The 72,089-nt window shown below is 38.9% G+C and overlaps 1 long non-coding RNA gene across 1 annotated transcript; it reads right to left on the bottom strand.

Moving 5' to 3' along the window:
* Window positions 1-8,162: 8,162 nt before the first annotated feature.
* Window positions 8,163-29,780, bottom strand: LOC111771866 (uncharacterized). Its single transcript, XR_002805760.2, has 4 exons — window positions 29,621-29,780; window positions 27,995-28,129; window positions 24,363-24,418; window positions 8,163-8,329 (listed from the first exon to the last, which is right to left on the bottom strand). It is a non-coding gene; the product is annotated as an uncharacterized lncRNA (long non-coding RNA).
* Between the last annotated feature and the right edge of the window lie 42,309 nt (window positions 29,781-72,089).

The raw sequence follows: 72,089 nt of genomic DNA on the forward strand, positions 1-72,089 counted from the left end.
GTTAGAAAGAAAAAACACCATAACCTTACTTACTAGGAGGATGAGCAAAAGATGTAAATGAAAAATTCACACAGACAAAAGCAATACGAATGATCCTTTTCCAGAGCCTTGCTAATAGGAAAAAGGGCAAAGTAAAATAATAGTAGGATGTCAAGGTTTACTGTTTACATTGTCAGTGGTTTTAAACTTTTAAAATTTTATGCAAAGAAGAGAGTCTGGAAAGAGCGTCTCTTTCATGCAAGTGAGAATGGAAAGAACTAGAAACTTCATGCTTGGGAGTGTGAAGTATAAACCAAAAACTCTAAGATTATCCATTTCCTTTAACATTGAAATTTCCTTTTTGGAAATTTATCCTAAGTAAATTAATTATAAGCGTACACAAGGAGGGAGCTGGAAGGATGTTTGTGGTAATACATTTTTACATAGCTGTTGGCCACCCAGGGCCCTTGGAGTACTGACACCAACCACAAATCAAGGCAGAGGCAGACTATGCCACATAAGATTGTTCAGTTGCTGGCACAGAAGTCTCACTCAACGCGGAAGGTCAGGTGATTCAAGCTTGCCTGCTTCTTGCTACCCATTGACACCATGGCCACCACACAAGCTATACCACAGCTGCTACCCTCTCTTACCTAGCAAGAGAAAAAGAAATGCCTAGTCCCACAATACAGCCATCAGGTTCCTTCTCGTTCAAGTCATAACTAAATTCTGTGAGACAAAGGTTTCTAGAGACTACTGAGACTAAATTCCTTCTCACAATCCTTGCCAAAACCATAAGCCCATCCCATTACCTATACTCACCTGACTTTTAGCCCCATGATCCTTTGAGCATCCTCTACTTTAACTCACCCTCCCATACCTCCTTTTTCTTCCAAATCCTTTCATGGGGCCTTTGGAACACAATCACATAACCAGAAAATTCCCCCATATCTGCACCTTTCACACTTCAACTAAAACGGACTCTCCCTGAATCTATGCTGCCTCTGCATTTCACCTGATGGAGTCTGATGTATTCTGGATTGAAAGGCGGTAGGTAGGTCAGCATCCTCTTTTTCTAGTCTAAACACTTATCCTTACTCCTGATAGAGAAATTCTCAGTCCTTCTACATATACCCTCTATCCCTCCTTGCTCCATTTCTGCTGACCATGTTCTTTGGACCCCTCATCTGCAGACTTCACATCCCCCTGTCTATCAGCCCCGCTGGATCACTTCCTCCATACCCAGCTTCATTCCAATCCTTTTCTTACCAATTCCCTAAATCCTCTAACTTCTTTGACCCTTTCTTATTCATGCCAGGAAATACTCCCAGCCTGGAGGAGTTAGGATTTAACTTCTCAGGTCAATGCCAGGCTGTGGAATTGAGGCAGAGGAAACCTCACAAGGCAGCATTTTGATACTTCTATAAAATCATAGTCCAATCTCAAACAGACCTCCTCATTGCTTACAATCCTACCATGTTTCCCACCAGCTCCCTCTCACTCTCTTAACAACCAGGACTTTAAACTTTTTCCACACTCTTTAAACACCCCATCTACCTTCCAACTTTCAGCAGATGACCTTGCAACTTAATTTGCAAAAAAAAAAAAAAAAACAAATAATAAGCAACTACTTTGACTTTACTAAAATGTCCAAACCTGCCTACATCTGCTCTCATCTTACTTTCATCTGCTCTCCAGTGGAGGTTTCCCTCCTACTCTACGAGGCAGCCCCCTCCTGTGGGTGCTCTGCATCACATCCAGCCCACCTCTCAGGAAACTTACCTTAACTAACAATTATCCGCGTAGTAAACTCACGATTACTTCCTCTGCAGGCTCAATAATTCCTTCTTATTAGCACTGAGACAAGTGCAAATCTCTCCCTTCTTCAGAAGGTGAAAATCTAACCCTGTTCCTCCAACCATCAATCTTTTCCTTCTCTACTCCCACCCTCACAACGCAGCAGAGACAGTTTCATGCTTTAAGCATGCGCTCCAGAATCAGACTGACAAGGGATCAAATCTTGATTTTGCCATTTACTCTGTGAGTGACCTGGAGAAACAACATCTCTGACCTTGGTTTTCTTCATCTCTGAAAGAATATGCTCCTGGTTCCTGCTCCATAGAGATATTGTAGGGGTTAAATAAGGGAGTGCACAGAAAGCACCAAAGGGACTGTCTGAGATCTGGCAAATGTTTTAAATATCATTTATAATTATTATTTATAGCCAAACTTCTGGAAAAGTTGATCGCACTTGCTATCCCCTTATACCTCTTTGCACCTCAATGAACTAAGCTCTCCGGTCCACTCCAACACTCCACAGAAACTCTTCTTACAATTTCCAGGGACCTTCAATTCCTCAATTCAGTGAGTACTTTAGGTTTCCATCTAATTTAGTTTCTCAGCAGCCTTGAAAACATTACTTCTTGAAACATTTTTCATATTTCCTTGACTTGTCCCCCATGATCCCTAACTCTTGCTAATCCTTCTCAGTATCTCTTACCAGATGTGGAGATATTATTTAAAATATGATTTCTATCTCATTTCCATGTTAAGAACTTATAGTTCTATAAAATAATTCTTATTATAGGCCTAAAATTCACAGGATATTGTGTTCTTCTTTTTAGATATAAAATGAAGCCCCTATATCATCATTGCAGAATAATTTTAGAGTGATAGATTCTTAAACTATTGATAAAAATTTCAAATCATAAAAAGAGTTTTAAAAAATCTGCCATCTCAAGACCTTACTCCTCAACATAAATGTAATCACTTTAATAGTTTTCTTTTTTGAGAATTCCTAAACAAAAAACACATCAAGGAATTGTTTTTAAGGAAAAATATCTGAACCAGAGGTACCCAATCGACAGGCAGTCTAGATTTTGATACATAAAGTGAAAAACCAGAAGCCTGGGTAAATAGCATCTGTTCAGGGCATGGGTTCTTAATTTGGGAGGCCATGGACACATTTTGCAGTCAGGTGGAACCCCACCTATTTCAGTTGTGTAGTGCTGCCTAACAGACCATCCCAAAATGTAGTGGCCCCAAACAACACACATTTATTTGCTCAAGATGCAGTGGGGAGGCAATCTGGGCTGTGCTCACCTGGGAAGACCTTCTGCTGGTCTCCCATGGAGTCCTTCATGTGAGGGCAGTCATCAAGAAACTCGGCCTGAGATGATAAGAGACGGCTTCAATGACATATTTGGTTTTGGCGCTGGCCATAATTGGGCCTCCCTCTCTACATGGTTTCCCATCTTAAAGATTTGCCTTGGCTTCTATCCATGGAGGGAAGGAGGCAGCAAGAGAGCAAGAAGAGAAGCTTCCAAGTTCCACAAGACAAGGCTCAGAAGTCACATCGTAGCTGCAGCATTCTATTGGTCAAAGTAAGTCACAAGTCTACACCTGTTTCAAGGGGGGTAAAAAATTCCCTCTCGATGGGAAAAGAGACAAAGTCTCTTTGCAAAAATGCACCAATGAGGATGGGGGGAATTGCTGTGGCCATATTTGCAAGCAATCTATTTCAATACCACTTCTTGGAGTAATGTTTTTAAATGCATAAAATAAATTGCACAGAGTTACAAAGGAAACCAACTGAAGAATAATCCAATTATCAGACTATTCAAAAGAACTAAATTTTTGATATAGAAATCTGAGTTCTTTATTTTTCCATTAAGAATACAATATCCAGCAGTGAGTCTAGTAACTAGCATAATTTCAAATTCATAATGAGTACTATGATATCTTGAGATATCTGCAATAGTTGTAGTGCAGTTGTTTTTTTTTCCCCGAGGAAGATTTCACCCTCAGCTAAAATTTTTTGCCAATCTCCCTCTTTTTTTTTTTTTACTTGAAGAAAATTAGCCCAGAGCTAAAATCTGTGCCAGTCTTCTTCTATTTTGTATGTGGGTCACTGCCACAGCATGGCTGACGAGTGGTGTAGGTCTGCACCCAGGATCCAAACCTGCAAACCTGGGCTGCTGAAGCAGAAAGCAGTGAATCCAACCACCAAACCATGGGGCTGGCACTGTGTAGTTTTTTAACTATCAGTTTTTTATTGGTGACAAATTCACACTCTGGTGTTTGTTTCTACATTCATAATTGAAGGAAATGCAAACTTTGAGTCAGAGGTTAGAGTAAAAAAAGATGTAAGTTTTCACCCATCTAAGTTCATGACCTCCCAATGACAAGGACTCAGATGAAATAGCTTGTTTTAGGTATGTGGCTTGCTTATGTGCATGTGATCCTCTGTGTCCCTCCACTAGGAAATATAATCTGAGCACACCCAACTCTCATATCTCCAGGATCTATACCCAAACCATTCATTCCTGCATCCAGCAAACACTACTCAGATGTTCATGACGCATCAGGCTCTACAGGTCCTACAGACAAAGCTCTGGGGCTAGAGTGATGAACTAAACAGACAAAGTCCCTGTTCTTGCTAAGCACACATTCTAGTGAGTGTTGTCTTATCATGAATAAATGAATTGCTCCTGCCATTGTATCTGCCACTTAAGGACCAGTTACAGCAGAGTAATCTTTTTGTCCTGTAAACAGATGCCTCGCACATTACTTAGTTCAAAGCCCTGCCGTATTTGGCAGATGTTAGATAAGTATTCCTTTCTCTTTTTGGGGGGTTGAGGAGATTGGCCCAGAACTAACATCTGTGCCAATCTTTAATCTATTTTGTATGTGAGTTGCCCCCCACAGCATGGCTTGATGAGTGGTGTAGGTCCACGTCTGGGATCCAAACCTGTGAACCCCAGGCCACTGAAGTGGAGGGTGCTGAACTTAACCACTACTCCACGAGGCTAGCCCCAGAGAAGTATTTCTTAAGTGAGTGAAGAGCTGTTCTTAATGCCCTTGTAGTAATAACAACAAAACTTCAGAAAGCATTGTTGTAGCTCTTTTTCCCTCTCTAGGTAGAATAACTCAAATTACTTTTCTCCATGATGCCTTGATCAGCAATGAAAACAAACAAGATAAAGTCTATTAAGTGGTAAAAGTTGATCTGGGCAGAGGTGTTTTCATGAATACCTTGTGATTCAACATAATGTAAGCATCCCCTTTAATGATGTTTATGTGTGAGAGTGTATCTGAGGAGATTATTTAAATGGATGCTGGGAGCACAAGACCAGTCATGAAGCCAATTTTTAAATCACTATCGAATATAAGACTGCACCTGTTAAAATAGTAATTTTCTGTAAGGCAGTTTCTATGTTTACTATGAAATAGCACTGGCTTGATCTTTGATAGAAGATGAAATTGGGTTTTCATCCAAAGGGGCAATAAATAGTATGCTCATTCTCAGCAGGTTCCTGGAGTTGACCTCATTCCTACACACTATTCCTGGAGAGTGATAATAGGAAGACTGTTTTTTGGTGTTAATCCTGTTTCTTTCTCATAAGAGACTAAAGCAAGTTTTCTTGTCTACAGTTTCACCCCAAATTCTATACCATTCTTAAAAGCTTGACAATCTTGCAACACAAGTGGAGAGAGCATGTCGGAGATTAATCAGCCTCGGTTCCTTCTCAATTACTCAGCAAATGCCATCATTTAATTCAGGAATGATTGTCCTCCTGCTTGACCCCCTTCCTTTTATTACAATCCATTTACCTTCTCCTAAACTTATCATCTTTTCTAGATCCCATAGTCCACCACTTTAAGCCCCTAATAACACAATGCACTGAATTTTGTCACTATGTTCCCACCATTCATATTAGAAATTTCTCAATTTTGATTCAATCCTGCACCTGCCTTTCTTCTTTCTACATCCTGACTTGTGGGCAAAAAAACCATGGCAATCTAGACTATGACCTCTGTATGGGCTCCAGCTTTTAGTGAATTTTCAATGTCTCTTGGCAACATTTTCCTTTTCCCATTTTGCCCAGAGTATTTTCTGAATTTTCCTCATGCTCATCAAACTCACTGTGCCACATTTCCCTGCTGTGCCTCACACTTCAACATGCCTCCTAAATCATAGAGAGAAGAGAAATCATCATCAGAACTCCCACCATGCCCCTCCCCTGAACCCCTTACCAATGTATCACTATCTTTCTTCTCTTCACCTCCATCCATTGGATTTGTGAGGATAAGGATCATGTTACTCCTCTTCAAGGTTGATCTCTTAACTAGACTTACGTGATCTTCAGAGTTTTCTGCAACCTCCTTTCGTCAATGATTGTCCAGTTCTCTCTTTTCTATATTGTCAATCTTCCCTCTCCACAGGAAGAGACCCTTTTTCCCATAAACAGAATAATTTTCTCCTTCATTAGCAAACAAAAGCAAAAAGAAGTAAAAGACAGAAAAAAGAAAACCTGTGTTTAAGTTTTGTGTATTTCTAGCTTCAGTCCTTGCTCCAGCCTTCTCTTCACATCCAAGCTTCTGGAAGGGGTAATCTATCCTCTCTGTATCTGGTTGCTTGCCTTTTCATTCAGTCCTCAATCTATTGTAAACTGACTCCTAGCCTATGTCCCCAACTTTCCCTCTCAAACTACTCCTGTTAATGGAACCAGCAAATTCATGATTCTCAACTCCAGTCCATACCACTTTTCAATCCTCATCTTCTTTAACCTGCCAGCCACATCGGATGCTATTAACCCTGTTCATCCTGAGATTCCCTCCCATCTTGTTGTCTGACATGCTCTATCAGCCTCTGGTTTTACCTCTACCTCCCTGGTCTTTCCATCTCATTCTCTTGCCTGAGCTCCTCTTTCTCTGTCCACTTAACAAGTAGGTTTTACCCCGTTTACTCCTCTTGTTTCTTGCCTTAAGTTAATGATCTCACTTAAGCTCATGGCTTCAATACTCACCTGATGTTGCCAGACTCCAAATAAATTTCTTCCATTCGCATCTCTCTCTCTCCTGGGCTTCCTACTGCTTACCTTAAAGTGGATATTGTATGGAAATCTCAATATCATCATATCCAAATGGAAGGCGTTAACTTCCACCTCCCCCAATATGGACACCAGGCACTAAATTGTTCCTTCACCTCTGTCCCTATCTTACCCACAAGCTAGGTAACCACACCAGAAACCTAGGTGTCTCCTTCAACTCTTTGATTCTGCTCTCATTCCCAATCAGGTCCCCTCCTCCTTGTTTCTGGAATCCATCTCATCTTCTCATCTATTCCTGTCACTGCTTTCTTTCAAACCCCATCACCTCTTGCTTAGATCAGACACACATTAGTGCCCCGCCTGATAGATGTAAATTCTGATCTCACTTATTACTGTTCTCTCACATGGTGCCCCACCCTTCAGCCTTTCCAAAGTACTTGAAATTCTCTAAAAAGTTCATGTTCTCATATGCTTTTTCCCATATACTTTAATACACTGTTCTTTCTGCCTAGAATAATCTTTCCGTTTTCTCCCTCTCCTTGATCCTCTGGGAATTACTTACTTATCCTTCTAAACTCATTTAAAACATCACCTCCTTGCTGAAGGCTTCCTTTGTTTCACTGGGCAGAATTAGGCACTGATGCTGTGAAAAATAACTTTTATGTCTGACTATTTTAGACCCTCTTATTGATTTTATTCTACCACCTCCACTCAGTGCTAAGCTAAACAAAAGAAGCAGCTGTGTTTTACTAACCATCTTTTCCCCAATGCCTAACATGGTGACTGCGCCATGTTAGACATTATGAATGAAAGAATGAATGAATTTGGGAATAATACCATGGCAAATATGAGCACATTATATGTTCCAAAAAATGCAACAGCACCAAATATGGTCTTTCACACAAAAAAGCAAGTGAAGAGAAGGTGGGATTTTATAGCAGATTTCCTATAGAATGTGTCCTTTTATGTTACCAGAGTCCCAAAGATCTAGACAGAATCTGAGTGGGTGACAACCAACCCTTGAGCAACAAGATGATTAAAAGAGCCAAAAAAATTATTTTCAAATTACTTCCTCAAGATATTGGACACTGATGCAGACACTATTCTTATTCTGAGGATCTTTGTTGCTATTAAATTAAAGAAGGCATGAGGGATGCATGTCCCATTTCAAAGATGAAGAAAGTGAGGGATGCGGCAGTTAAGGAGAACAGGTAATAAGTTTAGGAGTAATTTTGAGCTCATAGTTGTAACGCTATCTCTTTCTTTTCACTCCAAAAAGCATTTAACAAGGCAAGTGAGAGGGTTGCTATTAGAATAACCTTTCATTCAATCCAATACATGAATACATAAACCATTCACAAACTTCAATACTTTATTATTAGCAGCACTTTGCTTGTGAATATATCCCTCCACTGATTAAAGTGCACCTGTGTGTCTTGACAGTAAAGTTGGAAACCATTCCATTAGACTATTGATTGGCTCACCATGCATCTTTCATTTCCTGGCAACCTTCAAAACTGTAAAGAATCAGAAAAGATCTCTATGATTTAAGATTCAGATACATTTACATTCTTGCCATTAGCAAATATATGTTTCTCAAAAATGTGTTTTTCAAAAAATAGACTTTTAATGTAATGTGGTATTTTGGATTGGATCCTGGAACAGAAAAAGGATATTAGTGGATAAACTGTAGAAATCTGAAAAAAGTGTGTAGATTAGATATTCCTATTACACCAGTATTAATTTCTTAGTTTTGCGAAACATACCATGGTTAGGCAAGACATTAACATTAGGGGAAGCTGGGAAGTCTGTACTATCTTTACAACTCATCTGTAAATCTAAAATTCTTTCAAAATAAAAAGTTTTTGAAAAATGTTACCTCATCCTTACAGACATGCTTTTTTTTTGAAATTATTATTACTGTGAAAAAGCAAGTTTGTTGGTTCCCATATTCATTGCATATTTATCATCTGAAAATATGCAATGAGTACAGCTGAGAGCCTAGACAAGTGGATTCCCAGCAAAGATCAGCCCCACAGCCTTTAATAAGTAAACATGAGCTTACAGCAGATCCAACGTTCCTGCCTGACCATTGCAGGGGAAGGGAGTGAAGTGCCAGGAGATAAAATTGATTTTTTACTCCTTCTGCTAGATAATAATGCCCAACATCTATCTTACTTTTAAGATCAAGGCCAGGAACTAAGACACAGCCTGGAGGGGAAAAAAATCAAAATCAATATTACACATTATATCCTGGCCACATACAATTCATGCTAAAGTTGATACTATGGATACAGGACAGAGTAGTAATATCAATTTACAATTATTTTCCAAGATTAGAGTTTATGATCAATTCCAGGGGCCAAGGCTACGTTTCAGCTACATTGAAAAGTGTGTGTGTATGTATGTGTGTGTTGAAAGAGGAGGATAATGGGCTACAGATGAAGCCAAAAATCAAAATAAAATATAGGAGATGTAAAAAATGGTTTTGTTTCATTGGCACCTTCATATAACTGACTGGGTACAAATAGCGACAGTCAGAATCTGAAGGACACTTAAGCAGCATTAGGTATTCACACATTCATTTAATGAGCATGCATTAAACACCTACCACATGCTTAGAGAAAGACGGTAAAAGGAAAGAAATCTAATATTGCAGGGTGCAAAATTTACAGACCAGTAGACTGAAATGATAATATATTTTTTCTTTCCTTTACATAATACATAATTCTCACTGACCTTAGTAGGATTTAAGAATGAGTAGGGAATGAAAAATTGTGTTTTATTTCCATGTATGCCCTATCCTTAGCAGAATCTGCCCAGTTTTAAAGCCGTTCCATGATTCACAGCCTTAATGCGGGCATAGTGGCATCAGGAAATATTAGGAATGTTTGTGTCAGAGCCTGAATCTTAAACTGGTATGATTCTTCTCAGCACACTTACATTTTAGAAGGGAAATAATGCAAGGATAATATTCAGAGCGACATTTAGAATTTTTGAACGCGAAATGTGCTTTTAATATTCAAAGACAGTAATGAAACCCATTCTCAGTATCACAGTTTGTCAACTTCCAGAAATGTGATCGGAAGTTATTATTTTGAAGTTCATATTTCAATTATAATGCAAACCTAAAATTCTTAATAATAACTGCTAATACCCCTTGAGCACCTGTTGCACATGAGGCACTGTGCTAAGTAAAGACTCATGGACTTCTCGCAGATAATATTATGCCATAAAAAGCGATTAACACCCCATTTGTTACATGGAGATACCAAATCTTAGGGAGGTAAGTAAATGACCCAAAGTGAAACAGCTGGTGAGTGGTGACCTGTGGTTCAAACGCAGGGAGTCTGAGTCCAGAGTTCACACACTCCTCTGAACAATGCTGCTTTCATGGTTCAATAATTTAACTGACCCTAGAATTTCTTTGCCTCTAAAATAATAGTAAAATTGTTATTGCTACTTAAATGGAGCTTTTTTTCTCTACGAAACATGTTATGACATTGTCTTTGTCCTAATTCTTTGACCTCCCTTAGTACAGAAAGTTTTTGTTTTGCAGCATTTAAAAAAAAGTAAGTGTTTAAGTCATAAAAGAGGAAAAGGGCAGAAGAAAAGTTGAGCGTTACATTTGGAAGAAGGTGAAACTTGAGAGCTAGATGGTACAAGAAACAGCAAGCAGAGGAATGGGGATAATATTTGCAGGTCTGCATCGTTCACAGAGGCCTGAAATGCCATGTCAGTATTGAAAATATCACATACAGAAGGGACAGGGCGAAGCAGATCTTGGGGACACATAGACCAAGAGGTGTCCTTGAGGCATTTGCCACAAGAGGGGACAAGTGAAAAACTCTATCCTATGCAAAGAGAGGAAGTATGAGCAGGGATGGCCACCACCAACACTAGGATTGGCCTAGGCATGCACATAATCAGGTGGAAAAAGCAAAAAGAAGCGCCATATTCTGAGGCTGGGTGTGGGTACCTTCTCCTGGTACCCAAAATACTACACTTGCAAACTTAGGATCATTGAGAGGGTTGACAGTGCATCCAATGTGGAACTAGCATGGACTGCAGGGTGCTCAGTGATTGCACCCCAGGGTGCTCAGGGAGGCGAGTCCCAGTCTGTATCATCCTTGACCAGAAAGGGGGGCCAAACTGCCTCCCAAGGAGGAAGAGATTTTAAACAGAAAGTAATCACAGATATTTCAGAAGAAATGTGATGAAAGGAGAAACGCCTTCTGGAGAAGTGATTCTAGCAGGGCAAGCATCTGTGAGCATCACCACATCCAGGACTTGACCATTGTGGTCCAGCCAATGACTCCATACGATGGAAGACAAGGAACTGGAGTCCTGCTCAGGGAATAGCAAGGTTAGGCAGGTGAAAACCTCTCCTCCCTCCCACCCTACCTCATGTAATGCAGGTGCTGCCTATTTAATATTATTAAATATAATTATTAGACCATTCGGGATCACAGAAATGATAGCAAAAAGTTGAAGTCTTTGCCACTTACCTCTAAAACCCTCCCTTTCCTCCACAAATTGTACGGTCAGCTGGCACCTGGAATTATCTATGTCCACCTCTCCAGAGTGGCCACCTCTATCATTTTGAAAGCTAATAACCCTTAGCATGCTTAAAGAGGATTAAGGAAAACAGTTTCCTCCCCTTTAAGGTAGAAGTCTTCTTGGCAAATGTTTTTAGTTCTACTATGTGCTTTGTGATATTTTGCAGGGTAAGTACCCCAAAAAGGGGCCAAAGAGGGGAATATGTACCCTCCAACGACAAGCAATCAGTTGAGAATGATTCCAGCGCAGCCTGAACCCACTTTCTCTCAATACTGTTATTTATAGCAGCACTTGGTTGAAATCTCCAGGCTGCTTCTCTTTCTGTGAATCTGGAAGTGAGAAGCGCTTCGGGAGAGGCCTCCAGGCACCTCAGTGCTGGCTGGAAGATCTGCGCAAACAGCTCCGATTGGTGTCAAAGCCCCCATCTGGGTCCACAGTGTGGAGCCATCATCTGCTTATCTGCCCAGTCCGGATATGAATGTGTGGAAGCTGGTACACACGTGTCAGCTTTTCCTCTGGAAAAGGAAGGACAGCCTGTGGGGAGTGGTGATGATGTGTGTGTGTGTGTTCGTGTGTGTGTGAACTGATGAGACAAAATTCTAGTCAATTTTTCAGACTTTTTTCATTTGTAGTGATCTTGCTCTTCCTTTTTATATTATCTTGATGATAGATGCCTGTCCCCTCTTTAAAGATGGCATTTTGCTATTATTCCTGTGATTTCCACTAATTGTGAAGTAGAGCACATGTTACACTCACATCCATTCCCATGGAATCCCAACCCATGATTATAGAAAGACAGTGGGCTTCAGAGTCACACACATAGGGTTCAAATCCCAAGTCAGCCCCATAATCAATCATTCAATGATGCTTCCTGCGTATCAGGCACTGAAATACACCGTTGTGCAAGTCTCACTTTCACGACACTTATGTTGCTATGGGGATAACAGACAACACCTAGGTAAACACAACCCGAGGCGTGGGGTGGAGTTGAGGGCTGTGAAGAAACGAAAACTAGGGTGAAGCATGGCCAGGGAAGATTGGCTGATAAAATGACCTTGAGCCAACGCTTGCCAAACAGTGAGCCATACACAACTCTGAGGGAAAGGTGTGCTATTCAGAACCAACGGTAAGTGCCGGGGCCAGGGATGGGAGTGTCCTGTTGAAGGGTAAAAAGGCCAATATGGACGAGTAGACGGAGTCAGGAGGAGTACACAGAAGACTAGGTCACCTTGGTAAATGACCTCTTTTGAGCTTTAGTATTCAGTTAAATGTGTGAATAATAATACATCTTTTAGGAGTTATTGTAAGGGCTAGAGCAAAAACTTTTAAGGGGTTTATTGCACATCTGGTTCAAAGTAGATGAGCTAGTAATTCTCCATTTTCACCCCCTTCTACCCGCCCATCTGTGCCTGGCTCTATGCCCTGGGAGCCCAACCACTGTGAACCACACCTCCCAGGCTCCCTTGTGGGCCTGATCAGAGGCCAGGAAGGGAGGGGTTGGGATATTTCCTCTCCACTTACTTCCTGTTTTGGTGCTACATTTCTGTCAGTAGCTGCATTTCCTCGAGAATATGACCTTGTGATACCATGATTTATAATAAGAAATATGTATTTGGTCTTCATCCCTGTTCCTGGCACAGAGCTCCTAAAACCCTTGGGATTTCCTAAGTGATGAGAGCAATAAAGGTGTCTTTTGTTATTCATAACAAGACCCTTTCAGCTACATCTGACTTTATGTTAATGAGATACTTTTGGAAAGCCCCCGATAACCTAAGAATGGGGGCTGGTTGCCAGGACACCCAGCCATGTCATTAGAGGGTTGGAGCTTTCAGTCCCACCCCCCTGACATCTGGGACGGATGACAGGCTGGAGACTGACTCAGTCGTCAATGGCCGATGATTTACTCAGTCGTGCCTATATAAGGAAGCTTCCATAAAAATCCAAAAGGACAGGGTTCAGAGAGTTTCTATGTTGGAGAACACGAGAAGATTTGGGAAAGTGGACTACCTGGAGAGGGCATGGAGGTTCCGAGCCCTTTCCCCATCCCTTGCCCTATGCATCTCTTCCATCTAGCTGTTCCTGAGCTATATCCTCTTATAATAAACCTGTAATCTAGTAAGCAAGCTGTTTTCCTGATTACTGTGAGCCACTCTAGCAAATTAATAGAACCAGAAGAAGGGATCATAGAAAGCTCTGATTTATAGCCAGTCACTCAGAAGCACAACTACCAACCTGGACTTGCCATTGGCACCTGAAGTGGGAGGAACGACGCAGTCTTCTGGGACTGAGCCCTTCACCTATGGGATCTGACATCAACTCCAGGTAGAGAGTATCAGAATTGAGTTAAACTGTAGAATGTCCAGCTGGGGTTGCAGAATAGCATGATGTGTGCAAAACCCACATATCTGGTGTCAGAAATGAAGCAGTGTTGTAGAGAAGTTTTGAAGGCAGAGGAGACACACAGGAGAATATTTTTCTTCTTACATTAGCCCCTTACAAGAAGCTCTGTCTCCCTGGTTCCAGTTGTCCTGGTCTTTCTCAATACTCTTTCCTCTTCATGTCCTTTCAAACTTAGGAGTAGCACTTGCTTACCACGGTTGGTTGTCTCTGGGTACAGCGTCATCCCTCATTTCCTTGCTTTTGTGTTTCTCTAGCTCTGATCATGCCTCTGTGGGTAGTACTGTCATTAAAGTTTCTGAATTTGAATGGTTTGCCATACATTCGCTTCCCTGCTAGGACCAGACTGAAACAGTAGATATTCAATAAATATTATTATGATTGTTGTTTATTATTATTGTTGTTATTATTACTACTCTCCTCATCAACTCATTCAACCCATATGCAAACTATAATCATACTAGATTGTAGCTATTACCAGAAGACATGAATATCTTGGAGCATGGTAAGGAAGAAAAGATAATTTTCCCTGTACCCTTCTTGGTTCTTGGCTGAGACTGTCCCTGTAATAAAAGACAGATTAGCAGGAGAAAAGCAAACAGAAGTTTAATAACATGTAAACCTCCTGTATACATGGCAGATACCCAGGAAACTGAAATGGCCCAAACCACCATCTTTAACACCATCTTTGGCTAAAGACAAAAGGAGACATTCTCAGGTGAGGGGAGCCAGTTATGGGAGGTGACCAGGAGAAGCACAGAAAACTAAAGTAAGGTTGTTATGGAGACTTAAGTCCTTGCCTTCTTCATTTATAAGAGTTTCCAGAGATTTACTGGTACAGAGAGAAAGACATCCTTGCAAATGGAGATTTCCCTTATAAATGTAAATGTCTCTTGCAAAAGGGTAACTTCTGCATGGTTTTCAGAACTTCTTCTGTGTCTGCTGTTTCTTAAAAATAGTCAGCCTAAAATAATCCTCATGCCAAAGAGGCATATTTTGGGATGGAAAAATATGCTCCTTTTCAATGATCACACCCAGAATACAGAGGTATTCAATATTTTTAGAAGGAAATGCATTAAAACATACAACTTTATCATGATTCCCTCCATGAGCATGCCATCTAAAAGCTCCGTGGCCACGCTGAGGCTGAAGAGAAGCAGAATACAGACTCTCACCTGTTCCTTCTTGCAGTCTCTCAGTTTCCTATGGCTGCTGTAACCAATTACCACAAACTGGGCTGCTGGAAACCACAGAAATTTATTCTATCACAGTTCCAGAGGCCAGAAGTCTGAAATCAAAGTGTAGACAGGGCCACAATCACTCCAGAGGCTCCAGAGGAGAATATTTCTTTGCTTCTTCCAGCTTCTGGTGCTGGCTGCATTCTTTGGCTTGTGGCCACGTCACGCCCATCTCTGCTCCGTGGTCACATTGTCTTTTCCTCTTCTTTGTCTTCTCTGATGTGTGTCTTTCTTGTAAGGATGCATATGATTCCATTTAAGGCCACCTAGGTAATCCAAGATAAGCTCCTTCTCTCAAGATCCTTAACTTAACCACCTCTTTTGCCACATAAGATAACACTCACAGGTTCTGAGAATTAGAACGTGGACCTATCTTTTGGGGAGTTACCATTTAACCCATTATACTTTCCATACTTTGTTTTCCTATTTTTAGCTACTCTAATATTATACATTAGATTATTTCTTCTTTCATCTTCCAGCCTCTTTCTTTGTGCCTTTCCTTACATTTTAGTCCTTTTTCCCCATCTGACTCTAGGTAACAGAGTGCCTTTGTCTGTTTCTTCTTCAGTTTCTCCAAGCTGAGTAGCCCTATCCATTGAACCCAAGGAAGAGCTCATTCTTTTTCTTTTGCCTAAAATAGTTTTTCCTGGCAGTAGGAAAGGTTCTCAAACATTTTCTGGAACTTTCTTATGGAAAAAAAAAAAAAACAGCCTGGAGGAAAATCGGTTCCTTTTATCACCTGGGGAGTTAAACACACGGGACTCTAGGACATTACAGCCATGCGTTTCAATGACAGACCCCATATATGATGGTGCTTCCATAAGGCTAGTACCATATAGCCCAGGTGTGTAGTAGGCTATACAATCTAGGTTTGTGAAAGTACACTCTGTGACATTCACACAATGACAGAATCGTCTAATGACATATTTCCCAGAATGTATCTGTGTCATTAAGTGACACATGACTAGAGTTTATATCATGACCTATGAAAAGCAACACATTCACCTTATCTTTGACAATATTTAACCCTGATCTTTGGCACAAGCTACATATATGTAAAATTCTGGAAATGTATCTATTAGAACACAAAGAATAATAACATATTTCAAGATAAGGAAGAAAGAAGAATTCTCCTAAATGGCTGTACTTTTAGTCTGAAATGCCTACCTGATAGTCCATTGTTTATTTTCAGCCACACGATGAAAAATTCAGGTATTGTGGTGTGGTGCAAAGAGAAGGATGTGGTTTTTAGCATTCCTTCTCCCACTAAGAAGGCAAAAGAATAGGTAAGTACAGCCATGAACATTTCGGGACCTCAGTTTCCTGTGCAAATAATTGAAGGAGAGAATAGAAGTTGTGCATCCTTCTCTCAAATGGAGAGCTTTTATTCTTTCTAACCTCAATTTGAACGCTGTTTCACAACCTGACAAGCGATCCTTTCCTTGATGGAAATGCTTTGGTGAAAGTTCAAATTATTAAAATGTACTGATATTGATATTTAAAAAGCAACCAAAAAAAAACACACTACTATCTTCAAGCCAGCATTTGTAAATTACTCTAGCTCTTCCTTAAGATTTCAAAGGAGACCCAGACTGTTTGTTTCCTCTCATTTGGCTTCATTTCGATCCCCCACTGTGCACCATAGGGGCAAAGAGGCACCATAAAAAAGGAAGAGAAAATAAACCAGATGATCAATCAGATGATTGAAGGTTTTTTGTTTTTTTCTTTAACCCAGAAATGCAGGTGCTAATTATTCTACCAGCCTTCCTATAGGTTGCACAGGGATAATAGGTGAGCAAAGGCTAATTTGGCAAGCTATAATAACAAATTATCTGTTTGAAAATCTTTTCATGATTTCAGTCTCAGCTGTACATTGAACGTTTTTAAATGTTTCAGATTTGCACTATTCTTTACAATTCTTTTCGAAGGTCCTCCACTTTCTCATTTCATTTTTGTGTGTTAATTTATTCCCTGGGCCACCTGTTGCAAGAACTGTCTATTACTTCAACAGAATGTAGAAAATTGTGTTCCTTTTACAAGTTTTTAAAACAACAACTCCACTAATGCTAAACCTTTAACCACACTGCTGGTAGCCTTCTTGTTTTAAGGCATCATCATGGTAATTTCTCTATAGAAAATAAGTTTAAAACTGAGAAATTCTGAGGTATGATTATTTTTTTAATATTTGTCCTTTTATGCTTTTTTTTTTTTTTTTTTTGGTAAGGAAGATTGGCCCCTGAGCAAACATCTGTTGCCAATTTTCCTTTTTTTTCTCCCCAAAGCCCTAGTATGTAGTTGTCCATTCTACTTATAAGTCCTTCTAGTTCTTCTATGTGGGATGCCACCACAGCATGGTTTTATAAGTGATGTGTAGGTCTGTGCCCAAGGTCAGAATCAGTGAACCCAGGACTGCTGAAGTGATGTGAACTTAACCACTATACCACCAGGCCAGCCCCATAAGCTTGATTTGGCTTTTACTGCAGAATTGGCAGCCCGAGGGAAGTTACTTCACTCCTACATCCCTATTTTAAAACTGCATTATTATACCTACCTCTATCACATATAAAATTATTAGATAAATTGATTCAGTTATGGACTGAGTCAGGCCAGGGAAAATGTAGAAGGTGAGGCGGTAACACCTTATTTAAGTTGCTGTAGTACTTGCCCAACTAGGAGTGGCATTCTGTCCCCGTTTGCGTTAGCAAGGGAGATGCAGGCAGGGGCGGTTGAACTCTAAACTGTAGTTCAAACACCCCAGGGGTCTGTTCCCCATCTCCAGAAGGGTAGTCTTCACTCTCGGGCCCAAGGGTGCTTGCTGAAGCTGATCACTCTTCCTTTTTTTTTTTAAAGATTTTATTTTTTTCCTTTTTTTCCCCAAAGCCGCCCAGTACACAGTTGTATATTCTTCGTTGTGGGCCCTTCTAGTTGTGGCATGTGGGACGCTGCCTCAGCGTGGTTTGATGAGCAGTGCCACGTCCGCGCCCAGGATTCGAACCAACGAAACACTGGGCCGCCTGCAGCGGAGCGTGCGAACTTAACCACTCGGCCACGGGGCCAGCCCCTGATCACTCTTCCTTTTGACATGGCTGACAAAACATTTCCAGAGTCAGGGAAAATATTTGTATTCCTGAGATGAGTGTGTAGAAAATATCAAGGGTAGTATAAAGCCTGAAGCTTGTGTCACACTTCAAATGTCTTAAATTTTCTGTAAGGAATTATTAACTTTCCTTAGGTTGTATGTCTTCTTGGAGGTTGCCTCTTGTCTGCCCTTCCAGCACCAAGGAAAGCGTCTGAAACATACTAGACCCTCAAAAATCCATTCATTTATGCATCTCTTAATTATTGAATATCTACTATGTGACAAATACTCTCCTAGGCTCTGGGATACAGTAGTACAACAAAACAAAAAAAAAAGGACAAAACTCTCTGCCTTTGTGGGGCTTGTAATCCTATTAACAAGACTGTGATACACACATGACTGTGTGATATCAAAATCTAGTTTTACTTACCTGACATCAAGACTTGATTCTTCCAATTCTTCCTGTGTGAACTTACACAAGTTACCTAACCATCCTGTGCCTCACTGCTTCATCTATTAAATAGGGATAACAATAATTCGTATAAGAATAAACTAAGTTAATACAGCACTTCGAATACTGCCTGGCACATAGTGAGTGCTCACTGCTGTCTATTACTAGTGTTCATTATATTTTAAGTTCATTATACATCTAAACCAGATGTGTTGTGTTGCTGATAAGGTCTCCTATCTGCCTTCCTACTAGCTGTGTATATGTATTGTGACAAATAATATAATTTTTTTTATACCTGGAAAACCAATACAGACAACAATCTAAATCTTCAATAGATATGTAACGTTCTTGGTTTCATAAAGTTTATATTCTAATGGAGGAATACAGACAATAAACAAATAGATACAAGTCAAGGGATAGTGCTATGAAGAAAATAAATTGTTAAGTGATGGGGAAAAACTTAGTTCAGACTGAACCGGCAAGAAGATGGTGTGTTAGTAGAGACCTGAAAGAAATGAGAGAGTAAGTCGTGTGTGCATTTGACGGCAGAACAGTCCAGGAAAGGGAACAATAAATTCAAAGATCCCACAGGCACAAAAGAACCGAGATTGTTGGACAACAGTAAGAAGTCGATTTTCTTCAAAGAGAAAGATGTCCATTTTTCCATAGAGACAGAGAAAGTCCATTTTCCCTAGTCAGGGAAATTTTAGTGTGAAACTAACTTCTAAAAAGCATTTGCACACTAGGATTAGTTTATACTTTACCAGTGTCTATATTATAAATGCATTTTATTTATTTCTAAAGCCTAATTGTCCAAAGGGTAAAATCATAACTCTCATGCAAGAGTAAAATGAACCATGAAAGCTTATCAAAGATTTTATTCAACTCTTTAGTTAATGGTGGAACCAGTATTAAGATCAGTTTAAAGAATATTTGTGGATCTAGGTATTTATAGTCAATTTAATAAGGGAAAGTTAGGATAGATTACTAGATTAGATACAAAATTTGTAATTATCTTATAGGGCAATAAACTCTAACTTTGGGATTAACTTTTTACCAGACAAAAATTCTTTGCATCTCTACTAGATAAAAATCCACATGTTAATATGTAATCTCACTAAATTGAGATTTTAAACAATAATAAACAGGGCCTTGAGGGAGTCCATTCTCCTATATAACATTGAAAGGATATGCCAGCCACCTTTTGCCTTATTTCCAACTTTTAGATAATTTTTCTTAACACAATTTAACTTTTAGAGATATGCTTTAAAAGAATAATGAGATATCTATGTGGTTGCTCAGTGTATGTTAGTTTCTACTATCTTTAAAGATTCAGGAGATGAAGATCCTTATTCAATGAGATTTGGACAAGTCAGAGCTCTCTTTCTCTTTCTCCCCAACAATCTCTTTTGTTCCAATAATCTCTTGAGTTGAGATTTGTTTCTCTTGATATAAGCACAGTCCTCACTGTTAGGCACCAGAACTCAGGGGAACAGCTGTTTGAGTTCATTCTATTCCAATATTTGACCCAGTTCAATGGATTATTCTTACTAGAAACAATTCACTTCTTATTTTAAAGACGTTACTTTGACCCGTAGTTTTCAATGCATAGGGCTAAGTCCACACAGACACAATCATACCTTGGAGATCCAGATTCTCTCTAGAGAATGTACGTAGGAATTCTGTGCTTCTAATTAGCAATTATCAACGTCCCAGTCCTCCCAGCTATGGAAGGGAGGTGAAGAGCATGTATGTGAGCTAAGCTTTGGTATATGTCTTAATTTTTTCAATGGCAAGAGTATTTCCCTTTCCTTATGGTAACATCCTCATTTCTCTTGCTTCCTGGACTCTAATGGGAATGTAGGAATGAGAAGCATTTCCCAGCCTTAGCTTGTCAGAAGTTGGAGGGGGTCACAAATCTTCAGTGTCTTTTATTATACCAATGAGAACACTTCCTTTCTCCGTCTCCCTTACTTCACAAGATGCCTGCCTCATACCTCATTGTCCAGATATCAAAGACATGAGGATCATAAGGAAACAATTACCCTCTCATGACAAGGGGGAAAAAGCTTTACATTATTAAAAATGAGGGTAATCATTAACAATTACTCAAAATGAATGTGATGCAAGTTTATTAATCTCTCCCCTCCATAAAGACCAGTATGCTTCTGCAAACTACCTGAATAGAGGACACTAATTAGCTTAAACAGCACAATAAATTCCAGCACCAGAACAACCAAACTCTTCTCTTTAGACACAGTGACTCTGTTCAATGAAATCTAGATTTGTGCCCTGCGGCAGAAACACTGCTCCTGAGGCAACATTAGAAGCTAGGCCTTATTCCCTTGGTCAGACTGCTCTGTGAAGTCATTTGCAATCCATTTTCTTTTAATTGGAAACAAATTAGTACTGTCTGGAGAGAACAATGTGAACATTGAACCTCAATCTTTTGGTCGAGCACACCCAAACAGTATGTGCAATTTTTTTTAACACTTCCTTTTTAGCTACAACTTTTGAGCCTCCGATTATTTAATGTGGCCTCTAGGGTTCTCCTATAAGCAAGCCATTAATGTTAATGTGAAAATCTTGCAATGTTTGGAACAAATTAAGCACACACTGTACCCTAACTATTTTGCAGATATTGCTGCTTTACTGGGTAGGTTGAGGGCAGGAAGTTACTGGAAACTTTTTTAATCATCTGGTAGATATTAAGCTGAAAGGATCTCTTCTGTCTACGCCCATGGCTTAAACTCTGTTTAGTAAACAGACAGCACACAGCTAACTGCTCTGACTTCTCTTTGAAATGAGTTTATAAATAAAAGGCCACCACTGCTGTGTATATTTCCATTTATGAAGCTGATAACCGCAGAGTGTGCTATTATTAAAAAATGTGTGTGCTGTGAAAGTGACTGCTGAGGATAAATGTCAGTTAGTGCCCATGGGACAGAAGATGAGTCAACTACCCACTGTCTTCAAGAACACGATGATCGCTTTATAGCTCCTCTAACTCAAAGGTTATTTTTAAAAGGAAGCTGAGGTTAGGTAAAAGATCAAAACCTTCATTTACACAAAGCTGAACTCTTCAAGGTATGTCCTCAGACCCCTGGCATCAGAATTATCAAAAGTCCTTGTTAGATATTCTGATTCCTAAACCTAATCCTACCCTTGACCTTCTGAACCAGAATTATGGGATGTCGGATTCCAGATTCTGCAGTTGTATGCACCCCAGGGGTACTCTGATTCACACTAAATTTTAAGAACCCCTGGGAGATGTCTTTTTCTCACCCTGTCCTCCCTCTGCACACTCTTCTCAGCCTCACTTCATCTCCCAGACTTGCCCTTGAGGCAAGGAGGTGACTGTGCAGTCAAGTTTAAGTCACATGTTTAATAATAACTGGAAGAGAAATGATTGTTAAGCCAGCTATGTCTATTAAACTAGAATTATCAAAGCCAGATTGGTGAATCATTTAGAAAGAATTAAAAGATTAATCTCCCTTACTGAAGAGTAGTTGAATTGTCCTACCCGATAGTCTGAGTGGATTAACACCTCTTAGGGGGATGGGGTACCGTAGAGGTAATATGTGTGTGATTCTCATAAATGCTAACTGACAGCTTGCTTTGGCAGATATATCAAATTTCTGCAAGTGCTATTTGAGTCAGCCTCCAGCATGGCTCAGCTTCTGGCGGAGGCTTTGGGAACTATGCAGTTTGCTCAGAGCAGAAGGGTGCCATGACCCTCAGGTAGCATGTCACCCACTAGCTGTTGTTTTCTGTCTCCAGAAGCCGTACACTAAGAGTTAACTATCCCTACCTCTAGGATATGAATATTCTAGAAAACTTAATTCCTTTTTATTTTGGCCTCAATTTAAATTTGTGTTGCCTCCTTGTTATTATAGGCATAATATTTGCTCAGTAAAACTTACTTGCTTTGTTAAAGTTCCCAAAAGGCTTGTGTTTTCAAAGATGTCGTTTAAACAGTGACGTTTTTGTTTTATTTTAAAGTCAAGTGTACAGAAAAATGTTCATCAATTACTACAGTAAAATACTTCTCAGTCATCACCTAGGATATATTTCTTAAAGATTTCACATAGTTTGAATTATCTTGCATTATATTTGTTACCTAAGCATGACATTTTATAGGAACCTCTCGTGATTTTAAACATTCTTTTTTGATTTTCTGCCATATTTTCAGATACCTAATTGATTATTTATTCTGAAATACTAACATCAGTGATATTGATTCAAATTTAGGCTTCAAACACTTAGAAATTTAGTGTGGCACTGTAAATTTAAGGATATGCATAAAACAGCAAAAATCTACGACTCATGGGGTCCAGGAGGGATCTATTCCAATCAGCATAATTTCTTTTTTTTTTGAGGAAGATTAGCCCTGAGCTAACTACTGCCAATCTTCCTCTTTTTGCTGAGGAAGACTGGCCCTGAGCTAACATTCATGCCCATCTTCCTCTACTTTATACGTGGGACGCCTACCACAGCATGGCTTTTGTCAAGCGGTGCCATGTCCGCACCCAGGATCAGAACCGGCGAACCCCAGGCCACCGAGAAGCGGAACGTGCGAACTTAACCACTGCACCACCAGGCCGGCCCTCAACATAAGTTCTAATAAAGCAAAACAACAGACATAACCAGTTTCTTTCTTACCAGATGCAGTAAGAAAGTTTGCTTAATGTTTCTTTCCCTGCTTATGCAGAACAGTTACTAAAAGAAAAACTTTTGTGAATGATAAGAATGCTTTCATTTCCACTCTCTACAATGGAGGGATGTGAACTCCTCCTTGGAGATAATGGGAAAGTCTCTACTCCTCACCAATATGTTTCACATAAACCATGACAGTGATTTCAAAATAAACAGCATCCGTCATCGCAGAGATCATAAAGATGTAGCTCAAATTCTCTTATTCCGACCTGAAACTAATCCCTGAATTAATGAATGCCATGTGGGTAAATCAGAGGGACTTGAACCAGGACTAGGGTGTTAGTACTATGAATTGAGTCACCAAGAGATTACAGTCAAAAGTCAAAAAGTTCCACTTCTTTTTGAAAACATAAAAATAAAGTATTTGGATGATGAGATTTATACACATTTATGTAAATAAGGTCATACTAAAAAGTCATTCTGTAACTTGTTTTTGACAGAAATTCACATTAAATTAAATCATTCTGTTTTGGAAGCAGATCCTTGTCATTAGTAGGTTTTGAAAATATGTAGCAAAAGGATCGCATAACAAAATGAGTGTAGTAGGGAGTGACTCTCATCCTTATTGCCACTTAACCGGCTTTGCCACACAGAAAGATTATAGTGACCTTCAAATTGACTCTGAAAAGAAATGATATACTAAATTTTATGAATCAGTGCAGTATTACAATTATAAAAGTGGGCAGAACTTTCTCTTTCATAAAGAGTTTTCTATTGGTTCATTGTTCCTGATTCAAAAGAGAAGAGCAACCAACCATCCGGAAGTGAAACACCTAAACTATTATCCTGAAATTTATTTGTGCTCTTCCTGTGTCTTGATCTCTCTTTACCTGAGGGACCTCAAGGCTCCAAGTTTCCTGACCCCTGCCTCCTCAGTTTCCAGGAGAGGAACTGGCTCTCAGGATGCTGGGTGCTAGGTTTTCAAACACTGTCTGTTTTCTTTCCCAGTGCTGTCTCGTTGAGTCGCATGCCCTCCAGAGGGCAAATAGGACTCAAAAGATCCTCCATATTTGTCGGCGGTGATACATTCTGCTTTCTCCCACGAAGCCGGTTCTTGTTCATGGTGGAAGCTCGTAGACCCAGGTTTGCATAGCCACCCACACACCTACCTCACAAACCTCTTTTCTTCCTGTCCCCTGCTTTCTTGAATCTCAGTTTATTGTTGCTGTCAAAAGGAGATAAGCATATGTTTGTCAGGATTACTTCCTGAAAAAGATCCCGTTTCAGACTCATTAAATAAATCGTGACTTTGGAAAAAGAGAAGGCAAAGAGTATTTTTGTTTCTCCCTTCCCCGAGAAAGTGGTTTGCATTAGCAGAGGAGTTAATAAAACTGCTTTGGTCAAGGTTGTATGCGAATTTTTAATATATATCTTATGTGATTTATATGATAAAGCCACTTCTGTATTATGCTCCCTCCGAGTGTCCAGACTTCTTATCACTGAATCACAGTACAACCTCCTAACAAGTTTGAAATTTAGTTAGAAACACGACTACTTCCCCACAGGCTCTGAGGTCCAGCTCTTTTCTTTAATACCTGATAGTAGCTGCTATTAGACTTTAGCTGTTTCAGTTATTTCCAAAGCATTTCAGTCTTTGGTGCATACATCTGAATCCATCAACAAAAAAATTTTTAAGACTCTACTATGTTCCAAAACAAAAGATTTTAAAGAATCTACTACTTTTAGATTTTATTTTTTTTCCTTTTTTTCCCCAAAGCCCCCCGGTACATAGTTGTATATTCTTAGCTGTGGGTCCTTCTAGTTTTGGCATGTGGGACGCTGCGCCAGCATGGCTCAATGGCCACGCCCAGGATTCGAACCGATGAAACACTGGGTCGCCTGCAGCAGAACGCGTGAACTCAACCACTTGGCCATGGGGCCGGCCCCCCAAGAATCTACTATTTTTAAAAGTCTACTAGCTGATGAGAGAGAAAAGGGCTATAAAGTTTATTAGTTGACCTCAAGAATATTAAAATTAAATAGATAAACAAAATATGTAAGGGATGGACTATGAGATTTTTCCTCTAAATGCAGTAGAATTTTGGAGATTCACAAAGTCTGGGGTTACGGCATTAAACTGAATTTTGAGATACGAGGATTTGGATGCATGGAATCATGGAGCACAGAAAACAGCATATGAGCCCAGGCCTAGATAAGTGGAGACTATGTTAGAGGCAGCATCACCAGCATATGCTGGAGTCTGCCTGCCTGCAGAGGAGGGCCGTGTGGGAAACACTGGGGAACCAGTTGGACTAGGCATTATTGATCTAGTTTATGATGATTTTAAAAGTCAGGCGAAGTACCTTAGATTATGCCCCTCTGACATTTGGGTCCTACAGGAAGCAGATGTCAAGACAGAGAAGCACAGGAAATGTATTGAGGGCAACGTCTGTGAAAAATAAAGAGGGAGAGAGCAGAGCAGAGGTAGCAAGAAGACCTTCAGACCATTACAGGTCTGACATCTGTGGAAAAAGAGGAGGAAGGAAGGAGGGTTGGTTAGAAGCGTCCTCTGACTGCAGTGCATCTATGAGAAAGTCCCAGCCAGACCAATGCTGTCTCTGGCCCAAGGATCCTGTGTTGGAGGAGTCCACTTTAGGCAGAAATGACACAGGCCCAGTGTTACCACCACATGTAGTCACGGTCCGGGAGCTATTCAGGAAGAGCACGGCCTCAGCTCTAAAGCTGAGGCAGAGCCCACAGCTGCAGGCTGTCAGCCTACAAGGCAAGTTCTCTCTTGAAGGGAAATCTGAGTGGTGCACACCAGAGGCTGCCACAGCCCCCAACTGCCTTTACCAGCAAGTTTAATCGTTGACGCGTGGTATTAAAGGGCCTCTGCACACTGACTCCAAATGACTTCCTCAGACTCCTGACACAAGTGGATTTTAAAACACCTTGTGTGGCCAGGTCAATGGCTTAGTGGTTAAGTTTGTGCTCTCTACTTTTGCCGCCCAGGATTCGAAGCTTCAGATCCCAGGCGTGAAAATATACACCGCTCAACAAGCCACACTGTGGGGGCATCCCACATATAAAGTAGAAGAAGATTGGCAGGGTTGTTATCTCAGGGACAATCTTCCTCAAGCAAATGGAGGAAGATTGGCAACAGATGTCAGCTCAGGGCCAATCTCCCTTACCAAAAGAAAAATAAATAAATAAAACACATTCTGGTTCTGGACAGGCTCTTTTGAATCTAACTGCCAGAGGCCAACAAAAAATTCCAAAAAAGAAATGTATTGGCTCAAAAATACAGAAATTATAAAATTGGTTTGGCATTAACAAATATTTCATTTATCATTTATTATCTACTTTATGGCATTTTTTCCAACCATATTAAGTGTTGGATTTAGTATCTGTGAACATATTGTCATAATTGAAAACAGTTTATAGGTTAGAATTTTCTCCTTCTTGAAAGTTTTTCAGAAAACAGGCAATGATTGATATGAAGTCAGAATCAACGTTAAGCAGTTACTCATAGCCAATTTAATTCAAAGCCAAATTTTAGAGCAAAGACTTATGTTTAACTTGTAATGTGGGTGCATTTTAATGTGCTTTATATAATGAGCGGTGGGACTTCTAACAGGCTTGTGGATTAGAATATTCTAGGATGTGCTCACTTCTGCAGAGATGCTTCTGGGACAGGTAGGTGGCTTTGTGGCATTATTTCTATGCATTTACATTCTCTTTAACTAGAGTAGCAACTTTTTTGTTCATTTTCTATATTGAGATTTGAGATATGCTTACATAAAATACACCAAGCACTGTTTCAGAGACTGGGGATATAGCAAGAAAGCGTAAAACAGTGTTATCTTTTTATTTTTTTTTCTTTTTGAGGAAGATTAGCCCTGAGCTAACATTCGCTGCCAATCTTCCTCTTTTTGCTAAGGAAGAGTGGCCCTGAGCTAACATCTGTTCCCTCTTCCTCTATTTTATATGTGGGACGCCTTCGACAGCATGGCTTGATAAGCGTTGCATAGGTCCCTGCCCCGCTCCAAACTGGCAAACCCTGGGCCACTGCGTGAACTTAACTGCTGAGCCACCGGGTCAGCCTCTGTAAAACAGTTTTTTAAAAAAAGGAAAGTAAAAGAAAGAAATCTGGGATGAATGAATAAAGAAGATGTGGTATATATACACAATGGAATACTACTCAGCCATAAGAAATGATGAAATCCGGCCATTTGTGACAACATGGATGGTCCTTGAGGGTATTATGCTGAGCGAAATAAGTCAGAGGGAGAAAGTCAAATACCATATGATCTCACTCATAAGTAGAAGATAAAAACAACAACAAACAAACACATAGCATTGGAGACTGGGTTGGTGGTTACCGTAGGGAAAGTGGGGGGAGGGCAAAAGGGGTGATTAGGCTCACATGTGAGGGGATGGACTATAATTGGTTTTTGGGCGGTGAACATGATGTAATCTACACAGAATTCGAAATATATTACGATGTACATCTGAAAGCTACATAATGTTGTAATCCAATGTTACTGCAATTAAAAAAAATAAACAATTTTTAAAAAAAGCAAACTTAAGGCAAACAATAAAATATAAAAAAAAGAAAGAAATTTGTTCCTTCAAGTAACTTTCGTCATGGGACGGTTACTGGTTACAAATAAATAAACTAGTATAATAGATAGTACATTAGACAGTGATAAGTATGGTTGAGAGAAATAAAGAAGGAGGGAGGGAAAGAGGCTGTGCTGTTTTAAACGGGGCGGGGGCTGCGGGTCAGGGAAGGACTCACTGAAGGAGATGGGGGCGGTGTCAGGGAGAAAGTCGTCGGTTGCATTTTGACACATTATATTGAAATTCCTTATAAATCCAAGTGGAGATGCCTGTGAGGTAACTGGATATACTTGCTAGAAGTTCCAAACAAGATCTAGGCCAAAGATAGACACTTGAGAGTTACGTATATGGTATCAAAAACCATTCATTCAACAGACAGATATATATTAAACACCAGCTATGACTGGGCAACTGCTTTATGAACTCGGGATGTGTGGCATCAACAAAACAAACAAAAATCCCTTCCACGTGGAGCTCGTTATTAAGTTGGGGTAGGAGAACACAATAAAATATACAAGTACATTAGGTGGTGTGATGGTTAATATATGTGTCAGCTTGGCTGAGCCACGGTGTCCAGATATTTGGTCAAACATTACTGTGGATGTTTCTGCGAGGACATTTTTGGATGAAATTAACATTTCGATCAGTGGACTGAATCAATAAATCAGATCATCCTCCATAATGTGGGTGGGCCTTATCCAATCAGTTGAAGATGTAATAGAACAAAAGACTGAGTTCCCTCAAGCAGGAAGGAATACTGCAGCAGGTGAGCTTTGGACTTGAACTACAAGATGGGTTCTTCCCTAGATCTCCAGGCTGCCAGCCCACCCTGAAGAGTTTGGGCGTACCAGGCTCCATAATTACATAAGTGAATTCCTCGAAATGAATCTCTCTCTTTATATGTACACATCCTACTGGTTCTGTTTTTCTGGAGAACTCTGACTAACACAGATAGTGACAAGGAAGAAAAATTAAAATGAGGAAGAGGTATAGAGAATATGTGAGGTGTTTGTAGGTGGTGAAGGCAGAAAGAACCTCACTCTAGAGATGATGTCTGCAAAGACCTGAAGGAGATGCTCTCTTCTTAGACATGAAATCAGATCCCCTAGAGTAAGGGTGGCCAAACCTTTCCTGCAAAGGACGAGATAGGAAATATTTTTGACTTTGTGGGCCATCGTTCTCTGTCACAACTATGCACTTTGTGGTTATAACATAAAAGCAACCATAGACAACAGGAATGAGTGTGACTGTGTTCCAGGAAAACTTGATTTACCACAACAGACAATCAGGATTTGTCCTTTGAATAATAATTTGCAGACCCTGACCTGGGGAGTTAGGATAGTGAGAGAAGACAGAGCTCAGGGGTCACTAATCAAAGAAATTAAGAGGCACAAGACTAGGAGGCTGAAAAGAGACCAGTGAGAGAATGGGAACACCAGGACAAGGTGATATCCAGACGAGAAGAAGTCAACATATGTCAAGGAAGAGGGACAGATCGCCTATGTCACCTATTAAGGTGAGAACTGACACTTGATCATTGTGTTCAGTCACATGACAGACATTGGTAGAAGGACCCTACATTTTAGTGTAATAGATAATAAAGTATGCCCCCCAGATGCCCCCTTTTCAGGGCTGACATAGGTGTCCCCAGCCATTGGGAATATCAGCTGCTTGTGGCTTGCATCTGTATCTCTCACTGGAATTGCCCTCGTCTACAAGAAACTTCCTCACCCAAAGTTACAATCCCTAGCTCCCAATAGGCAGCCCACGGCTGACGCAGGGACACAAATGTTAGCCAACTTACCTCAATTTAACATCACTATGAAGGTCCAACATGGCTTCAGAGCTCTCCCATAGGATGGGCTGAGCCTCACTTGTAGGCACATGGTGAGTCAGCTTCCACCTCTGCCTAATCTTGCCTTCCTCACTTTCTTCCAGTTGTGCCTCTTGGAATGCTGCCCCATGAACCTTCTGCATGGAACTCTCCATTACAGCGTCTACTTCTATAGAACCCTGTCTAAGACACAGGGTTTGCCCATGGACCACCCAGGTTTTTGCCTATTATCCTGATGTAGTTGTTAACGGCACTCTTTTCACTCTCAAAGGTGTCTCAGTTTGGGTGATAAACTGTATGATCGCCCAAGTCAGAAGCGACCTTTGCAAGAGTAGTTTGGTGGTATAGTAGGGGCACCAGTCACTGACTAGAGGTGGGGGGGTTTGAGAGGGAGAAATCAGAGGCAAGGAATGGTACACAGAGAGCATAGACAACTCTCCAAACAGTTTTTCTCTGTGTGGAACAGAGTAAGTTGATGGGGGCAGTGGAATCAAAAGAGATATTTGTTTGTTAAGATGGGAGAACATACGGTTTACATTTTCGCTAATATGAATGATCCAGTGAAGAGGGAAAAATAAACACTGCAGAAGAGAGAGTGGACATTAGCAGAAGCAGTGTTTTTGAATAGGTGGGTGGAATAAGATCTAATCCACAAGTGAAGGAGTTGATCCAAGATAGATAGGTTCATGGCCAGTTCTTCATTGTAATAGGAGGGAAAGCGGTATTTGATGCCAACATGAGGAGGCAGGTAGATACAACTGCAGGAATATTGCTTGCATCTGTTTCTCAGTGAAATAGGAAAAAAAGATGCTTATTATAGTACTCTTCAGAAGATTGCCTGCCATTCAGTCCCTTGCCTGATATTAAGTAAGAGTTCAATAAAAGTAAGCTTTTATTAATACTCTTAAAGTGATTCTGCATCCTTTTAGATTAGCTGGATTTTGTTTTTTAGAAGAAAGATACTTTTGTAAAAAAAAATACTTTATCAATTCACTGCACTTGCACAATTCATCTCACTGGTCAATCTAATTTCCTGATTTTCCTTCAAACAAGGAAAGGAAATAACCTTAAGCTTGAGTGATTTGAAATCAGACATTTTCTCCTCCTGCTTGGTATTAGCTGAACTTGCCTTGTCAAACTTAGTGTCCTCATCAATTAAAAAAAAATTGGTTCTTGTGACTTTTTAATGAGATTCATTAATGAAAGAGACTTAACTCAATGTCTAATTCTGCACCTAATACAGGTATCTAATATACAGTGGGTTTACTGGCAGAATGTGGCCAGCATCACTCCCAAAGCCCATGGTCTTTCCTGAACAAATGATTGGCTCGTATTGAGTTCGTGACCAGCTAAAAGCCCCAGGCTTTGGGAACCATGCGTTTTTATAAGGCTCTCCCACTAAAAGAATACCCAGTGTTATAACCTCAGAATGTTCCAAGTCTATCTCATCATTGTTCCCCCCACTCAGTGCCTTTCCTGACTGGTAGGCAGAATAGTGCCACCACCTCCCTAAGAGGCCCATGTCCTAATCCATGGAATGAGTGAATATGTTATGATACATGGCAAAAGGGGAACCAAGATTGCAGATAGAATAAAAGTTGCTATTCAGCTGGCTTTAAAATAAGGAGATTCTCCTGGATTATCTGAGTGGGCCCACTATAATCTAATGGCTCCTGGAAAGTGGAAGAGGGGGACAAAACAGAAAAACCAGAGAAATGAGACTGAGAAGGTCATAAGGTGCTGGCTTTGAAGATGGAGGAGGGGGGCCATGAGCCAAGGAAAGCAGGCAGCCTTTAGAAGCTTCGAAAGACAAGGGAAAGTCTGCTCCCCCTGAGCCTCCAGATAGGAACACCGCTCTGCTGACACATGTTTTTAGCCAAGGGCAACCATGCTGGACTTCTGACTTCAGAACTGCAAGATAAATTTGTATTGTTGAAAGCTACCAAGTTTGTAGTAACTTGTTACAGCAGCAACAGGGAACTAATACACTGCTTTCCTACTCTGGCTCAGCACATCTGTAGAATGCAAGGAGTGAGAGACCAACACGGAGAGAATCCTCTTATCCCTTTTTTCCCACTCATCTCTAATGAGTTTCCTGGGCATGGCATTCTATTACCTACCAAAGAAAATTCCCAAATCTCTAGACTGGCATTCACACCCTCAAGATTTTTGCTCAACCAGCCTTCTTCCACTCTTTTATTCCTAATGCTTTATCTGTCTGCAATTTCTTTTCACTTCCTCTTCTCTACTCATCCATCTCTTTAAAATTACATATCAAAGACCAACTCTTCTGTGAAGCTTCTCTGACATTCTCCATCTTCACCCTCACTCCTGATACAGATGCATCCACTCCCATAGAACACTGCCCCTAATGTAATAATCACTCACTAAATAAGTGTTGAATAAATGAATGCCAGATTGGCTTGAAAATATGTGTAGAATTTGTGTCCCCAATCTTTCAAACTGGATGTTACAAGTTTCAGGGCTTTCTGATATGAACCTTGTGCAACTATCATAATGGTGCCTCATGTGCCTTTCCGGCTTGTATTTGATCTGGAAATCTTACAAGATAAAGTGATTTTCATCATCGCCTGGTCTATAAGTGGTTATTTCAGCTTGACTCAATACTTTTGTTCAAAGGCTTAAATATTATTTATTTTAATAGACTCAAATAAAAACTGATACAGCAAAAAGAAAGCCAGTGTGATGATATGCTTGAAATAAAATGCAAGATTAAAACCCAGAACCATTGGAGGGACAGTGATGGGGGTGAGAGTGGTTCAGAAAATGAAGAAAATAATTAAAGTAAGTAAAATGTTGGGATTAATCTCCGTGGAGTCTCATTTTGTCATGGTAGCAACTAAAATGACTTTCTTTCCCTTCCTGTTAGTACAGCTATACCTCCCAGGATGGTTAATAGAAATTCAATTATCATGATTAAGTTTGCATTTGTAGACATTTCCTTTTGTTGCTGCTAATAAACTGAGATGTTAATTTGTGTACTTCAATATGTTTAGCTTAAGTGTGAGATGATATAGAATTTCCTGGATTTGGACATCTGAGAGGGGGCATAATGTTGAGTAAATCTAATCACCGGGCGGTTTAAAAGGTTGGCTGGGTTTACTGTCCTGGGAGCTGAGATTAGGCTGCTAATGGCAGACGCCATGCTGTGCATCCGTCACACCCCTTTGCTTAGGGCCTGGCCCACCTCCCTTGTTGTACTACTGGGAAGAGGCAGTAGTTATCCATCATTTCCTTAATTAGTTGATAATTAGGGAAGCTGTAGGACAAATACAGTGTTTCATTCCAGGAGCAGATAAGCAGAGTCTTCAGATAAAAATGGCGATTGAGAACTAGTTACTCTCCCCCTTGCTCATCAGGACCTGGCTTCTGGAACTCCCAGTCATTTCATCCTTCTATGTTTGGATGTAATATCTCAGCAGTGCTAATGAGTAAGTGAGCATTAGAGCTCAGCCCTTGCTTAGCCAAACCTTTCCCTAATAAAGATAGCCAATTTGCTCTTCAAGTCCTCATTATCATAACTACCGTCATCATCATCACTGCCATCATTATGATTTACAGAGTACTTACTACGTGCCAGGAACTGTTCTTAAAGTTAGCTGAAGTCTGAATGATTTATACTGACAAGAAGTAGATATTGAACTGTAAAGAGGACCGTCTGGCAGCAAACTAGGCAAGTGACAGGCTCGGGGACATGCGGCCTAGGTTCAGAGCCTGATTTTTAAACTGGAAAATTACTTAACTTCTCAGTGACTCAGGTTTCTCAGCTGTAGGATGGAGAAACTAATAGTGCCTACATCACACGTTTACTATGAGATGAGAAGAAGAATTAAATACTCAGGGTGTCTAGCAGATATCAAGAACTGAATAAGTATTAGATGATTTTCTTATTGTTACGAGCAAAGTCTTATTCATTTTTGTGTCACTATAACTTAGCAGATTCCTTATGTTATGTTCCTTATACCCAATACTTTTAAATGGAAGGGAAGAATGACTTAGAAATGATCAATAGGAATCAGTTAATTAGTGAAGTAACCTGACTAATGGCCCTCCACAGATGTCCACATCCTCATCTCTGGAACCTGGGAATACATCACCTTGTGTGGCAAAAAGGACTTTGTAGCTACATTTAGGTTAAAGAACTTGTGAAGAGATCATCTTGGATTATTTAGGTGGACTCAATATAGTCACAAGGACCCTTATAAGAGGAAGTCAGGAGGATCACAGAGAGAGAGCTGCAATGGCAGCATCAGAGGTTGGAGAGATGAGCTTTGGAGATTCAGGAAGGGGCCAAGAACAAAGGAACATGGACAATCTCTAGAAGCTGGAAAAGACACGGAAATGCATTCTCTCCTGGAGCCTCCTGAAGGAACGCAGTCCTGCCAACATCTTGCTTTTCAGAATTCTGAACTGCAGAACTGCAAGATAATGTTTGTGTTGTTTTAAGCCGTAGAGTCTGTGGTGATTTCCTATGGCAGCAATAGGAACCTAATACAACTGGGTTTTAAGCATCATGTGAAGATAAAAAGGAGTTAAGAACCACTCACCTCAACTCTTTGTGGGTAATATTCGTCCTCTCAGGCATTTTCTGGCCCGGCTCACTGAAATTTAGAGCCACTCATGAAAATCTTTTGATTTAATCACTGTTTTTTGGATTGGAAAATAATATGTATTGTTGCATCTTGCCTGTTCGATAGCTGTTTATATTCACATGGACTCATTTCTTTAACAATTTATGATGATATTTGAATCTGAGTCTTTATAGTCTTCAAAGAGAGTGTTCATTTTGAGAACAAAGGTGCTAGGATAAGTGTGGGTGTTGACGGTTGGGCACTTCTCCAGGGACCGAGTTGACAGGAGAAGCCTCAGGGAAGACCTGCTGTGAATGACAAAAGTGAGTTTACAGGAAAACTTCACTCAGCTGGTGTCAGGGCCTGCTTATGAGCAAGTTATAATTTTCAGGTATTTTATTGCTGGGCTCTACTCTTCTACCAATGTGATTTGGGAACTGGCATGTGCCTGGTTGGCAGGAGGCCTAACTGAATTGAAAGTCTTACCTCCAAAGCATCCCTCAAGAAAATTCTTTCAGTGTTGGGATGAATCTTGTCTCTAGGTGTGTCCTTAGAAAGAATTGCTGAAGAGCCTGAAGTGATCCTTTTCAGCATGGATCCTGCGCACATCAAACCTGTGTTTGGCTCTGAGCATCTCTCACTGCTGATGGAAATGGTCCCTAGGACCAAGGACAGTATAATAAAGGTCATCTGTGTTCCCTGTGACCTCAGCTCTGAAGGGGAGCAGAATATGCCACCCCAAAATATGCCTCTTTGTCATAAGGATTATTTTAGGTTGATTATTTTTAAGAAACAGCAGACACAGGAGAAGCTCTGAAAACTAAGTAGAAGTTGCCCTTATGTAAGAAACATTCACTTTTATAAAGGAATCTTCATTTGTAAGGATGTTTCTCTCTGTACCGGGAAGAGGGGGATGACCGAATCTCTAGAAACTCTGATCAATGGACAGGCAGAGACTTTGGTCTACATGACAACCATACACATTTTTTCCTTGTTACTGTCCTTTTACTTGTAACCTCCAATTAAAAAGCCATCCTCCACCCCCAGCCCTCCCAACGTCTTTCGACGTTAGCTGAAAATAGTATTTAAAGTGGTAGCTTGGCCCATTTTGGGGAGTTACTCAGTTTTCCTGGATATTTCCCATGTATGCAGGAGGTATACATGTTATTAAACTTCTGTTTGTTTTTCTCTTGTTTATCTTTTACTACAGAGGGGTCCCAACCAAGACCCTAGAAGGATAGAGAGAATATTATTTTTCCTCCCCTGCAACTCCTAGCATGCCCCCACCTACTCGAAACCACTTATGACAACACCAAGGGTTCAAATAATCCCCGACTTTTCCCATTACTTGCAGTCTAGCCACCCTGCTGATTTCCCACCTCTTCCTTACCAACAGTGATTGAAAAGCAATTGTGAAAAACATACCTGTATTGACAGTGTAAGGAGAGCAGGACCCACCTCAAACGGCAGCACCCACAGCTCTGCTGGAGGTAGAAAAGTGAGAGCCCCAAAGAGTTGGATGCTACAGTACAATTATCATTCCTGTTTAGACAGAAGGAAACTGAGGCTTATAGAGGTTAATTGTATGAAAACCCAAAACTTGTGAGTGTTAGGTCAGGATGCAGACTTCGACTGGTCTGATTCCTGAACTTGGCCAGTAGCCCGGTCTCCATAATTCCTTTCTCTGGTGGCACTTAGTGGAGAAGGAACTGGCCCTAGATGACTGTAGCAACAGTGGGAGAAGGGATACTTTGAGGAGGAAGCCCAGAGCTTTCTAGAAAGCTAGAACAACACTGCCTTCCACTGACCCATCTTTGCATTCTAGTTTCACCCTAGACTTTCTCATAAGTCTTACAAATCTTTATTTTAAAAAGTGAGCAGGGGGTGCCAGCCTGGTGGCTGAGGAGTTAAGTTCATGCATACCACTTTGGTGTCAGGCATTTTCTTCTCTTTTTTAAGGGCACTGAGTAGAGTAGTAAATTCAAAAAGATTTTTTTGACCAAATTCATAAACCACTGTCCCAGGGTTCACTAGTTTGGATCCTGGGCATGGACCTACACACTCTTTATCAAACCGTGCTGTGGCAGGCATCCCACATATAAAGTAGAGGAAGATGGGCACAGATGTTAGCTCCAGGCCAATCTTCCTCAGCAAAAAGAGGAAGATTGGTGGCAGATGTTAGCTCAGGGATAATCTTGGCTTGAAAAGAAAAAAAAAGTGGGAAGGAATTCAGAATTTTATTTTGGCACTCCTGAAGGGTGGACATCAAACTCCATGGTCCACAGTGGAAGAAGGACCAAGTCATTTACCTGGGTTGGGACCCACTTGCCTATAGTCAAGTGGAGTTAAAAATAGAGGAGACCTGTCAAACATGCTCAGACCAAGGCATCATTGGTAACAGCCTATTTATTAAAGGAATAAAACAGCTTGAAATCCCAGAGATACAGGCTGAATACAGTGCCATGTTTGGGAATGGCGAACTTGATGTGTAGGAGATAAAAGGACTAGCTTCAGGCTCAGAAGCTGGATTTGAATGCCAGCTTTGTCTCTTCACAGCTTTGTGGCGTGAAACAAGTTATTTAATTTCTCTGTGCCTCAGTTTCTTCATCTGCAAGATGGGGGTGACAGTGCATACCCTTCAGGTTTATTGTGAGGAGTAGAAGAAAGCACGGGAAGGCAGTTTAGCACAGAGCCTAGTGCAGAGTGAGAACTAAGGAGATGGCAGGCAGCATTACCAGCGGCAAACATGTGCACAGGGCTCCGGAAGGGGCTGGAGCCATGCTCTGCCCTCAGGGCTGAGTCCCTGGCCTCCCCGTTGTCCTGCCTTGATCTCGCATTGGGGCTTACATCTGTGTGAGGAACTCCAGCCTCACTTCCTTTACTACTATTTCACAAAAGCCTGGAGGTGCTCAGAGAGTGTCTATTTTACACCTTTTTGAAACTCTAGATTCACTTAAAAACAACCAAAAACCAGGAGAAGCCACATAAATGTGTAAACTGTACACCACAGTCTGTCTGTCTGCAGTGTAATGAAGGGAGCAGATCGATAAAGCCTTAATTGTGTTGCTGAGGTCCCAGGGCTCCGAGAACACAGTTCACAAATGGAAAGCTGCGAATGTAACATCCGGTCCTTTTCCCTCCAATATCTCACCTTACTTCTTTGAAAAGATTACATCTAATTTTAAGACATAAATAACTTGGACAGGAACTAAAATGCATTTTACAGTGTGGTAGTGAAAAAATAATGAACTTAGCTTGGTCCCAATACACCCAAGGCTTATTTCATGCATTATGTCAAACGCATAAAGTATCATATTTATGGTATAACCATAAAAGTCAGCTCCCAGAATCTGAGAGAGGGTATCGCCAGTACTGAAGAGGAACACAATTCAATATGAAGATGAAGACAGAAAAATTCAATGGTGTTTGCTTTATAAATCACTTTTTAGATATGTATATTTAAAACCAGAGGTTTTACCTTCTTAGCAGACAATTACTTCTGGTAATATTATCATGTATCACAATTTAGTATGATTCCCTATTTTATATGTCCAGAAAAAGAGATTCTTTTCTTTGTGGGAAAGTCTAATCAAAGAATAATTTATAATATTCAATTGAATAAACACTCTCAACATAGGCTATTTTTTCACTTTATAAACTCAGGCATATTAAGCCCATTTATTTCATTTTTAATTGCCTGTTGGTTGCATATTGTTGTATATGCATACATATATACACATATGTGTGTGTATATATATATATATATATACACACACACACACCAGGCAATAATAAATCCGTACATTTCTTTATGTGACCATTTAATTCAATTTGAAATGCCTTTCAGAAGTGTCAGTGTATGTTATGGGAAGCAATTCTGCTCTGTCCAAAATTTGTATTTCAACAACTCAACATTGATACTATTTTATTCTCTCTTTTGACATCCATAATAGAATGGATGAAAACTAACATTTAAATAAAGTAATGAATCCTCAACTAGCTTGAGGAACAAATGCTGGGAATAGTTCAGAAGATAGTTAAAATTAGACCAGCCTTGACCAGTTGAATAAGTTACTACCTAGATGTAGTAACTAGATGTAAATTACATATTTGTAGGATTAACGTAATACTTTTTGTACCGATGGGAATACCACTAAATGAGAAAAACTAAACAATAATTCAATCCTAGAAACATTTATTGACCACTGACTATATGTCAGATTCGAGGAATAGATATTGCACAATCAAAAAATAGAGAAGAAGGGGAGCTGTGTGGTCCAACGGGAAAAATAAGATGATATAATATATTTAATCTCAAACATTCTGGGTACCTAGTAACATTTTAAGTTTTATAGAAATCTGTCATAAGATAGCTCTTCTGGCAGCCTTCTAATCTAGTAGATAAAACAAGACATATTGCTCAAAAAAAAAATCAGGCAACAAGGCGAAAAGCATATGCAAAATGAGTGTCATATTAGTAAGATCTAAAGAACTTTATAGTGAGGAGCAGAGAATGGAATAAAAATTTGGCCCAGCACAGAAATAATAAACTTCAGGATTCTGATAAAGCCACACACCTAATATTTCACTTAAACTTTTGAGGGAATGTAATTTCAAAATGTTATGTGATTGCGCTTAACCAAGTAGCCATACCCAGTGGGAAAAGTCCTTTCTCTCATGTGCTTACATCTTTTCTTCCAAGTGGATTACAGCTAATTTTCAGAGTAGTTTCTAAACCTCCCTCAACAAAGTTATCAAAGCAGACGAATTATGCTTCCTTGATGTTTGTTATTAACAGATTGTCCGCTGATAGGATTACAGTCTCCTTTTTCGTCAGACATGAAAAACATTCTTGGAAGTTGGATTAAAAATCCAGATAAAATAATAATATCTTCTGCATTGCATTACCTTCCATGCTGTTATATTTGTTATCTAGCTCAATGACAGCAAACACAGACGAAATGCGCTTGAAATGAATACCACGTGTAGGGTGTTTATCCCACGTAAAGTGGACCAGAAGCACTGGCATTTATTGCTATGACTTTAATAGAGAAGTCTTTACATCATGTTACATGAAGTGGCAGAGCTAGAATATACAATAATTGGAAGAAAGATACATGGAAAAATAAACTTTCCTGATGTTATATATTAGATTCCACAGTGGTCTCAGGGCATGTCTGATGATCTTAATTCATTTAGTGTGCTGAAACAATCCTTCTCTTAGGCTAATATCTTCTCAATGTACATAAGGCTGCGCTACTGGCTCAGACATTAAAAAAGAGCCTTGTAAAATGTTTCTTACATAAATAAATAACTTGAGTATCCAGATACGTAAGAGCTTAATTCTCAAGATCCGGCATGTTTAAAATTCACATTCTTTGGGGTTTCAATCTGCAGCAGAGAAGGAAACCCTCTTTTATGATTGAGATTTCTGAATATATAACCAATAAGCAGGGCATAATGACTTTCCTTTGCCTGCTGACCATATCCTTTAGAATTAGTGGAAGGCAACAAGATCATTGGAAACATCAGTCATTCAAATTAAACATAATTTCCAGATACTTGAAATGGTGCAGATATGAGACCATGATTTATATTTTCAAGCTATATATTTTCTGCTGCTTTCTCCAATTCCAGTTTGATAATGGTATTTCCATGACATCAGAAAAAAACCAGAAAACATAAGGATGCCATGTCAAATAGGTTGGATTCGTCATATCAAGATTTGTTGACTTGCAATTTTTAATTTCCCTGAGAGGATTAAAGTAAAAGTGCTAATAAACTGGTCTAGACCATAATCCGAGTTTAAAAAGAAAAACAGATCCAGATTCCTTTCTCTGCATTTAAGCTTTTGTCTCTCTCTTTCTGGCTTATAGAGCCAGCCTTTTACTTTGTAGATAATTAACCCATTTGAGAAGTTTCTTTTAGGGTGGCAGACGAAAGGGAAGGCATTTATTTGATATTTTTACCTCAATCTGGCCTTAAGCAAAACACAAACACAAGCTGCTATCCATTCATCATTGTCTCCTCTTCTTACTGTGTCGCTCAAAGTGATACACCTCTTCTCACTCTCATCCTTTCTCCTCCCTCTTTCCCAAATCTGTAGTCAGGTAATACAAACTTATCAAGTCATTTGAAGGCAGAGAACTGATTTTAAGCTCCTGGTTCCTGCAATTATGCTGTGCAGGCCATAATCAACGTATGAAATTAACCACATTAATGGAGTGCATTGGAAACTAAGTAGAGAATAGTTTATTCTATCTGGATAAACTACGTGTCTTGTATTTCTGGGTTTGACATAAAAAAAAAGAGAGAGAAGAAATTCTGAATGATAAAAAGTTGAAATAACTCGTAGAACATGAGCCCATTGTCCATATAATTATAAAGGAGACTACTATACTTTCAGAGCTACAGATGTCAAATATCGGTGAGCCCATCAGAATATGGATTCAATCTGGAAGTTTCTCTTCAGGATAAAAGTGGTCAGCCTGATATGTTTGTGAAGGACATTCTGTGTGTTTTTATATCTGTCATACATATGTAGAACATGTTCTCAGGTTTACACTTGCCCTTTAACTCCCAGTACAGGAAATCTGCTGCTAGGAAAGACTTGTAAAATGTTTATGACATTTAAATCATGCACAAGATTTCTTACTCAGGAAGAGTGAGCTATAAAATTTGCATATGGTGTCCAACACTTAGACTCAAAGTCCTGTATTTGGCTTTCCACAATGTTGCTTATACAGCTGCTTCATCTTCTAGCCATTTGATTATATTTGCAATGTTTCTTTTTTGTTATCGAATGTCATATTGGTTGGGTTATCTTTGCTCTCTGTTAGGCACTAAGTAAATTATAAATTATATCAGCATCCAATCTCATTCAAGTTGATCTTGCCCTTATGATGTGTGGAGGACTTTTTACTGTGCAATATAAAAAGTTTTAACATCTGTTGCTTAGAACTGCAAACTTTGCTTCCAGAAGAAACTATACGAAATATCAAGTGAACAAGGTCACATTGAATATACGTGTATAGTATGTCGCATATGTAATTCATGAACATCCAGCTTTGGTTCCTCACTGTCACTAGTATTCATGAGTCACATTTACATATGTAACCAAATACCTATTGATGTCAACATATGTGAACACACACCTAGAAAACATATTCCTCTTAAGAATGGAAGAGGAATTCTTATATTTTAAGCATGCTTTTAATGAGTATATTAATTTTATTTGAATAAAGTCAGTGAACTACATTGAACATCTTTAGAGACAGAGAACCCTGCAAAGGAATTTCAAAAAATCATTTTAGAGCATAAAATATGATAACGAACAAGGTAACATCAAATGTTATAGGAGCAGTGATGTGGAATAGACCAGACAAAGGGGATTGGCTCTGCTTTCTCTGAGGAAATTCTGCAAACTCGTTCACTTTCCATGGTGGTTCTGACTCTGAGAAGGGAAAAACATTCAGGGAAACAGAGTGAAAGGTGCAGCATTAGTGGTCTGAGTCAGAGCCACCCAGAAGAGTGGCTTCTCATGTGCTTGTGTGGCCACCAATGGGTCCATCTTCCCTCCCCATCACATCATCTGTGCTGCCAGAGCTCCCTGCTCCTGAGGGAAAAATCTGGGAGATGACATAAGGCAGTGCCTCAGGTCTTTAGTCTTCGAAAATTGAACACAAAAAAAATCCTCTCATTTGGAATACGGCTGAAATTATTTTTGCCCTTCTGGACTCCATTTGATTATTTTTCAGTACTAAATACAAGCAACTAGATTTTGAGTGTCTGCTGGAAGTCAGGATAATGGTAGACTAACTAGAAAGATAAAGGTGAAGCGAGTGCAGCAGGGTTTACCCTCAGAGATCGCACTATCCAGTACCTGTGCACAAATTCAAAGATGCAACACAACCATACCAGAGAAATAAACAAGCGCACGTTGAATTTCCAAAGTACGTGAAATAATGCTCTGATTTGAAGAGCAGGTTCCTGAGACATAAAGCCGACTGGGTTCACAAGGGAGGATCAAAAAAGAACTGAAAAGGTTTAGGTAGGTAAAATGTAGGGGCAGCTCAGGTTCTAGAGCCAGCCTGCCAATATCTAACCTCATAAGAACTTTCCGTGCCTCAGTTGCTTCCTCTGCATTAGGGGGGACATAATAGCTACCTCATAGTTACATATCTGCCCCATATGCAGCCACCTTATAGATATATAAACATTTCAATTGTGCTTCATACCTAATAAATCCTCAAAATAATTAGCCATTATTCTGTTATTGTAGTTCTGATTTTAGGAAAATTTACGAGCAAAGGATGCAGTAGGTATTGAGGCAGAAATAAAGTTTAAGATATTTTGGAAACCAGTAAATGCTTCCCTGGGACTGAGATGTTGGTAAGAAAGTAGAAAGCAGTCACTTTCAACTGGAGGTCTGGGGAATCAGTTACATTTGCAAGATTCTCACATCCCTCTCTCTTTTTTTCTCCCACCCAATACGTATTTGAATACAACGCACTGCACATCTACTTAAGCGTAGCCACTTTATCGTTATTGATGGGAGTGTGGAAGTGTGAATGTGTTCCTCACATGCATTGGGGAAGAGTAAAGAGTTGAGAAAAATTCTTGTGTTCAGAAAATAGTCAGTGAGAAACAAAGATAGGCGTGGCATTGTGTGCTACCGTTGACGTAAAAGTAAGATTATATTCATAAAAAGAGACAAATTTTATCTGAGAGAAACAATGATATAATCAGTGAAAGGGTATATGTTTCAATTCTACAATTTACTCCAAGCCAGCACAGGGTCTGGCATACAGCAAACACCCAGAAAAAAATGCTAGCTCCTCACTAGATTGATCAACCCTTTCATTTGAATTCCAGGCATTTGTGAAGATCAAGTTGAGTAAGCCTCCCTAAATTCACTGAAGTAGCTGAGGATTAATGAGGGCTTGATCTGTAAGCTCTTAACTGGGCATGAGGAGTCCCATTTGTATTCAGATTTCTAAGCATATGTGAGTGCAACAGGGAAGATGTTTGGGGAGATGTAGAATTGGGTATCCTGCTTTGTATCGGAATAAAGGTCAAGAGAAATACTTCCCCAGTTCCATCAGAGTGTGTGCATGGATAAGCAGAAATTTCATATTCTGGAAAAGAATGCTGTGTAGGGTGACAGTCACCTTGAATTGGATGGCCAATCCTGTGAAAGTGGATGTTCACAGTAGGGGTCTCCTTCTGGTCGTAACATTTGTTCTAAGTCAGAGACATGTCTGTTCAAAATTAGCCTGCACGTAGGTTCTCCTGGGGTGTCAGTCTCCAAATGCCTCTAGACCAGTTTCCCAACTCTGCACTATCGACATTTCAGACCAGATAATTCTCCATTGTGGGGGTTGTCCTGTGTATTGTAGAATGTTTGGCAGTATCCCTGGCCTCTAGTCACTAGATACCAGTAGCACTCACTCAGTCGTGACAATGAAAAATGTCTTTAGACATCACCAAATGTCTCCTGGGAACCAATACCCCCCTCCCTCTGAGAACTACTTCTCTAGCTTGGTGAGCTGGAAACATCTCTATTTTAATGATCTAGTGACAGTGGCAGAGCTAAAATCAGTTGGCTCAGGAGGATATGTAGAGGAGAAGCTGACAATGACAAGAGTCATTAATTGTGTGCATCAAGTATGTTCAAGATGGCAACAAGAAGGATGTCTGTCTAGAGACAATTTAGGATTGGGAACAAACAATTGGACTCACTAGGAAAGGCATGGGGGTGAGCCACATTGGTGTGTTTTTCCCAAAGAAGTTAGAAACTAAAGACTTTGGGTACTGGTAGAATTGAATGCTTGGTTTGGTCTAGCCTACCAGACGACCGGTTCAGGAAACTAGGTATGCTAGATGCACCAATCCCTGCTCTGGCGATCCCCAGCTTCACCTTCTGCCTAACATTCACCTAATGCTCTCTGCTTTGTGCAACTCCATTTACTCAACAGCCCAAGGTGCAGTGGGTACTTGCCAGCAGGCTATGAAAATATGAGTTGAGTCAGTCAGATTCCCTCTGTGCAGAGTATAGACAGGAAGGACAAACTGAATTCGGCAACTGGAAACTGATAGCACAGAGCAGACAAGTAGCTGAGTCAATCCAATGACAAAGTTCCAGAATAAGATTCCATGGCCTGATTCACTATAGGCCCTGCCCTTCCTGGCTTTCTCAAGCCAGGTTGTCCTGTTTCTCCCAGGTTAATTTACATCTGCTTGTAACCTTATAAGCCTATAAGCCTTGTTGCTTGTGCTAACTTGAGTGTGTCTGTTCTTTGCAGACAAATGCGTCTATTTTAAAAACTAGAATTTTACCAACTCCATGGAAAATCTGAGCAAGGTATTGGGAAGCAGATCTCACAAACTTTTCTCTTTTATACTTTCACTGATGTCAGTATGAGTGTGAAGGTGTTACTCACCGTTGCGTTACCTTCATTACCTTACAAACTGTCAGTGGTGATGTTAAAAAGACAAGTATGACACATACTTGTCAAAGGCGCTTATTCAGTGGTGACTGCAGAGTGTATGTGGAGCATTAATTTTTGTATGCGTGCTGCCTTAGTAAATTGAGTTTGAAATAAATGCTAAATTATGTGAGTACACTGCAGTGAAATGTTATTGCAAAGAATTGCTTTTATTTCACCTGAAATAGTCTTCCAGCCTGACTTAACAAATTCAATTAGTCATGGAAATGTGAGGTAGAGACTACATTTATAGGATTGCCAATACCAAAAGCCAGCAGCTAATGGTACATCTGTGGCCACGTTGCTTGTTATGTGAAATACCCCGCTGTCTTTTCCGTTCTGGTTTCCCTGAACTGTTCCATCACCTGGAAGTTAAAAATCTCCTCTCTGATGAGCGAGTGAGTAGTGATGCATTCCTCAGGTGGAGGCTCAGATTAGAAATGTTCTCTAAGGCCTGGAAAAGACTGGATTTAAGGAGGGTCTTTGCACATCCCAAGTGAATTCAGTTTCCTCTTCTCAGGCAAAACATGCTACTGCTGCAGACTGATTCATCTGAATTGCTGTTCGGCATCCAGAGGTGACCCGCCAGCTGGGACAATACAGATAGTCCTTTGGAAAAATAGATGTGATCGGACTATCGCTAGTGTTTCATATATGAAAAACAACCAAAAACCTACAATGAAAAAATCATCAAACTTCACGTGCCAAAAATACAGACAAATACAAAACCCAAAGGGGACCCCAATGTGTTCACAGGCTTAAAGATTACAAGCTACCTATTTTGCCACATTTTACAAAATGAATTAATTAGGATAGATAAACATACTTGTATGACTTGGAAATGGGATTTTTGTGAAATGCACCTTAAAATAGAGTTAGTTAGCGCCTTTTGTAAAGAGAACTGTGCAAATTGCTTCACTAATTAAGAAATGTTTGGGGCCGGCCCTGTGGCACAGCGGTTAAGTGCGCACGTTCTGCTTCGGTGGCCCGGAGTTTGCCGGTTCGGATCCCCGGTGCAGACATGGCACTGCTTGGCAAGCCATGCTTTGGTAGGCTTCCCACATATAAAGTAGAGGAAGATGGGCATGGATCTTAGCTCAGGGCCAGCCTTCCTCAGCAAAAAGAGGAGGATTGGCAGCAGATGTTAGCTCAGGCCTAGTCTTCCTTGGAAAAAAAAAGGGAATTGTTAGAAGAGTTGAGAAAGTATCATCCTATAATCCTTCTACAATTTGTCCCTCTAAGCTGACAATAAATGTTTTTAATAGAGAGACCCAATATGACAATAATATTATATACTATCTTATGTTTTAATGGTACAGCTGAACACTGCTTTGATAGGTGAGGAAATAAAGATAAAAGGATCCACGCTTATCATTTATGATAAGTCTTTTCTTGGTATTTCTGTGTAGATTGACATTTGTGGAAAGAAAATGTATTTAAGCACTAAATACTTATCATATGGATCAGAGTCTCTAAACTAGACTATATACACCCGAAAGTTCATGCTAGCTGATCACAGAATTCAAGGAATTAAGCATTAGAACTTCTAAACTGTATTTATTTCACCACATTCTTTGAGTATTCTTAATTTATATTTTTATATACATCATAATGTTCTTAATTTATTAAGATACTGAAATTTGTAAAGTACTTAACAGTAAATGCATATCTGCATATTAGGGGTGTTTTCCTGAAGAGGATGGTGATTGAAAATATTTGGAGCCACTGAACTAGTTTTCCCTCTGCTAGTTCGTAAGCAGTAGCCTTTGTTTCAATGCCACTGCGTAGCTATGTACGCAAGGAGAAATTTGCCAACATTTAAGCAGAATACTGCCTTTGCAGAGTGAGGTTTTTGTTTTCAAATGTTCAAATGCTTGAAGTGACCTTTTCCTCAACCTCTTACCTGTTGAGACCCTGGAAGTCTTCTCTTTTCTGTCCATGGCTTCAGAGAGCAAGGTGTTTTTCATTCGGATGATGTCGTGTCATCCTCCAAATGTGATCCCTTTAGATTCTTTAGTTTTCTGTTGCAGAAAACAAGATATGTCCCCTCTATTTTGGCTCATACTCATATACCTCAAGCCAAAAATACTTTTTATTTTCTTCTCTATCTAAAATATAGTCTTAGAAGAAAGCTATCACTTCCTCTTGATAAATCTTTACTTAAATTCCATCTTTTGTCTTAGGAGTCAAACTATTCAAGTAGTCTGCAGAACAATAAACTCATGGGTTTTATTAAACTACAAGTTCTTTATGAGTCTAATCTCCAGAGAAGAAATGTGATCAGAGTTGTCTACAGTCTAGAATTCAAATAATCTAAGTAACAGTTGTAGGAACTTATTTGTTTGACCAGAATAAGGGAGTTCAATAGAAGGTAGGATTTCATATTTAAAAGTGGGATTTGTGAATATGTTCAAATTCTGGAAAGTAAATTTAAGAACAAAGGGGAAACTTACCAGGAACTCTGATGAAAGAATTTTTTGCTTGCAGGCGATATAGACAGATTCTGGTTGACTTAAGCAAACAGGACGGATTGGAAAGATATCAGGAGCCACAAAAACTGAAATGAAAGTTGGAGACTTTGACTTAGCAAGAAGCTGGATGCAAGGAAATCTGTGGGCCAGCAGGCACTATCGGATTAGCATACCAGCCCTAGAGTGGATCTAAAATCCCCAATTATTTGTCTTCTTATTTCATCTTTGTTTCACACTGCAGAAGATTTAAAGTCCTGGGAGAGAGTTCTCTGGTCCAATCAAGTGCCTGCCCCTTGGGCTGGGGAGGAAGCATCTGGTGAAGAATGAATGCCTGCTCTAGCGAAGTGGAAGTGAAGAGCATTTTCGCCTACAGTTGCATTAAGACTGTGGACAAAAATGACAAAGAAAAATTCTCTATTAGGAAAAGGACATTAGGTGGTCAGAAAAACAATAAATGCCCACCTCAGAAAGAAGAAATTTCCTATATTTAGGAATCTCCAAAGTTGTGCTCATGGGCCATTCAGGCTGCTGTCACAGATACTTAGTTCAAATGAACACAAAGTATGTTGCACGCATACACTTGTGAGAAGCCTAGCAGGGTACATGTTATGGCTTCTTGGAGTGGGAGAGGACTCAGTGACTGAATGACCCCTGGGGTTGGTTTCAAATCAAGCTTTTATGAATAATAGAGGACAGCAATTAAGCATCCAATTTGCATAATGGTTATTCCTTTTTCTCTTGATAACATATTGGAACATAATTTGTCATTTGAGGCTGAGAATATGTTTTCAGATGGTGCTATTTGAGAAGTTCAAAGACACTGCATAAAAGAGAAAGTAAAGAACTAGAATAATTATTTTGGAAGCCACTTAAAAGATTTCTTCGTGCTCGTGAGTATCTATGATTCTGAACACTGGCTGTACAACCACATTGGTATTTCCAACTCTTTAGGGGTTATAAAAAAGATACCTTAATTTATAAAAATAAAAATTTCCTTCAATAGCTTACTGATCAGAACATTTAAGGGAGAAATGTTACAACTTCAAGGAAATGACTTAAAATATCCATATGATCTTTATTTTCTGTTAACTAAATTGGGATATATCAATGTATTCATAATATAGGGTTTTAGAACATCTTTACTGCTTTCCTTGTATTTTCAACTGCATCTGAATGCCAAATTTAAGGAAAATGAGACCCCATAATCTCTTTTTATGAGCTAGATGCTTGTGGATTTTGATATGTGCCTTTTGTATAAACAAATCAAGGAGAAAGTGGTATCTACAGTACATTATATTACATGTAAATTTTCTATGACTATTTAGTCAAAAATTATATTAACAGAGATCTATCATAAGCAAATGTGTGTGTGTGTGTTTATTCTTTCAATCCAGAAGTAAAGTCTAAATTACCATCTCTTCTTTGTTTCTGGTTTAATAAGGCTACTGGTTGGATTTTTTTTTTTTTTTGGAAAAATTAAAGCCAATAATTCCACTTTGGGTAATGCGTCATGAACACTTTGTAATCAGTTCTAAAAGATTAGCCCCAAGGCACCCATAATGGATACTCTTTAATACTACAGATGGCAAAACAGCCTGTGGGAACATGCCTGGTAGGCATTCTGTGAAAGCCATTTCTGTCGAAATGAATCCAACATGACACACTGGACAACTATAGCATGGAAGGTGTCTGTGAAAATTCTCACATTTTATATCTCCTTTTTGCTCTCTTTAGTGATAATTTTCTACATTGAGATGACAATGTGTATCTTTCTATCTCAAGGGGAATGGTTAAAGATTACGTGAATTTACAGTGAAATTCAGTTATGACTCAAAAGCTTCGAATCAGCAATAATTTGCTTAACAAAATCTAACAAGTTCAGAGTGAGAGATTTTTCAAAAAATTCAGTTCTGAATATATAAATATATCTTACTTTGATTAATTCCTGTGCATAAAGCTCCTGATTTGACAGATGATGATTTGACAAACGGTGGGTTTACTAAATGAATTTGATATTTGGAAAGCATGATGGCAATACTCCTTGTTCTAAAATCAAGATACTTCTCTTTAATGGTTATTAATTTTATTAATTTTTATGAACTCAAAACAAAACCACCACCATGAGATAGGCTAGTAGACATAGCCTTGAAATATTGAAAGAGATCAATGCTCAAGAATTCGGATTCTCTGTTTTGGACACTACAATTCTCTGGCTTCAATCTCATTCAATATGATTAGAGGAAGTGTGGCTGATCAGCGTTAGAATCCAAGCTGCAGTCAGGAGCCACCTTGGATCTGAAATAGATTAGCCTCATTATCCAACTGTTATCTCTTTGAGATTTAGAAGAAAGACACACGAGAATTAGTACTATGTCTTATTCATCTCTGAATCTAGAGTTCTTAGTACAATATTTGGCACATGACCCTTGCTCATGAGTATATTGGATCCTAGAATTGAAATTACTCTCAATTAAAGATATACCTTCCAACTTGAAGGTATCCTTTCTTGAAAGAACCAATTCAGAGTAGTACAAAAAACCTGAAGGTATTTCCTGGCGCCTGTTATGTGCTTATAAATGGAAAATAGTTTAAAAATAGGGAATATGGCCAGATTTAAAAGTGCTTCTCATTCTGCCTAAATAAACAGCCAGCAAGACCACACAGGCTTTTCTGTCTAATTGTGGGGCTCAGCTTTTGCGTCTGAAATCAACTGTTAATCAGGTAGAGTAAAATTTCAATAAGCCAATGAATGTTTATCCTAAAATAATAATTAGAAAAATTTCTTATCTTTTAGCCAAATTGAAAGCCCAATAAAACTCTCAGATAAACCTGGCTAATTTGCAGTATTTTTTAACTCTCCTGTTTGAATTATTATTTTTTTCTTAAACTGGTAAAATACCTTATGGCATATTTTATAGAGACTATATTCCGAGTATGGTAGCTCTTACTAGATTAAATGAATAATATTAGCACTAGAATGCCTGTCTTCTATATCTGGCACTAGAATTGTGACCACGGACATGCCACTGAAGTAAAGAGATATACTGATTCATTTCTCTCCTTTATCACAGAGTTTTCATGAGGCCTCAAAGAGATAACAACACAGGCACAGAATTTTTGACGTAAAGTGTTATTACTGTTATCCATAATTGCAGTGTTTTACAAGATAATTAAATGTTTTCCGTGAGTTAAGATCCAGAAAATTCGCTAAGATTTCTCTGGCTTCAAGAACACCTGTCACATATTGCTTCAGGGTACCACCGTATTTACCTAATTTTTCTACCCCATGAGCAATCTAGGAAAAATAGTCAATCCCCACATAGTCTCTTTTTGACAATAAAACAATCATCGCATTTGCAGGAGAAGCTTAAGTACGGAGAAGGGGTTTACTTTCTGAAAGTAAATAAATATTTTAACCTGCAGATTTTTGCCTGACTTGGAAGAAGTCGAGGGCAAATGGATGGCCCTGTTCATCTGTGAGGTAGGACTGCGCTGGTTTCCAGCCCTGCCTGAACTATGATTCGAATCTCCTGGGGAGTTTTTAAACAACAAGGATGCTGGGCTCCACCCCAGATCCAAGGAGATGAATATCTGAAACGTTACTTTCAAGCATTCCTATTTTTAAACTCCGTCAGAAGATTCTGATGACCAGCGAGGATTGAGAAGATCAGTACCCGAAAACAATTTGAGTACTGAATGATGATGGTTATGGCTACCAAGATGTTCATTCTTATTTCCATAGAATTTGAGTTCCAAAACAACATTTAATAGGAAATTAATAATCATCTCCTTAGGATAAATGTCCAAATGAAAAATCACTTGCTTCCAGAGAAGGCCATTCTTATTTCCCTTTACATTTTAAAAGAGTGCAGTAGAGTGAGATAAGGATTAGCCTTGTTAAATCATAGCTCAAGGGACTCAAAATGAGCCAAAGTGTGAAACTTCAAGAAGGAAGACTCAAATATAACTCAGTGTAAGGGAGAATATTCTAACAGATTTTAGTTAGAATGGCCTGTGTTGGGAAGTAGCATATTCTCCATCACTGCAGGTGTTCAGATGTGTTCTTGGGTGGATGTTAATCAAGGAGACTCAAATTCAGAACATGGATATACTTTCCGATCCTCAAGATTCTTGCTAAGCCTTAGATTTTCATACTGATATATTTTGACTTGTTCATTTCCCTAACTTGTCCATTGCCCTTCTAAAATCCCGTATACCATGCTTTGGGAGGGGTTCTTCAGGGACTGAACATTTTCAATGTTCATTGAAGAATTGAAATCATAGAATGGAATCCTTGAATCCACGAATGTTTCTCGCATTCTCTTTGATAAAGCAGACTCATCCAGGTGGGGCTGAAACTAGGATAAGATGCATGAGGCAAGTGAGATACTTGTCCCAGGGGCAAAATTTAAAAAGCATCAAAAACTCAGCAATCAAAATAAATAATATTTTAACACAATATTTTAAAAATTAAATGTAATGCAAAAAATTCATGATGAAGAAAATATCTACATTTAAAATAAAAACAGGATCAATATTATCAGTTTTTCCTTTTATCCCAGACTCCTATAGTGGCTTTTATAGCAATCTTACTGATCCTGCCTTGATTGGTGAGTTTTTTCTTGCCCCTTAAATTTGGCTTGCAAAGCAAGTGCCTCCCTCTCCTCATCCTACCGCTGGATCCAGGTAAAGACGAGGTAAGTGAAGAGGGGAGCAGTTGACTTCTGTGTGTACGCATTTGTGTATATATTTGTGCATGCATCTCACCTCTTGTGTACAAGACATTCAAGTTAGGAACATTTCCTTCATGACTGCAGCCATTTACCTTTTGATCGAGAATGAACTGAGCTTATACCAGCCCTAAAATATGACTTTGACTTTTAAAAATTTCATCTTTAAAAGGACTCCATTACAATCACTTGTCTGGCTGTAAATTATTACCTGTTCCTGGTTGGACATAAGGACAATAGATGACTGCTAAATGCTCTAGAGGTCAGCTGCTTTCTGGCATCACACTTGAAGGAAGCCATGCAGCTATGGAGTGACTGTGTGTCAAACTTCAAAGCGAATACTCTTGCATAGTGAAAGGATTTCAAAGTCCTACAACTCAATATTTGCCAAATTTCATTTTGAAAAGCAAGTTTCAGTGAAAGACAAAACTTCTGTTGTGTGCCTATGGTGGAAAGTAAACTGTCTATACGCATTCTGCTATCGCATTAGGGGGCTATACTTTAAATACTTACTTTTCCCCGTCTTGAAATTGAGGCTTTAGAGTCTTATATCTAAATATATCTAAATTAGGAGTATGGTTTAGTACGTCGAATTTCATAAGAACCAGAATTTCAAAAAACACTGTCCTGAAAAGGCACTTATAACCTATATACAATAGGAGGAAGGCATTGCAGGCAGTGTTAAAAGAAATAGCAAATTGTGTTTGAATTTCTTCCTGCCCTGTTTCCTTTATTCCTTCTCATTAGCACTCACATTACTTTCCTCTCCTCTGACATCTGGAGACTCTCACCACACATTCTTTATCTCTTCCTTCACCTGTGTCTTAGCCCAGGCTAAGGTAGAATCAGGTGCCATCACCAAGGTCTTCTGTCTTTAACAGCCTCAGCTCCCACCTCGGCAGAGGCAGACATGTCATCCAGGAAGAACTGGAAGATACAGCTCATGTTTAATCCTTGTGATTTACCCTTTCCTAGTTTCTGGGTTCAGTTGACAATAAGGGAAGAGAAATCTACTCATTTATTTAGCAAAATTGTATTGAGTGTCTTGTATGTACCAGGTACCAAGTAGCATCAAGGGTGCAAGTATGAATGAAACAGACTTGTTTGTATGTGATTCCACGAGCTTCTCCCTTGCACTGCAAGGGTTGGGTGGCCTTGGATTACACTTCCACAGCAGGACAGGGACATGACATCCTCACTCATTTCCCTTTCACTTGTCCTCACAGAACTGTGGATAGACTCCTGTGTGAATCCAAACAGGAAACATGTGCATTTTCAATGGTTTAGTGAAGAAAAAAACACAAATTAATTTTTGAAAGTGACTGTGGAATTAATAGAATGAGATAAAGACGCAAAGAGTGAAAGAGTTCTCTGCTTTCCAATATCAACGTTGAAACTAACTAGCCATGTGACATTAAGAAAACTTCTTCACTTCTAAGTGTTCCATTTATTTCATCTATCAAATGGGTGGGGGTCAAGGAAGATGGATTAAATTATCTCTGTGCCTCTTTCCAAGTCTAGAATACTGAATTTTTGACTTATTGATTGCATATGTTGAGAAAGGAAAGACACTTAAAAAGTTTTTGGAATAATTCATTAGCATTTGGTTCACCATAGGCACTCAAATGTTTGTAGAATGACTAACCATTTTGGAAGAGTTTAATTTTCCCCAGTAGTAAGATATTTTGTTTTGACCGCAACGATGTCAAAGTGAGGCACTGAATCTCTCACTACTCTGGACTCGTGTGCTATTGATACACAGTCTTTTGGCCCATAAATCGTGTTTGTGTTTAAGAGAGAAAATAGTGACATCCATTTTAATTTTGGCTTGACATTTGAATACGTGCCTATAAATAGCTAGTTGGAAGTTCTAGGAATACGTTTATGTTATTTAACAAATCTATTCTTTGATCTTTTCTTTTTTACTTTTCATTTGACTGCCAGGAGAATTTGCCAAGTTTTTCTTTGATCATCAGTCAGTTAGCATATTTTTTTAAAAGAACATTCTTCTAAACTTTCGCAGGACTCTTTTCTTTTTAAAATCTGTATATTTCTGAACCCCTTGCCAGTAACTCAGTGGGATATAAAAATTCTTTTTTTAAAAACAATCAGCTTCTTTTTGTAGGTATTTAGGCTTGGATACCTTCCAAACCCATCAAATAGCAATCTTAGATGAACATTGATTTTCTTATCAGGATGCTATCATTCTACTCAATCATAGTTTTTGCCCTTAATCCCTTTAATATACTACCTTAAACATCACTATCATGGTTTGTTAAAAGGTTAGTTTTCTTGAAATGGGTATTCCATTTCTTCTGTGATATACTGGACCACTTCCCGCCCTCTCACCTGCCCCCCGACCCGCTGCTACACCCTGGACCCCACATGACCATCTCTTACTTGGATTCCTCCAATAGTAAACAAAGCCTACTGCTTCTACCTTTGTTTTCCTTCAGTATTTTCTCAGCCTGTAGCCAGAGTGATCCCAGTAAGTTTCAATAACCCTCAGTGTCTTACATGATCTATACTCACACTCACATCCCTCTATGTTAAGTTTCTAAACCCAGTTCCTAATTCTCCCTTCTTATCTACTCTCCTCTAATCCCATTGCCCTTTCTATTGTTTCTCAAAATTGCCCTACATGGGCATAACCGTGAGCCTTTGTACTCGCTGCTCCCTCTGCCTAGAATGTTTTCCCTCCAGCTCCAGCTCTCTCACTTTCTCCAGGTGTTGACTCAATAGTCACCTGCTCGGTAAGATTTTCCCTGGATCTATATTCCTTCCTTTTCCCTCATATTGACATTTCTTATCCTTCTTCTTTGCTTAATTCTTTATCCTCAGTCCTTGGCAGTATCTAATCTACAATATATTTTACTAATTTATCTGCTTATATGTTTCTCCCCCCATTAGAATATAAGTCCCATGTGGGCAGGGAATTTTATTTGTTTGGTTCGCTGCTGTATCACAGTTCCTTCAACAAGACCTTGCACGTAGAGGTACTCTATGAATGTTTGTTGAATAAACTAACCTAAAAACATGTAATATGATTAGCTGAGCATTTTGAAAAATGACATGAAATAATAATATTTCCAATGTTTTCTTCTTTCATTGGTTGCATTTCAAGCATCCTGAAGGCTAAAACTATTTCTTGTCCCTGCGTACCTTGACTTCCAATAGTAGATCTCAGTAAATACAATGATCCTCAGTCCTCAAAGTTCCATATTTTTACCATCCTCATTGTTGCACATTAATCTTCCCCTTGAACTAATATTTAGTAATAGTAGTTAGGAGGTTAATATAGGCAGTTCAGAGAAACAATGGCAATGCTACTTACTTAATCTCTCTGTAATTTACTTTCCTCTTCTACAAAATAGGAAGAAAAATAGTACCTATTTCATAGATGCATTAGTACATAGAAAGCCTTTAGAACAATGCATAGCACATATTAAATGTCATATAATTGTTAGATACTATGTTATTAGCATCATTATTATATACACTAAACAATCCATCATAGACTGTTGTTGCTTGTCAATTTCAAAAGCATCACTGTCTCTGTTTATATTGAAGAGGTTGTGATGTGTTATTACATTTGGTCCTTATTATTTAAAAAAATAATTGGAAGAAGAAAAGCTAAACAGTATGAAATATGGACTTGTGTTAGCTAGATTCTAAGACGATCTATAATGATTGTCCCCTCGGGTATTCACAACAGTATAAGTCTCCCTTGCCCCCATTGAAAGAGGGCTGACCTGGTAATCAACCGGCTATTGCAGAAAGAATAGAGTGTGACTTCTGACACTAGCTCATGAACAATCTTGTAGCTTCTGCTTTGCTCTCAGAGATCACTTTCCCTAGAGGAAGGCAGCCCCTATGGTGTCAGGACATTCAAGTATACCCACGGAGAAGTCCCCGCAGTGAGAAACTAAGGCCTCCCATCAATGGCCAGCATGGACATGTCAGCCATGGATGTGAGCCTACTTCAGATCAGATCCTCCAATCTTCAAATGAGCTGTCAAACGACTGCAATTTCCTGGTCAACATCTTGACTGCAACCTTATGAGATACCCCGGGCAAAAATGACCCAACTAAGCCACTCCTGGATTCTTGGCCCACAAAAACTGTGAGATAGTAAGTGTTTATTGTTGTCTTAAGCTCTTACATGTGGGGTATTTTGTTATACAACAAAAGGTAACTAACACAGCTCATAAAGTAAGTATATACAATTGAGGAAAAGATGGAAATCCTTTAGCCAACCAAAAATACAAAATTCTTAGCATCAACCAAACTGAATTGGCTTTTTTTTATTGCAGTAACATTGGATTGTAACACCATATAGCTTTCAGATGTACATCGTAATATTATTTCGAATTCAGTGTAGATTACATCATGTTCACCACCCAAAAACTAATTATAGCCCATCACCTCACATGTGAGTCTAATCACCCTTTTTGCCCTCCCCTCAACCCACTTCTCCTATGGTAACTACCAGTGCGATCTCCACTGCTATGTGTTTGCTTGTCCTTGTTTTTATCTTCTACTTATGAGTGAGATCACGTGGTATTTGACTTTCTCCCTCTGACATATTTCACTTCGCATAATGCCCTCAAGTTCCATCCATGTTATCACAGATGGCCGGATTTCATTATTTCTTATGGCTGAGTGGTATTTCGTTGTGTATATATACCACATCTTCTTTATCCATTCGTCCTTTGATGGGCACCTAGGTTGCTTCCAACTATATATGTGTTAAATTAGGAAGGAAAGGAACAATATTTCAGATCACGCTAGAACTATATTATCAAATGCTGAGTTGAAAATGTGAGACCTAGCTGGGGTTTTGGTCATTTATTCCTAGCATTTTGGGAATGGAAACTCTGTATTACTTAGGGTAGTTTTCTTGCAGACAACAGAAGGTGAATCTTACTAGTTTAAGTGAAGATAATTTTCTATGAAAGTTCCTAGGGTAGCTTATGGAATTATAGAAATATTTGTATGATTAGTTCTCTTAAGGACAGGAAGCAAAGCTGCCTTAGGGATCTCACTGAGGAAGTACTTCCTCTTTTTTTTTTTTTTGTAGTGAGGAAGATTGTCCCTGAGCTAACATCTATGCCAATCTGCCTCTATTTTGTACGTGGGACTCTGCCATAGCATGGCTTGATGAGCAGTGTGTATGTCGCACCTGGGATCTGAACCTGCAAACCCTGGGATGCCAGACCAGAGCATGTGAACTTAACCACTATGCCACTGGGCCAGCCCCATATGAGCAGTTCTTTTGGGGGAGTTCCCAAGAGCTGTAAAACTTGATTGTACATAGGACTCACCTGCAGACAGTAGTACACTGTAGATTCTGATTCAGTTGGCCTGATATTCTGTATTTTTAACAACTCCTAGGTGACGCTGATGCTGCTGTTCCGTTGACCTCACTTTGAGAGACAAGTGCCAAGAAAAATAATCCTTTTGTCTTTCTTTGGCTGACTAACTCCTATTCATTCTTTCAGATTTTCCATCAGTGTCTTTTCTTCAAAGAAGCCTTCCCGGGCTCCCTCCCCCACCTCCTCATTGTGTAAGAGCCCCTTGTTCTACGCTCTCTAGCCCTCTGTACCTCACCTTCTCAGTTCCATCATACTTACCATGTACATGTAATTTCTGTCTTTCCTACTGGACTATAAGCTCTGTATGAAAAGGGACACATCTGGCTTACTCACTGTTGTCACCTCAGCATCTAGCATAGTGTGTGGACCATAGTTCAATAAATATTTGAAGATTGACTGTCTCTCAGATATTTAATACTCCCCATACCCTCTTATTTAAAGAAAAGTTTTCAACCCTAGATGTACATTAGAATTACCTTTGTCTGGAGATCTTTAAATAAGTGCTTATGATGAGATTCCCCTCCAGAACAATTAAATCAGAACTTTTTGCAGAGGGGCCCAGGCATTGGTTTAAAATTCTTTGGATATTTCCAATTGTAGTGTAATAAAAATATATACATTTGGTCTTTGTCCCCAGTTCCTGGCACAGAGCTCCTAATACACTTGGAATTCCCTGAGTGGCAGGAGTGTCTTTTTTTATTCATAATGAGCCCCTTTTGATGATATCCGGGTTTGTGCTAATGAGATGACCTTTGGTGGATTCCAAGATAACTTCAGGATGGGGATCGGTTGCCAGAGAAACCAACCACCTGATTAGAAGGTTGGAACTTTCAGCCCCAATCTTGGGGAAGGGAGAGACTCTGGAGATTGAGTTCAACCCACTAAAGGACAATGATTTAATCAATCGTGTTTATGTCATGAAACTTTGATAGAAACTTCCAAACAAAGAAGTTTAGTGGGGCTTCCAGGTTAGTGAACACAGTCATGAGCCGGGAGGGTGGAGTGCCAGGAGAGGGCGTGGAAGCTCTGCATTCCTCTCCCCTCACTACACACACACACGCACATACACACATCTTGCCCTACAAATTTCTCCCAATTGGCAGTTCCTGAGTTGCATCCTTTATGATAAAACTGTAATTGTAAGTACAGAGCTTTCCTGAGTTCTGTGAGTCATTCTAGTGAATTTTTAAAATTGGCCAAGGTTGGGGGTATGTCATGGCAACTCCAGAATTTACAGTCAGACAGACAGAAGTGCAGGTAGCCCGGGGACCCATTTGTGGCTGGCATCTGAAGCGGAGGCAGTCTTGTGGGACTGAACACTTAACCTGTGAGGTCTGCAATTAGTGTCAGAATTGAATTGAATTGTAGAACTCCCAGTTGGTATCAGAGAAGTGGAGAATTGGTGGAAAACAACCTACCAACATTCAACCAAGAATGTGGCCAACTGATTAAAAAGATAATTTAAGACTATCATGTGTGTCAAAACCCCTTCCTCATCCTGGATATTCCAGATAGCTAGAATTGATATTAGAAGACATAGATGTCATTTATGTCTGAATAAGAATGTACTTCAAATAAGGTAGATAAACCAAGACTTTTCCATTAGTCCATGTACCCTCTGATACGTGTATCTTTTTACTTTACTAAAAGCCATCCACTGAGAGGCTAAGTATTCTTCAAGATTTCTTCTGAAGATTAAATGAAAATGACTATATAAATGTTGCGCTGTTGTTCAGTGACTATTAGTTTTATTGCTCCCTTTCCCTCCGGGGGTTTCTAATAATTCGCCAGACTGATAAGGCTCACCAACAATGAAATGAAGACATCATTCAGTTCATCATAATTACTTACCTACACGAACTTCATTAAACCTATCATTCTTCTAAGATTCAGCAAATTATGAAAAGAAAGTAGCAATTCTTACATCTTTGCAAATGAGCACACTTTGTTCTTTGATGCATCTCAGATGCCTAGAAGAGTACCTGACCCACAATAAGTGCATGATAAATATTTGTTTAAAAAGAAAGGTTTTGTATTTTAGTGAATTTAGGAGAAAAAGTATTGCTAGATCTACTTTTAAGCAGTTTTCAGTCTAACTGAAAAGAAATATGGTAGACACGTGGAAAACTATAAGAGTGTAGACTAATTAAACAGTGAAGATTAGTTAAAAGAACTAGAAAAGTTATAGCAGTTCATGGTCAGAAAAGGCTGCATGGAAGATGTGGTGTTTTGACTAAGCTACATTGGTAGAAAGAAGGAGGAGCATTCTTCTAAACAAAGGGGAAGATGTGTATAACGGCATGGGTACAGCTGCACGAAGTACATTTAGGACAGTGTGAATAGCTAAGCCTGGTTCAAGTGGAAAAATCATGTGGGTGAAAAGCTGAGACTGGGCGGATGGTTTAGGACCAAATAACAGAGTGCTGAGTTCGTTCTAGATTTAACGGGATTCAGCAGGTTAGTAGTCATATGATGAATATGGTATTCAAGGAAAAAGCATCCTCAATCCAAAAGTAATTTAGGAAAGGTGCCATCTAGGATACACATGAAAAGAAAAGTGGGGCTCTGGGTGAAATGAGAAGTCAGCTCCTACCTAGTGAATCTCAACCTCTGCTGTCATGAAATGAAGTCAGCAGAATGTGAATTCTGAGACACGGGTGACGGTCTGTTTCTTAGCACACTTGATGGTGAGTTGCAATTCTGAATTTCATGAATAACTTTGGGAACAGGCTTCATATTTCATAATCATACCTTACATTTTCATGATAAAGAGGCTTCTTTTAGTATTTGTACATGTGTTCCGATTTGGGCCAAAATCAAAGAGGCCGAAATAAAGAAAAGAATTGAGGAATTGTACTCTAATTATGTCTTCATACAGAATAGACATGTCCCTAATTTTTAACTGATTGCTTAAATTAAAATGTTTATTTTAACTACATTAAGGTATAAAATCAAGATAAAAATAAGAATTAAGCCAAATTGTCCAACAAGATGATTTTAAAACCAAGGTCTTGGACTATAAATCAGGAGTGTTTTATACACAAACGTCTTTCTTTCGTAATATTCCAGGAAATTTCACTTGCAATCAGAGAAGCCAAAAATGATAAACACCAGATTTGATATGGTGAAAATCACCCTCTGCTTATATAAGGTAAAAATCTTAGGCCAAGAGCTATAATCCTAATGTTCTGGAACTCTGTATAAAAGGAGAAAAAACATGGAAAAGTAGACATTTCCTCTAGGTGACATGATAGAGATTTTAATTAAGAACGAGGGGCCCATGAGGAAATCCTAAGTTTATAAGTATTAGGGAGGAATAAAGAGGAACTTGATTTGAAACTAATATGGATGAAGGCATTTGTTGGGTCATCTTTCTTCCATGCTTACTAATTTTTTTGACACATTCTTACATATACCAAGATATAAGATGAAGTTCTAAGAAACGCAAGATGGAAATGGACAACAAAATCATCAAAAGATGCTGTTTAAGCTGCATTTGTACAGTGAAGTATGATCAATTCTGAAGAGCTGAAACGCTATAACTGATGGACATATTTTGTAGAGAGATGATAGACTAGCAGTAATAGTAAATGCTTTGCCATGGGAAAGAAGGCTATAATTTCCCCCCAACACCCACTAGATAAAAAGGTGATTTTTTTAAATCTTTGAGAGATATATTATTCATCTTTAAAATAAATATTACAGCTGGGTGATTAGATATTTGTAGACCCAAACAATCAGAGCCATAGCATCTTTTTGAGGCAAAACTATAAGCAATAATACTTTTTAAATTATAGAGAATAATACTATTTTGGGGGCATCTATATACGGCAGTCCTAAATCACTGTGCTAAAGTTAAATGCATTAATTTTAATGTTTCCTTTATATGTGGGGAAATTGAGACGGGAGAAAAAATTAAGTTATTAACCAATGACACACAGTTAGAAAGTCACAACAGATCTGCCTGATTCCAAAACTTACATTCAGTTTAATTCATTATTTATATCATACATATCTTCTACTACAATGCTCACTTCATAAAGGATGGGGACTGTGCCTGGATTGAAAAAAAAGAAACACTGCAGTCCCAGCCCCCCTCAATACCAATTATATCAGAATCTCTGGGGTAGGGGGCCTAGGTATTTTCTTATTTTTTTAAAGCTCTTCAGATAGTGGTTATGTGTAGTCCAATTTCCTTGTTCTCTGTTATCATTGTGGAACACATTACTTTGCTACAAAAACATCAGGGGGTCATTATCCCTATTTTTCAGATTGAAAAAATCAAAATTAAATAATTTATCTGAAGTCACACAGCAAGTAAATGGAAGAGTCGGAATTTAAACACAGTTTGCCCAATTCTAAAGCCAAAGCTTACTTTACAGACACTAAATTATCTCCCCTTAAAGGAAATTAGTATGTGTTTCTGAATATTAATAATCCCCTTAAATTCTTTAAGTGACAAACATAAATATTATGAGTTTTTCTAAATTTCCAAAGTCTGGGTGGAAAAAGATCTATATACCAAGCATTATTGCAATTAACCTATTTATCAAGTTGAGTTAAGTTATTGCACATTGCATTATTTTATTCCTGAATATATTACTTCCAAAATCTGTTCTACAATTACTCCAGCTCTACTGGAAAATCCTAAAGGAACAAAATAAAACTTTATCCCTCTAAAAAATCAGAAAATGATGTTCTAGTTTTGCTTTTTAATAGGCTATTGATTGTTTACCAGTAAAAGGTTATTGCACTTATTTTATGATCTAAGGTACAAATTCTAGGCATTTAATTGTTTATGACTCAGAGACCAGGAAAGTTATTGGAAGGCTAACTTCATGTCTGGGTCAAATAAAGCCTCTTTTAAATCAGGTAATATAAATTTCAGTTGTCTTGTTAGAGCCATTAAGTGAAAGGATATGAATCAAGGTTACGAAGTTAAGTGTTGCTTCCCATCATCCTCAGAAAAGCAAACTGAATCTCTTTGCCAAAAGAAGAAAGCCCATGGTCCAGGAAAATGTAACACTATACCTTTGCCCACATGCTTCCTCCAATTTGTGGTGAGGAACCACTCTGCTCCTTACCAGAAACTCAGCGGTACCCTCCCAGTTGTGGTGGGTGAGGACCTGCTGATGGAGAAGTGAAGACTGAGTAAAGATAGTGTAGCCAGGGAAAAAATTGTCAGTAAGTTGAAAGGATGGAAGTTGATAGTTCCAGTATTTCCCGGCATTTTAACCTCCCCTAGGCCCAAAATCCTGGAGGACTGCAGCCTCTAGCCACTTCCCCTCTCAGAATAATAATACAAAACTCTAGTAGCGTAGATTCCTTTTGACCTTCTGGAAGGACCTGAGATAGAATGTTGACCTGTAATCCATGGTTGGAGAGTTGCATGATTTTAATCATTGACACTAATATCAGCAATAATAATTACTTTGTGTTTGGCATTGTCCTCAGTCTTTAGATGTATTAACTCTAGAGTGTTAAGTTGGATATTGGTTCCCTGATGATAAAGACCTTGTCTGTTTTCTTGTTCTTCTTTGTAGCCACATGGCAGGCACTCAATGGATATTTGATGATTATATCATGTTAAATCTTTACAATACCCTATCATTTTGGTGTTAATTCATTTTACCAAATCACTTTAGATCACTCTGTACCAGTAGGCACATACCTGGTAAGAGTGAGGTTTGGGATTTGAACTCAGAACTTAGACTGTCTGATCCTATGCTCTGAACAACCAACCAATATATACTCCCTTTCAACTAGCTGATATAAATCCATTGGCAAAATATACAGTACTAGTATGAATTGCATTCTTCCCATTCTGAAAGGTCAGTTCTATACAGAAGTAGCTGCTTTTCCATTACAGAATGTCAACATCCTTTGAAAGGTCTCGAGATAATTAAGTTCACATTGTACGTGTCTTGGATTAAGCCTACGGTGGGCTGTGAAGTAACCCTTCAATCTGTAGCTCTCCATTGGCAATTTACAGTAGAGAAAGTCACGACTGGAATGATTTATCATCTTCGCAGACAGTTAATAAACCTAGGGCAACCCCAGCCTCTCAAACGACAGCATGGCAACTACTGAAATACCTTCTCTTCTCCCAGTTACCTATCTGTATCCTATAGGCCAAGGTACATTGTAACCAAATACAGGACCAAATTCTAAAACCTGGCCCCAAAGACTGGCAAATGTTATCCAGTACTTTGAGTAATTTATTGTATGAACACGGGTCCATTTGAGAATTCATTACCTGCTCATTTTCGGGTACAGATCTAGGCACTGAAAATTTAAAAATCAACAAACATGACCCTGGCTTTTGAAAAGATCACTATTTAAAGAGTATAGAAACCTCTATTTTAATTTCATTAAAATCCATACCAGGATGGATTATATCTAAAGCACAAAGGGAGTACAAATGAAAGAGACATGAATGGAGAAATCCAGAAGGCACTCTAAAATAATGAGCCTGAATGAGGCTACCAGCTCTTTCATTAACCACCAAAATGGTATTACAAGGAAGGAGATTCATTATCTGCTGCTAATAAGAGGATCAGAGGAAAAGGCAAATGTGTATTTTAGGAAAACTCTTTTTTCCATATGTAGTAGCCAAGAAAAATGCTACTCTGATTGACCATATATCTACACCATATTAATTTCTAATAATTTAACATTTGAAAAAATAATATTGCTCATGGATACGATTTAACCCTTTCATGAGAAATTTAAATAATTGGTCAATTATGCTTTAGAAAGTTTAAATTATATTCTTCCCTAAGTAGATAAAATTTATAAGCACATTCTTTAAATCTACAAAGTTCTGCATAAGCGACATTGCCCTAGATTTACTTTCACATATTAGTCTGAGAATACTTTCAAAATTATTAAAAGCGCTGGTTTGAATATAGCAGTCCCAGAAATTAGGTTTAATTACTCAGATCTTTTTGCACGGGGAAAAATTAGCAAATCCACAACAATCAATAAAGTGGGCTATAGAAGAATTCATCTGATTAAACAGAGAATATCACTTCTGAATCTCAAGAGAAACTATTTTGGGGAAAGAGGGAGAAAGAGGCCTGTCGAAGACACTGTAAAATCTAAATGGAAACTGGAAAGTCACATGGGACAAATGGAATAAATGAAACCCTTAGTTAAATTGTTTGCTATTGTTTGGGCAAAACCAAGGGATCAAAAACTAATGGTCTCAAAGGTACTTCAGGTTGCATCTTTACAACCTGTAACAAAGGTCAATTGAGTGGGAAAATTTGTCAAAGTAGTTATTTGAGTGTGTGGAAAAAAAAAATCAAGCTAGTGTTCCCAGTAGTGATAGCATTGTGTAGACACTACTTGGATCTTTGTCTGACAAGCAAATCCACTTATCTGCATTTTCTGTGCTTTGCCCAGGAAGCTCTAGGGAAAAAGACATTGATCTCTTTGCCACTCAACCTTCTTACACATTCTTTCCCAGAAAGCTCTATTTTTTCCCTCTTTGTCATTCTGTACAAATTTAAAAAAAGAAATAAAGTGGTGAAAACGTCAGCTGAATAAAATGCGAATCTAAGGCATCTGTAACATAGGGAAAAGCGCTTTTTTATTGGAAAGTATTTTCTAGGTTTGCCACAGGGGATGGTGAGACAGAAAAGAAAAATTTGAGAGAGGGGCTTGAAACTTATTGCTGTCAAAGGCTAGCTAATTCCTTCTAACTAAAAATGTATGCAAATTTGTGCTTTAAAAATTAGGGGGTTGAGCCAATTAAATTAAAAGGCATTAAAAGGGTTGAGCATGTGGGCGCACCACACAGACAGACATGGCACCTTTGGGCCTAAATTACAGCTCTACGATATTAGACCATTTCCTCACTCTCCCATGCAGAAGTTTCTAATGTAACTGTTGCCTTAACTTCATTGAGGGGTCAGCAAACTGATGGCCTGTAGGATGGCTGATTGTTTTTGGAAATAAAATTGTATTGGAACACAGCCATGGCTATTCATTTACATATTGTCTAGGGCTGATTTCATGTTCCAATAGCCAAGTTATGACAGGGGCCTATAAGCATGCAAAGCCTAAAACTTTGCAGAAAGTTTGCTGACCTCTGTTCTAGATGTAGTTTTCGTGGGAAGAAACTATCCTAAGTGCTTGAATGTATCAGCACTTTACATTCTGTGTGTTTGAAGTGTCATTGATAAGTTGCCCCAATGGCTCCTCCACCCCTTTACCAGGCCTGTCTTACCCACAGGTAATGTTATCTGTCATCTCCCCTGAACATCAAGCATTTTCTGCTCTGTCTGCTTTCCTTGGGTTTTCCTCTCTGATTAATACATCCTTTTCTGTATTTCAGTCTTTTACAAATGTCAGCTCCTCCATGAAGCTGCCTCTGATTCTCCCAGGCAGACTTAATCACTACCTTCTGATAGGCTACCGAAGTAATGTTCCAACACCAAAACTAGCCCACATCACATTGTAATGTGAACCTGCTGTGCATGAACTCCTTAGAGACCCAAGTTCTGTCTTTCTGATCTCTCCCATGATGCTGAGCAAGGTGCCAAGCCTTTAGTAGACGCTCCATAAAAGATTGCTGAAGTCTACTGAGAAATTGTCTAAGGCAATTCATAAAGGCCCCAACTGAAAGTTATCTATGATTTCTTAGAAACTATTTGCAATTTTATTAATTTAGTAGAAAGTAGGACTTTGAGTGAATGGGGTGAGCAAAGAGCAGATAAATTCAGAAAGGGGAGAAGTTGAAAAACATCTGGAGTATGGAGCGCCTCCAAAGGGCACAAGTCCTTGAAAATGAGAGAAGACCATGCTGGTCCAGGTTCAGTGACACACCGTGTAACTCAGAGTTCTACCTGGGCTCCAGGGCTCTTCACTCATCAGCTCTCTTTCAACCACATCCACCCTCTCCCACCTCAGTATTCCTTCTGGGATTATTGCCTTTCTTTCCTACCTGCTCAAGTCCTAAACACCATTCCAGACTTAGCCTAACTGCTGGGATTTTTTCCCTTCTTTCTTCACTTTGTTATTGTGTCCATCTCTGAACGCAAGCCCAACATGGGATTCCTCATACACACTTGGTTCCATATTCCTTTTTTGAAATTCTCTATTTTAGATGGCTCTTAAATTTCTATTCTATTCTCTTTCATTGGCTAGGACATTTCTCATGAATGACTGAGTGATTAGCATTACCTGAATTTGGGTTTTCACTCCCAGGAAAGTAGTACGAGGAATTCCCTTCTTTTATATATATTGCTTGCAGTTCATACCTTGAAACTCCTCTTAATTCAGGTTAAGTGTACCAGTCAGCGTTCTCCTAAGAATCAGAATCAATTGGATTCATCAAGCTATTTTCACTTTTATTTTTGCAAGCCTTTTGTTTTCTCGAAAGTGACAGTCACCTGAACTCAGCAGTCAGGCAACGATGATCTACCTAAGGCTGCTCTCTTGAAGCTGACTGCTTTGGACTCCTTTGTGTCTCTTTTGGGGCCACTGCACCTGCAGATCACTTCCAGAAGAGCCTGGAATTATGTGGTTTTCTGCTAACTAGCACTTGGGACCTGAAACATTCGGCAAGTTTCCTAAGCATTTCTTAAGCAGGTGCATAGCCTCCAGTCTCCTCTGCCTGAAATTTTACCTTCATGGATGGCTAATTGTGTAATGTAGGAGTAAAAGCAGACACTCTTTTAAACAATTATTTAAAAAATAATACAGGCATTAGCTCAGTCTTTGGCTATGAGGATCATATACTGATCCCGCCAAAATCTATTAGACAAACACCCCTTGTGCTATTATTCAATCGCCTGTGTGGGGATGTGTTTTTTGCCTTTCTTGCATTTTTTTCCTGCTCCCTCTGGAAAGAGTAACCTTTTTTTTTTGCCTTTAAAAACCATCGTCTCCATCTGTGTGCTGAGGGATAGCCTCACCACTTTCCTTCCCTTTATCTCATCTCCTGGGGCTATTGGGAGTAGTTGCCTCAGATACCCCAGTAAGTATACACAGAGGCTGAGATAGGAATTGGTGTACCCTAACTAGGCCAAATAGAGTCATCTGGTTTTCTAGAACTATTGTTAAAGAGGCTCTATTTTCTTTCTCAGTGAGATAGCGAATACTATGAACCACGTGAACACGGATTGGCCGATAGTTGTCTCTTCTACCATCACTGGAAAAAAAACCAACTGCCTAAGAATGAACTTTATACTGTGGAAATGAGAACAAAGACAGAGAGTTTGGAGAGAAACTGAGAGAGAGAGAAGGGGCCCCAATGACATCAAATGCCCCTTTGGATACAAGAGCACCTCGATTTGGCAGCATTCCTAGAGTTCTCACTTACATGAAATACGAATGGGATGTTTGACATCTGCGTACAAAACAGTCTCAACTGGGCCCCACCTGTGGCCAAATGGTTAAAGTTCTCTGTGCTCTGCTTCAGTGACTCAGGTTCATGGGTTCTGATCCTGGATGCAGACCTATTCTACTCACCAGCCATGCTGTAGAGGTGTCCCACATACAAAAAAATAGAGGAGGATTGGCACAGAGGTTAGCTCAGGGCAAATCTTCCTCAGCAAAAACAAATAAAAAAGTCTCAGCTGGTTCTCCCATTAATCCTGGATGTTTTTTTAGAGTTTGTAAGCAGGACCTGGAAGTGTTTGCATATAGTTTCTGTTAGCAGAGAATGAATTTGAGAGAACAAAAGGAAATGATCATTAGCTCTATTTATGAAAGTGGCTCTGTTGTGTGTAATGGGAAACTATTTCAGCACAATTTAATTTGACATCTTGTCATATGAAATATTTTCATGTTAATTTGTGTGTGAAATTCTACCAAATGCTCTAAGTAAACTTTCATGACTTGTTCTAAGATGACCACTAAATCTTTTTATTGGATAAATAGGCACATATGACATGCTTTGTTTCGATAACTACTCTTGTTTATTTTTTACGTTTTTGCTGTGTCCATATGTTTGTGTATTTTTGGTTCTTGAAACAGAAATAAAAAAGCATTAATGTAAAACTTTCTAGAAAGTCATTTTAATGTTTGTGTGTATATGTGTTTTATTTAACAGTGACTAGAATATTTTTTCTGTCTTTTGCCAGCCCTTGAGTTGGTTGTAATTGTCAAAATAAGATGAGGGGCCGGCCCGGTGGCACAGCGGTTAAGTGCACACATTCTGCTTTGGCAGCCCAGGGTTTGCCAGTTCAGATCCCAGGTGCAGACATGGCACTGCTTCACAAGCCATGCTGTGGTAGGCATCCCACATGTAAAATAGAGGAAGATGGGCATGTATGTTAGCTCAGGGCCAGTCTTCCTCAGCAAAAAGAGGAGGATTGGTGGCACATGTAAGCTCAGGGCTAATATTCCTAAAAAAAACAAAAAGATGAATATTATGTAAAGATTTTATGAATGATAGCTTCTATTTAGTAGAATGTATCAATAACATTATTGAGAAATTAACTACATAGCAATTCACTCCTAGAAATTCATTTTCAATAAATATCTAGATTGCTAAAAATTTTCATTAAAAAATTCTCATTGCAACATTTGTGAGAGAGAGAATTAGAAACAGCCTAAAATGAATAAAAAGTGTTCTAATTTTGGTATCAGTCATAATTATAAAATTTAATAATTTTAGTAGTTTAAAGATGGCATTCAAAGTAATTAATTTAATGGAAAGAGCTCTCAGAACACTTAAATTTTTTTAAAAACAAAGTCAATATATTTAGCATGATACTAATTTCATAAAACCAAATTTATAAAAATGAAATTAGAAGAGAATGCATAGGGTAGTAAAATTAGAGAAAATTTTTACTTAGTTCTTTGTTCTTTTCTATGCATTTTACATCATTGACTATGAATATATACTGTTTAATAATCAGCAAATCTTAAAAATAACACCCAGAGCTGATAAGGGTATGATGATATAAAGGACAATATACATTGCTGGTTGCAATATAAATCAGTTTACCATTTTAGAATATCTGTCTCCTTTGAACAAACTCATAATGTTTTGATTAGTAAAATGAAACAATCCTGAAAATGGACAAATATAAACACTAAAGGGATGTTCTTCTGTCATTTGTTATTGTAAAAAAAATAAAAATTAACTTAAGGAGGTAACCTCTGGCTATACCAGTTCAGTGGCATATCAACCAAATTTAAATTTGTTTTAAATGATTACCAAGACAAGATCATGACATTTAAAAAATCTTATCATATAAGATGAAAAAAATAACATAAAATTACGTACCTTTTGCAATTACATCTATGTTATTAATCTACAAAAGATTCAAAAAAATCCAAAACCCCTTTTCCCCTGACTTATTAGATAAGCTATTTTTAGATGTATGGAAAGAGTCCAGATTTCCTAAATTTCTTTTAGGTAAGATAGTCTCTCAAACTGTTTGCCTTTTTTGGGGGAGGAGGGCATAATGTTAAAAAATAAAAAAACATAAATCACATAATGCACAAATAAATAAATTTCAAAATTGAGCTTAAATAATTCATTATATATTTAATATTATCTAGATATCTGTTAAGGACTGAATGTTATTGTCCCTTCAAAATTTGTTTATTAAAGCCCCAGTGGGATTTTGGATATGGGGTCTTTGGGAGGTAATAGGGGCTAAATTCCCTCATGATGGGATCAGTGGTTTTTACAAGAAGAGGAAGAGAGAGAGCTCTCTCTTCACACACAGGCACCCAGGAAAGGCCATGTGAGCACACAGTGAGAAAGCAGCTGTCTACAAGCCAAGAACAGAGTTCTCCCCAGAAAGTGAATGGCCTGGCACCTTGGTCTTGGACTTCTCAGCCTCCAGAACTGAAAAATAAATTTCTATTGTTTAAGCCACCCAGTCTATGATGTTTTGTTATGGCAGCCCGAGCTGACTGATACATCTTAAGATACTCCTGCTATGTTATACAGATGAGTAGTAAAGAAAGACAGTATCCTTATATTAAACCTAGGTATTTTTAGAATGAACGAGTGAATGAGTAAATAAATTTTAGTGAAAATCAAGGAATGGTAAAGATGTAACATTTTTAGGGACAAGATATTGGAGGACTAATCATCACATCTCTTTTATTTGCAAATGATAAATCAATTTATTTAAGCCAAACAAGGAGATTTATTGGCCTATGTAAATGAAAAGTACAAATTGTAGCTACTGATCCAGGGGCTCCAACAAGGTAATATGTAATCAGTCTTACTTTCTCTATCATGTGACTCCCCTCTTCATTGACTTCATTTCAAGAGACATTTTCCTCCTGGCAACATGATGGCTACTTGCTGCCTAGCATGAATATCCTATTTTGTGAGCAACCCCCAAAGAATAGCGCTTTTTTTCCCAATATTTTTTCCAAAGCGTCTAGAATTGATGTCCATTGACCTCAGGAAACCTGAGAAGCAAAGAAATGAAACCAATAAAGGGAGTGTGGAATTAACGAGTGGTTACTACTACGGGCAACTGGGACTTAGTCCCACTGGGACCTCTGATACGGTAGAACTAGTGTTTAATCTGTGGCTTGGTAAATACTTATTTGTTTAATGAATGACTGAGTGAAGCTTTGAATGAACAATTGAATTCATCAAACCATGAGTGAGTGAGTCAGAGAGTGAGTCAATGATTGCCCAGATTATGAATAGATATTTATTTATGGGCTTAATGTTCATACATGTCTAGTTTATTCTAAATTCAATTGTCCTTCTACACTCCTGGGTTCACAGAGCAAACTGCCAAGTCATGGATCCCCATGATGTTTTCATGATGGACAAGGAAGGAAGGCATTCATCGGTAAAGGCAGACGCTTTACCTCATCAGGCACAGTCAGTGCCCTGATACCCCGCCAGGAGTCAGGATTCTCTTGCCAGTTACTGACATCCCTTCAAAATAGATATTATCCTAATACAGGAGACACCAGAGTACATAAAAATTATATATTCTCCTCTTTCTGACACTGTGCTCAAGAGGTAATGGACATATGATGAAAATAAAATTAATTCCTTAGTTTAAATCAAAATGTAAGAGATTACTGGCTGTTGGATCTAGGAGAAGTTAGTAATCTGCTTGGGGTCACCTCATAAAATACTGGCCAGGATGGGATGATAACCTTGGTCCTTTAGCTCTCAATCCAGAATTCTAATGGAAGATTACCACATAAAGTGTGATTCAGTCAATGATTATATATTTGCATAGTTTTCAGTCCTCATTGTGCATCAGAAGTATGAGGAACACCTTTCAAAAATTCTTATGTCCACAACAAACCTTTAGATAATCAGATTTAATTGGTCTAGAGTGAGGCACTAGCACTAACATTACAAAAAAGTGATTTGAATGTGCAGCCAGTGCTAATAAGAATAAGAAAGTCGGTGACGGGATAGAAAAAAAAGTCCTTTTCGGAGGTTACTCAAAACAACCAGATAATCAATCACACTTTACTATGTCTTGCTTGTGTATTCAAACAGGGAATACAATTTCTAAACTTGATGTATTTTCTAACAGAGATCCAGCAGAAGGAGGCACCAAAAAAATGGCTGATGATTAAGAATAATACACTTTTCACAGAGGCTGGTAATGAAATGACTGAGATTTCTAAAGTCTTCCAGCCAAATCCATTTTATTGCACTTTGTTATGACATTGACATTTAGCCAAAGTATTCATCTAAACAGTGAAGTTGACCTTAATTGTTTTTTGGATTCTCAATGTTTGTTGATCCTATTATGATATTTATCTTATTTGCACTTCAGTTGAATGGGACATGATTGCGTATTAATTTACATGGTATCTTGC

Source organism: Equus caballus, chromosome 24 (assembly GCF_041296265.1).
Source record: "Equus caballus isolate H_3958 breed thoroughbred chromosome 24, TB-T2T, whole genome shotgun sequence".
NCBI classification, from domain to species: Eukaryota; Metazoa; Chordata; class Mammalia; order Perissodactyla; family Equidae; genus Equus; species Equus caballus.